This window comes from Pangasianodon hypophthalmus, chromosome 11, assembly GCF_027358585.1.
Source record: "Pangasianodon hypophthalmus isolate fPanHyp1 chromosome 11, fPanHyp1.pri, whole genome shotgun sequence".
Lineage (NCBI taxonomy): Eukaryota > Metazoa > Chordata > Actinopteri > Siluriformes > Pangasiidae > Pangasianodon > Pangasianodon hypophthalmus.
The window spans coordinates 8,233,882-8,305,970 of record NC_069720.1 but is presented as its reverse complement, the minus strand read 5'-3'; the positions used below and the strand labels follow the sequence as shown (position 1 = coordinate 8,305,970).

The 72,089-nt window shown below is 37.5% G+C and overlaps 1 protein-coding gene, 1 long non-coding RNA gene and 7 other non-coding genes across 9 annotated transcripts; 5 read left to right on the top strand and 4 right to left on the bottom strand.

Annotated features, from left to right (window-relative positions):
• The first annotated feature begins 5,011 nt into the window (after positions 1-5,011).
• LOC113536653 (uncharacterized) lies at positions 5,012-9,494 on the top strand. Its single transcript, XR_003403692.3, has 2 exons — positions 5,012-5,364; positions 9,023-9,494. It is a non-coding gene; the product is annotated as an uncharacterized LOC113536653 (long non-coding RNA).
• A 23,052-nt stretch (positions 9,495-32,546) lies between these two features.
• Positions 32,547-32,619, bottom strand: trnar-ucg (transfer RNA arginine (anticodon UCG)). The gene has a single exon. It is a non-coding gene; the product is annotated as a tRNA-Arg (tRNA).
• Positions 32,620-32,846: 227 nt separating this feature from the next.
• Positions 32,847-32,919, top strand: trnar-acg (transfer RNA arginine (anticodon ACG)). Its single transcript has one exon. It is a non-coding gene; the product is annotated as a tRNA-Arg (tRNA).
• A 1,670-nt stretch (positions 32,920-34,589) lies between these two features.
• trnar-acg (transfer RNA arginine (anticodon ACG)) lies at positions 34,590-34,662 on the bottom strand. Its single transcript has one exon. It is a non-coding gene; the product is annotated as a tRNA-Arg (tRNA).
• A 226-nt stretch (positions 34,663-34,888) lies between these two features.
• trnar-ucg (transfer RNA arginine (anticodon UCG)) lies at positions 34,889-34,961 on the top strand. Its single transcript has one exon. It is a non-coding gene; the product is annotated as a tRNA-Arg (tRNA).
• A 2,100-nt stretch (positions 34,962-37,061) lies between these two features.
• On the bottom strand, positions 37,062-37,134 carry trnar-ucg (transfer RNA arginine (anticodon UCG)). Its single transcript has one exon. It is a non-coding gene; the product is annotated as a tRNA-Arg (tRNA).
• Positions 37,135-37,649: 515 nt separating this feature from the next.
• Positions 37,650-37,722, top strand: trnar-acg (transfer RNA arginine (anticodon ACG)). The gene has a single exon. It is a non-coding gene; the product is annotated as a tRNA-Arg (tRNA).
• A 552-nt stretch (positions 37,723-38,274) lies between these two features.
• On the top strand, positions 38,275-38,347 carry trnar-acg (transfer RNA arginine (anticodon ACG)). Its single transcript has one exon. It is a non-coding gene; the product is annotated as a tRNA-Arg (tRNA).
• Positions 38,328-60,612, bottom strand: kif7 (kinesin family member 7). The gene is made up of 19 exons (XM_026930723.3): positions 60,527-60,612; positions 59,093-59,481; positions 57,423-57,623; positions 55,647-56,034; positions 54,233-54,773; positions 53,211-53,351; positions 52,905-53,099; positions 51,614-51,744; positions 50,798-50,925; positions 49,278-49,439; positions 48,727-48,929; positions 44,794-44,991; positions 44,357-44,482; positions 43,823-43,999; positions 43,306-43,521; positions 42,391-42,597; positions 41,999-42,197; positions 39,333-39,482; positions 38,328-39,089 (listed from the first exon to the last, which is right to left on the bottom strand). The coding sequence occupies exons 2-19, from the start codon at positions 59,421-59,423 to the stop codon at positions 38,719-38,721; spliced, it is 4,065 nt and encodes a 1,354-aa protein (XP_026786524.2). The 5' UTR covers positions 59,424-59,481; positions 60,527-60,612; the 3' UTR covers positions 38,328-38,718.
• Positions 60,613-72,089: the final 11,477 nt, after the last annotated feature.

The window sequence follows — 72,089 nt, the reverse complement described above, 5'->3', positions numbered from 1 at the left end:
GCATTTGAATTCAGCAAATAGTCTAAGCATATAATTTTCCTCTCTTGAATATTAATTTAAGCACTAGTATAATTATAATAAAGATCAGAAAAGGTCCAAATGGTTCATGCAAGCAAATGTCCGCATTGAGAAAACTGGCTTCACCAGTTCAGAGAAATTAATTTAATTTTGAACGATGGTGACCATTTATACTATAATTTTGGTGCTGACAACCAAGGAGTATATACTAACCAATCCAGAAACCTTGGTCAATCAAAACTAATACATGCACGTGCATTGCATGTAATTACATGAAATTATATGTGCAGCCCATGGTGAGTTCTGATGACTGAGTTCCATTTCTGTTGAACCTAATAGGTTAGGCAAAGTCTGTGGAATATGACTTCAATAAAACTGCCTGTCAGTTGCCTGCAGTGAGTTTCTGCCCTCTGCTACCGTCAAAAAAGGAAAGCCTTCGTTTGTCATTTTTCCAGAAGGCAAACAACATGGGATGTGGGATGTTTTTTTGTTTTATTTGTTTTATTGTGTTTTTTAGAGTCTATATTTTTTAAATATAAGGTTGAAAGTGTAATACATTCAGAGTTTGAATCTTACCGGTGCTAAAACCTTAATGTTTTTGGAGTAAACTAAAATGTCTAGTATTAGAAAGTATTGTAGCATTTAATTATATTTTAGAATTATAATAATTGACTACAATACAGTTTCAGCAGCTTTCAGAATCTGTTTCTCATATTGATGGAATGCTGATATATTATTTATAATAGTATAAATTAAGTATATTATTATTTAAGCAGTCTGAAAAAGAAAAAAGATCATTCACATTATGATATATACGTTTTGGCTAACAAAAGTCTGTATTCAGTCACGCTCTGACTTCTTTCACTTATTTTACTGAACTGTTATAGAGATCTGTGAATTGAAGTAACATCTCAGCAGTTAAGAGAGTGGATGTGTGAAAGATAGAGAGCTGAGAGGTGTTATAATAAGAAAAATCTGAGAAAAGGTGTAGGAAAGGCAGTAGTGTGTCATGGTTTGTTTGACATCTCTTAAATAGTTATAAAGGGAAGTAGAGGGGAGTTTTATAGCTTAAGTCTGAATAAGTGTCCTTATTAAAGCTTCCTTATTATGTATTTAATCTTAATATTCAGGCCACCTCAGGCCACAGAGGTGTTACATGTTTATAGTACAATGTAAAACTGTTGGTTTTTTAATATCTCCCCTTTCTCCAACCTTTTTTCTCCTTTACCGCCTTGACAAAGCCCCAGCATGCCAGGCACCTGGGTGGCACAAGGCAACGTTTCACCCCACTGAGACAAGAGTTATGGCTTTCTCCCCAAGCCTCAAATGCCCCCCATGCCAAAGCCCAAACCTTTCAACCAGTGTTTCCCTGTGTTTCATTCCCTTCTTTCTCAATACAGCACAGGAAGAAGCATTAGAGGGGCAAGAAAAAGCCTAGTTCACAAATCACCACGTTCCCTGCGTGGTGAAAGAAACCTGACGGCAGGCTATTTTAACATTCTGAGCAAGCCACCGAACCCTGAACAGTGATGCTGAACCTCTCTGTGACTGTGACAGACTACAGGACAATGAATCCACTGTGCGACTTCCTCTTCTTTTAATGCTCCCTCGTTCTCCTAGAGAAGCAAAACACCATCCCTCGCTCCATGCCCAAAATGAACCACTGAAGGGCTAAGAGTGGGTTTTGCAAACAAGGTCTAGGTTTAGTAACTGACTAAACACGGGCAGTTCAGAATATCTATTAAAATACATGGAAAAGTTTAGGAGGTGTTCTTGCAATATCCAAAATCCCACAGTATTAAATGAAACCCTACAGCTTCCACTACATGTACTCATCTAGCACACTAGGTTCCCAAATCTGGTCCTGGAGTACCCACTGTCCTGCACATTTTAGTGTTTTCCATGCTCCCAACACAGCCACTTCAAATCAGGAAAATTAGTTAATTAGCTGATAACTAAGCAGGTGTTCAAGCAGAGTGGTGCAGATAAGCAGTCACTTTGATACTGACATCCTAAAAAGGCTAGTTTATTAACTACATCTACCATATAAAGCCACGTCTCACAGCTGTGCTAATAAGCCTATTCGCTTTACATGTGAATAAGAAAAAGTATAAAGCGTTATGGTGTCATTACTACATAAGAGTGGAGAAACAAAAGTTAAGGCTAGAGCACATCCTGCAAGAGCAGGATCACAAATCTTTCAACTCTTTCAGTACAGCTATATCAGGCAAGAAGTAAGGAATAAAACACGACAGGGCATGTGGGGCAGGAAAGTAATCAATGACAGGGTGGAGTGATGTGGCCTGACATGAAGCGCATCAGTCATTTTCCAATAACAGCATGTCCCAAAGTATTACTAATTTCAAACAATTACAAATTTTAATTTATTACTGATCCTCATACTTTTTAACTCTTTATAGTTACATTTCCATGGCAGAAAACTTACTGACCATTACAAAGCATTGACATGCTAGACTCCTTCCATAAATGTTAAATGAACATCTGCTTACAGAAAGCTTCACTGTATCAACTGCTATATGTTTTTCTTTGTTAAATAAAAACACTACTTTAAACCATGTTTATTATTAGTCAGTATGTCCAGCATCCTCCATACAAGTCCCTGGGTATGATCTGTCACTACAGAAGTGATAAAGTATTAGAATGAGCGCATTAATATAAACCTGTGATTTGAATTACAGCCGGAACTACTGTCAGATTCATAACTTTACAGAGACTTCAACAGCCCTGTGGTGTAAATGATTATTGATATTATAATGTTTCCACCTCCAAGACTCCAATCTTCACTCTCATAACGTAATATGAGCTTAATATAATAATTTAGCATTCTTTTCCATGTAGAAGTTGGATAATAATCCTTAAGTATGAGATATTTTGTTGCATGTTACAGTAGGTGATGCTTTTAGATTTGAGTTTAAGTAAATAAACACTTGATTATTAATCTTTTTCTGTTTGAGCCGTTGTCAATTCCATCTATAGCCTGACCATGTCTCAGGTTACAGGTCTTTATTTTTGTGAGGGAAAAGATATCAGACTTTATTCTGATTTTCTTTAAAAGCTATTCCCATTCGTTTCTGGTGTGAAGGATGGAAAACACAGGAAAGGATCTCATTCGGGGAGTTAGGCGAGGCTTTATTTTTTTACTAAGAAACACACACACACACACACACAGAGAGAGAGAGAGAGAGAGAGAGAGAGAGAGAGAGAGAGAGAGAGAGAGAGAGAGAGAGAGAGAGTACATTTCAGTTAAACTGCTATTCTGTAAATGAAGAGTGCGTAATTTTTTATTCATTTCCTATCATTATAATCTGCACTACTGTTGCACTAAAATCTTCTCAGAAATGTAGAGAGTAAGATTCTAGTGAGACTATAAACATTTTGCCTATTAAATCTATTATGCAATTCATCAATTATAAAAGTTAGGACTATTATTATTATTATTATTATTATTATTATTATTATTATTATTACTTCAGGTGACTTGTTCTTTCATTAAGCTTGCAGTAGTTTCAGAGAGTCATTAAATACATTATATACATTTGTTTGATCAGCTGGATAAAGTCAGATCAGCATAGGATAATTAATAGTTAAATAAAATAAAATGCCTGCGACCGCACGTTTTCTTAGATAGCCTATAGCAGGGTGTGTGTGTGTGTGTGTGTGTGTGTGTGCGCGCGTGCGTGTGTGTGTGTATGTAGGAGAGAGAGAGAGAGAGAGAGAGAGAGAGTGCACGCACGCTCATGAAACAAAGACTTACAGGCTATTGATAATGCATGCATGAAATTAAGAGCACTATTTTCTAGAGTATGTATGTATGCATGCATGCATGCACGTATGTGTTTATGTAAAAGCAAAAATTCCCTTTGAAATTAAACGTCAGATTCGTATAGAAATCCTTATTTCGTAAAAAAGGAGAGGGTTACTGAAGCTGAGAGTGCTGACCATAACCATTCATAACTTTCATACATGCTGCCATTAGGCTACTCCTGTGAATGCATAACTGAAAATCTAAAAAAAAAAAAAAAAAAAAACCCTAAAAAAGTCATGATTTTGATTTGATCGCTTTCTGTATATTTAAGTGACCCGCTTAAATATCCTGCCATTTATTTCCAGAGAAAAAAAAATGTGGTTTATGTCAGTATGTTCCACGACTGAGAATTTAATTCAGTTCATTAAAAGAAATCCTCACGAGCCAACTCCTGAACGGCTGAATGCTTCAGGCTAAGTGAGTGATCCTATAAGTTTCATATGATTCGCTCTCGTTTGTTAGAATCCGCAGGGGAGAGTGCTGATCTGCTGTATATAATATATAATCTTACATGTTAAAATTTTCTAATGCTTAATAGACTAACCTATATAGCCTATGTAACCTATAATCTGTAAATGTTCTCCACATGCAGGTGGAGACATTAGACTGGTTACATAGCCTATATATAACTGTAAATTAATAAGATTTGCTTGTCATTAATGTGTACTTTAACTGTGATGATAATATAGAAAATGCTTTTTTTTTTTTGCACAGATATACACAGACCTATGTCTTTATTTTTAAGCTAGACTAACAATAAAGAGAAACATTATTTTAGGTTTAAATATTTTATACTTAACATTTAAGACTCTAAGTTGTCAAAAAAAAAAAAATAGCCATGAAAAAAATAATCAAGGGCACTTCAAGCTATTTTGCTCGGTGTGTCCTATTGTTAGTAGGCCTGGCTTAGACTTTCATTTGCCATGTGTTGCATTATCTGGAGCAGGGCTGATGGGGTAATTACGTTCATTAAAGAGGGAAAATATGGCATGCAACCCATGGGTTAAGATGAAATTATAAGGTTACATGTACTCTGGGTTAAATGTTTAGGCTTATTTGTACAGTATGAAAGGTTAAAAAGTTAAGCCTTCCTTTAAATGTAATAGAAATCTTTAGTATAAATAACAAAGGCTATCTGTGCACAAGCAGGCCTATAGGCTACGGGTTCCACCCAAAGGCGATTAGAGGGGGCAGGTTTATTCTAGTTAAATATTTAAATCTAAGGTTAATTGAAATTTACGAAATGATGGCAACATTGCAAACGTATCTTATAAATGTGTACGCTTGTACGTGTGATTGCGTGTATGTGTGTCTTTAAGGGCAATTGTACTGAAAAGGAAGCGCGGCGTTCATCTCTTTGCTCTCGCGATACAGCGCGCGCAGTGTTACATCACCCTCAATTAGCTTATGCATAAATTATCTCGCCGCCATAATTAATGTTGTTTAATGCCCTGATGTGCTCAGTTTCAGTCTGCCCACCAACGAATGCGCCCTAGATGGAGGCGTACATCAATCCTGGGGTAGGAAAATGACTAAAATCGGGGTTATATTTGGACTTTTCCTTATATTTTACTAAATATTATTTCATTCCGTAGATGTGATATTTTGAAATAGGCCTACACTATTTAATAGGGTAGGGCACCATTTAAATATGGCGGCCTTCTCCCTTTTGTTAAGCCTGTTAACGTATATTATTAATCGCTTTGTTTTCTATCACGGAACTTCGGGTGTTACTAAAGCTCTCTGTGAATTTGCTTCGTGTTTCTGCCCAGAGATGTCGCCTTTTTCCCTCAAGTCTGCTTTGCATGAGCGCTACAGACAGCAGAGGAGGGGCTGCTTGTGATTGTATTGTGCAGTGTACAGATGCACAATGTGCTTCTGCAGGTGCACAGATTTGGGCTGGTTTGCCATGATGCCATGATGATGCCATGATATATATATATATATATATATATATATATATATATATATATATATATATATATAATTGTATCGTTTAATCGTGCAACTTAAAATGCAGTAACATCTGAGAACCGAAAATCTCATCACACTCATCAAAACATGTATTGCCATGCCGTTTTTGCATCACTATCAAGTGCATGTCTAGCTATAAAGATGATTAGTTTAGGTATTAGGCATCAGAGTCGAAATGGCACATTTTTATCTTTGCAGTAGGATAATGTATTTTGCTCGTTGTTGCCTGATCCGTCCTCTAATGCACAAGTGTGGACTGTTATATATTTTGCTGTTTTTGGTTGTAGCCTAAATGTTATATATAATTTTTTGGTGTTTTTGAAAATTTGCTGCGATGGAAATTTCAGATCATCCTGTCTGGCAAAAGCAGGCACATTGTTATGATACGATATTTCCTTTTTCATCCTATGATTATCTTATTGACTTGACCTCGATTCGATGCAGTACTTGGAAACACCAACTCCTGGTTAAATATAAACCATTTATGAAATTTATGAAACAACGGTTTTATAATGAATTCGCAAAGAATTGTTTTGTGTTGTTTGTTTTAAATTTTGAAAACTAATTTATTGTATTTAAGGCCTATCATCATATTTGATATTTATATGGTTCCATTTTTATAGCAATATGGAAGCACGGTTTATTAGGTTATGCCAAAGAAGAGGCTTTAATGATGTTCTAAGGTGGCATGAATGCCTAAAACAAACTGTGGATAGACGAGAATAAAGGCGGTCGGGGGCTTAAGATATATTAAATTACCATAATTAAGAATTTAGGCATGGTTCAAGCTTGTTGGAGAGAGGCTGGGGAGTCTCAAAGTGGTGCTATTCATCGTAGGGAAAAAGAGAGTCAGGAGGTCGCGGAAGTTCACAGGACCCGTTTCTATTCTTATGCTAACATATAGCACAACCTCTAATGCTTACTGATTTGGAAGATATAAATGATGGCACAATGATGCCTTGGTTCTCCAGACAAGCAGTTCTGTAGCTAATTTGCGCCCTGAATCACAATCACTCTGAGATTTAACGGCTATTTATTACCAACCGGCTAGCGGTGCCAATTCTTTTATTTCTTAATTTTCTGACAGGTTGTTGTCACTATAGTCACAAATAAAGGTTGCTGCATAAAACCTCTGGTGTAGGCCTACCTCCATGAATGCCATCCATTTATGCTTCACTAGGCTAAAGCTTATTACAAGATTAATATTTCAGTTGATTTCAGAAACACTCAGGAATTTTTAACCAAAATTTTCCAAAAAAAAAAAAAAAAATGAAGGCGTCTCTTGGTGAATCAGAAAAGAGGTACAGCATTCCAATGTTTTAATCTGGGACATGAGCTGGCTGTTTTGTCTTTTGTTCATTTAGTCATCTTTGCCAATCAGAACCTCGTCATAACACGAAACATAATGGACTAATGTTTAGTTCTTCCTAGACGATTAACTTCTGTGCTATTTTTAATAAATGGACCCTGAACGCTTTTTTAGTACAATAGAAGCTATTTATCTCTCTTATGACAAGCAGAAAATCTGACCAGAATCTAAGACTGAATACAAATGATGGTCCAGTGCCACACGCAGAGCAGCTCTCATATATAATCAGCTGCACAAGCCAACAGCATTCACACACACAGGCTGTATGAGTTTCATTTCAAATCTTATGCTCTAATAAATAACTGCAGAATTTGTTCCGAAATAAATAGAATTAGGACAATTTGAAATGTATTGCGCAAAATGTGACAGGTTTAAATTAAATAAAGCTTTACAGGGTGCCCTTGTGTGAAGAATGGATTTATCTCTATAGGCCCATGATATATGAGGATTATGTCTTAAACTCGGAAACAGACCTAAGCCTCGATTATTGCACGTGTCGATTTTTAACATGAACTAATATGACATCACGAGGAAGATCGTGTCATTTCCTGTTAAAGTAGCTCGTCAGATTAGTCATTAGGGAATAGCCGGACAGCCCACTTGAACCCTGATCATCACCTCTGACCCTGGCCGACCCTCCAGAGACTGGCGATCAAATCAAACTCACACACTGCTAGCTTCCTCTGACAGCATCTTATTCCAATTAATATAAATCCATATCGAATCCATATCCATTACTTTTGCTCACGAAAGCAAGTGCATGTTTCAGTTATTTAACAGCACAGTTAGAATAATTATCTGCATTTGAGCATTGTATTTAGGCCTACTGGGTGTATCCTCTTTATTTAATCGAATCTACTTGAGATGCAGTTAATGTGAGACCTTAAAAAATGGTAGATTTTACATAGCCTACCTAAATTGGGATCTATGGGTCCTTCTAGAAAAAAAAATGGACCTTTCAGGCAGAATCAAGTAGCCTAAATGTTGCTTCTTATTATAAGCATTAGTTTTTGTTTTATGAACTAATTTTACTCAATATTAGTATTAATTTTAGTAATATTGAGAATGTCGGGGTTGTCAGGGGGCGTGGTCTGGTGCCCAGGTGACCATAGCAACCATCGTCACTCGCATAGATCAAAGAGAGCTCCGATTTAACAGAAATAACATTGACAACATAAATTAATTTATGTTTAAAAAATAATTTTTTTAGTTTTTTTTTTATTTGCAATTATAAAAGAGTAGAGTGGATTCTGCAATTTTATGGTCAACAAGTTATACAAAAGTATAACATAAATATAAATAGAAATATAACATAAACCAATAAGTAGTTATACATTAATGTAAGTTTAACACTGTAAAAAAAACATCAGATACCTTGACAACCTGTATACTTTTTAGAAATGTTTATAAAAATAGACTACATTTCTTTTCTAAATCTAGGCTATAAACGATTAACATTTCATACTGACTTCTCTATAAATACACGTATAAACCCCAATTTCAGTTAAAGACACTGTTAAGAGGACAAAATTACATCTCAGGTGCTCAAGGACAAAAGGAACCCTTTTTCCTTACTGCACCCTGGAAATGCTTTATCAGTTATTTCTTTTATTAACTTGCAAATGTAGGTCCACATTTATTATAATTCAGAAAAAAATATGTATGTCTGTAAATGATGCAACATTTTGTTTGGTTCTATACCTCGTCTATGTCAATTTGCCACTAGTGCTTTAGCTAATGTATTATATGTTTGCTCCAATAGCCACTGGGAGATTTCAAAATTCACATTTGAAATTAAATTTTTTTTCCATTATTAGTATCTATTTTACTTGCAGGTTCTCTAAGGCAAGCCTGATTGCAGTGTGCTGTAACTTTATTTACTCAACCAGAAGATATCCACTGACAACAAGAGCTGCTTCATTTATTGTAGATAAATCTCTTTTAGGCTAATTATTCCCATTTATAATACATACAGTACATAGAATTGTAATGCACCTAAGCAAATAATTATTTTACTAATTGTATGAATAGGCATATCATTTCGATGTTTTATAAAACTGTAACTGTAAGAGTGTATATGTTTTCTTAGATTTGCATCAATGTGATATTGTCTTATTTTTAGTTGAAGACATATCATATTACTTTCCTCAAAAGGCTGTAAATGTATTTATAATATGCTGAGAAGTGAATTAAAACTACCTGAGATAATGTGGCTGCTTAAATAGACTGCCTGTTTTCATGATTTTTTTAAAATTCAATTTGTTATTCTGTTTCATTTGAGCACAATAAAACAAATCATTAAATGTGTCACTTTAGAGCTGATGTATTTGTATTTTTGGAATATGTACTTCAGTAGCAGTTAATTCATAAACATATGCGGATTTAAAAGCAAGACCTGTGGTCCCACATGAAGGATTCATTCCCTAGTACACATTTAGAGATCATCACTGCCATGGTACTGTCCATAATTAATTAATTGTTGATTTAATAGTGATATGATGATGCAGGTGTTTTAAGTAGAAGACTACTGTTTGAATTATAAAGTGATTTGGTGTAAAGTACCTGTGTGCTATGCATTATGGATGTCCAGGATGCCAATCTACAACTATGGCATATAAGATTTAACATAATAGCTCTGGGAATAACAATTCAACTCATAAATATCAGTTTTATATTGTGCAAGTTTATTGATTCTCATGCATCTAACATTGGGTAAAGTATTTAAAAAAAAAAAATAGTGTTAAACAATAGAGCCACTGTTGTAATGTTGTAGCTATACCGCATTTCTGCTGTAGTTAGCACATGCATGACTAATGTATTATGAAAAAATAAAAATCAAGAATGCTTTCTTGTTCAACTGAAATTTCAAGTAAAACTGAAAGACAGTTTTTTAATAGATATAATTTTTCATCATGGAAAGGAATTCATTTCATTTATTCACAGAGAAAATGAAGCACTGAAGGCATGGTTAAAACGGTTCAACATAAATGACTCCCACATTCATTAACTACACAGTTGTCTATTAAATGTCATTAATAGCAAACTACATTTTTACTGTAAACAGTTCACACAGTAAGGCACATTTTCATTAGCCAGCATTCTGCACAGTCTAAAACGATCATTAAATACTTAACATTTGCCCTTTGCAGCTTAGAAAATACAAATTGTTCAGTTTTATACAGATTGACACGTCGTTTATTCAAGAAGCAAAAAAGGTATTATGTCAGTTTTCTAATATCACATGCTTTGCTAGTTGTTTTGATTGTCCACTACAAGATAGTCAGAAGCAGTCATTAGATATTAGGGACCAGAGTGGCTGATGTATATGAGAGTGGCCCAGGGACTTTGGAACAGGATATACGCTCCAATCGGCTCGATGTTGTCATCAACAGTCCCTAGAAAAACAAAAGAAAACAATTAAAATGGCTTACTATGATATTTTCAACTCTGACATAACACATAATTGCAGCAGAGCTGGTTCAACAACGTCATTGTCTACACAATGTACACACACATTTGATTTAAACAATAGAGCTTGTAATCTACCAGTTTCATCTAACCTTTACTACCCCAAAAAAGTCCCTGATTAGAGTGTTAACTCTATACTTATGGAAGGGAGAGCCAACCCTTTAATCAGTTCTATGCCGTTCCAGATTGACTCAGCAAGCTTCTGAGAGAGCATGCCTGCTCTGACATTGACAGAATCCCAGGAAGCATGTTGCGTGCAAAAGCATTCTCTCAAAATCAAGAGACGTCTTGTGACTAAAGATCCAGTTGCATTTGAAAGCTTGGTCTCTATGCAGAGTAATTGAGTGGAAATTGATTTTGTGATTGATGCATTTATGCCAAACACTAAAAACATATTGTGGTTGTAATTTGTGCCATCTGATAAATTGGCAAATACACATTTTTAGGAAATGTGAATGTTTGAGCAGTTTCATAAAGATGTTAGCTTGCATCAATGATCAGGTTTTATTGGAACTGCACAAGGCTTTTTGTATTTTGTTTTTTGTAGTGTTCTTATATCATCATCTCAACTTGAAATGTTACCTTTTTATGGTTGTAATATTGCTTAATAATGATCAATACATTCTCAGTCTATCAATATGATTAATAATTCAAGCTCCTCTATATGATCAACTGGCAATGTCCTTTCCTCAGTTCTTTACAGCACCCTTGTCCTGTTTTTCCTGTTTGCTTCACAGTCATAAAAATCACTGCTGTTCCTCATCATGCACAAGTAGTGGTGCCATTACCAATTTGACCAAATTATATGTAGAGAGGCTTCTGGACAATTTAATCCCTCCAGGAGACTTGGTGAGACCTCTTTCTCTGTTAATTTTCACCCTCTCCCTCATTCAAGCACCCTCTCTCTTTCTCTGCCTCCACAATGTGGGGTTTCTTTCTTTCCCTTTTTATGTTCCCTTATATCGTTTTTTTTCCCTCCCCAGCTTCCACCCCCAAGCCCTCAGACAGCATGCAGCTTATGCAAATCATTGGCCTTTTATTCTCGATACTCGTCCTCCGACTTCAATGAGACCTCAAGAAAACACAACCTCACATGCACGCACACACACACACAAACACACACACACAACATTAGGTTTTTCTTTCTCACCAATATTCTCCCAAGCTACTGTAAACTATACACACACACACACACACACACATGCAAACACACACAACATTAGGTTTTTTAGGTTTTTCTTTCTCACCAATATTCTCCCAAGATACTGTACACTGTATACACACACAAGTGCGTGCACAAACGCAAGCACACACACACACACACACACACACACACACACACACACAGAGCTCAGCATTATTTTGTTACACTACCAAGAAATTAACACATTTACTGTAATTGCCCATAAGCCCACATCACAATGCTCTATGGAAATACACATTAAGCACAAAAACACTGAAAGCAACATATTCACACTGAGGAGAAATATCAAAATATCCTATATTGTAATATCCTAACAAAATAGCCCATATTCTTTAACTTTGAACATTTCCTGATTTGCTCTGTCTTGAAAAGTGCATCTCTTATATTTTAATGCAATGCAGTAATTGATGTCCAGTTTAGTTCTTGGTGGAGTTAGAAATCAGCTGTGATTTCTACAGCTTTATCAGCGTGTAACCTGTTATAAAATCCTGGCCAGCATCAAAGACTACCTAACAGGCTTCATCCATATAAACATGTACAGACAACAATGTGTTCTTTTAACCCACAATTTGGATAAAAGTGGAAAAAGAAAAAAAAAAAACAAGATTGCAGTTGCAGGTAGCACCAAATGAAACAGAGATTACTGTTTGGGCACTACTTTTTTTTTTGTTTTGTTTTACCAAAAGCTGATCAGACATTGGGGAGGGGGACTTAATAGATGGAGATAGACTAGACACTTAAGATGAGGGGGGGCTGTTTACCAAAGTCACTGAGAGGGGGGGTGGAGGGAGGGCCTGATGAATATAAAGTGCTCATTGCAAAGCTGACTTTCCCAGGCCCTGGAAATGCACCCACACTCACACTGTAGTTGTGCCCAGCTGCTAGGGATGGCGTGTGGAGTGTGTATGTGGGTGCGGGGGGCAACTAGCCTGACTTCCCTCAGACACTTTGACAGGCCGGCCTTTTCAGCAACACATTTCTGGGACCGTCTGCCCCCTCTCCCTTGGCAACTGCCCTGTGCTGAGAGCCCCCTCCCTTTGGTTGGGGGAGGAAGGGGAGACAAAGTTGACAGAACTGGATGAAGAAGTACCCAGTCTGTCTGGCCTTGCCTAGACATCCCTCTAAGTGAACTTGAACTTGACTCTGGTGCAGAAGCTCAAAGAAACAATATCGAATTAGCTGTATTTATTTGCATTTAATTTAAGTATCAGGCTTAACTGTAAGCATGATTGGAACCAATTACACAACTCGTAGGTTATTTAACTGTGACCAGTTTGAGATTACAGAAAAAACAGAATAGTGTATTCTCATTTGTCATGTAGGGTGACATAGTCTTGAAAAAATCTAAAAATATATATTTTGCTCTTCTTATATTGTTATATCTACTGGCAACTCATGAACATATACCCTAATTTTAAGCAGTCTGTGACTCATATTCTCTCATAATGCAGTAATTGGTGTTCGATTTATCCCCTTATTTTAGGATCTGAGGTGAAGTCAGAGATTGACTCTAATTTCTGTAGCTCTATCATTGTGTAGCACAGTAGAACTTTCAATCAGTTACTAGACAGACCACTTTAATGTCTATTATTATGGGCATGTACAGAAAAAAACATTTATTGTAATGGGTGCAAAAAGCTTAGAAAATACTGGTTAGCAAAGAAAAAAGCATTTAGGTGGTTTTATTCCAGTATATATTTTTCTTGCAAAGTAGTAGCATAGGTATAGTAGTGGTGCCATATGAACTCATTTTAAGTAGGATTGGAGCCTGACCATAGGAGCAACATCTGTGCAATTTCTATAAATATTATAATAAATATGCCACAATGGAAATATTACCACACTTAGATTCAAATGACATATAGACTAAACAAAATCATGGCAAGGATATTGTACATCACTGCCATTGTGAACTCAAAATCACTAGTCTCCAAACTAGGTTTGCCTAACCGTGTTCCTGTATGTTTGGAGACTAGCACATTTGGTGATTTCCCTGTTCTAACACACTTGGTCAACAAAACCCATCTCAGATTGCAAATGGTGATCTGGGATGACCAGGAGAAGAACCTTCTTCATGCATGGTCATGCTTCCACTACAAAAAATGACATCTTAGCATCTTAAATATAGTCAAATTGACCTAGTATTTCCAATTACAAACATAACATTATTGCTCCTATTTCTGGACATTTTTTACTAATTAAAATCTTTACATTACCATATTCTATTAGCAGATAATTTGTTTCTTTCTGGAAATAATTTCTTAAAATTTGCAAAATTATATACCATTTGAACAAAATTTCAGGCATGAAATTAGTACAAATGTCTATAAATGGGTTTAATAATCTTATATTTGGTTTACTGTAATCTTAAAATAGGAAATACTAGATAAATTTGACTATATATTCAAGATATTTCCACTTGCTAAGATGTCATTTTTCGCAGTGCAGGAATTCCCATGCCAAACTTTTCATGGCCAATTGGCCAGCGACGAGGCAAAGAAAGGGGAACAGGCCATCTGAAAGCGCCCCTGTAGCCGATACAAAGCTGAGAACATGCATTCTTGGGATAATCACTTTTATGCTGGGATTAAAACAGGATTGGCAGCTGAGGTAGTCACAATGGATGAAAAGGGATTTTACCATAAAACATCCTCATAGAGAAATCTCAGAGGTGGTTTGATGAGATTCTCACTGTTGACTGATCGCTATGGTAGGTCCATATAGTATCTTTAGGTTTTGACAAAATTCTGTGGTCTCTAACTAGAGCATATACTAAACACATGATGACATTTAAATACATATATCAAAAACCTAGATGAACATGAAAATAAATGGATAAAAGGTCTTGAGATGTTTAAGGTAATGTATTATTGCAAGTGTGTCATTTCCCATGTATTATGTATTATGTACCATGTATGATACTACCGAAAGCAGATTTCACTGTGTTAAATTACAAGTGGTCATAATATTAAAAATGAACAAAAATCTCAACGATACTGGACATGAAAGTTGACATATGAAGTTTGGGGGGGTGTTGGGGGAGGGGGGGGGGGGGGGGGGGGGAGCGGGCAGCGGTGTTGACGGGGGAGCTGCTGAAAATACTGTTAATATGCCAGACAGATATTCCCAGATAGTCGGCTCCCATAGGTCTTTGCTATTAGCATGCCAGCTGCAGCATCTGCCACATGGGGCCACAGGCAGAGCCAGAGAGTAAGGCTCTCCTACCCCTCCCCATACAGCAGATATCACCCTCTACTCCTCACCACACACACGGTGGGCCCAAAGGTTCTCACCATGCAAACACCAGCCCCATCATGTAGTTATCTGAGATTTGTTCTTAATAGTGTCCTTATGTAATCTGGTCAAGGGGAGACAACCTAAGGGTTCAGGTGAGCTTAAGGCAGAGAGATTTATTTTGTCTCTTATTCACTACTCTTTGGGAATAAATTATTCCTTGTTTTGTCTCTAATACTTCATGGTTTTCCCATGAAATACTGTCTCAGTCCCTGGTGTAAACTTTTGCTCTCTTTCTCTGTGGTTTTCTGTAACGCTGGCTCAATTCTTCTGGGTAATATATTATAATGGCACTTTAATTAATTGCTCTCCCAACTGTTCTGCCCTGGCAGAAGGGAAAAGAGAGACAGGCTGTCTGTCAGGTCTACACTATTATTTTTTCTGGACCACTATCTGACTATATCATGCACTGAACATAGAAACGTCACTTGCAGATGGTTGCTATTACATGTTCATACACGTGAACCAGTGTAGGCACCTATACACTCACACCCATTTATCCACATGCACAGTGAAATAAGGCCTCTCTGTTGTTTTTTCCTCTTCAGAAGATTGTCTCTCAGGGTTTGAGCACTAATTTAGGCATCTGGCTCCGTCTGGGACTGAGCATCTTTCCCAGTCTAGTGCCTCCTGTGTCTCTCACTCCCCGTCCATGCTGACAATGGTGGGAAAAAGGGGCACCACAGAATCACGTCAAGAGCTACACTCACAATGCTGCTATTGTAGAGGGCAGACGATGATCAGAATAATAATGCAGTAACGTCTAACTGTTTACCAACATGTATACTACAGCTGCAGAGTTCACCCCTATGTGTCCGAATATTTCCAAGCCAACCATCTACAGTGAAATGAACTAGAATTTAACACTCAAGCAGTTTTTTTTGTCATGATATTTAGGGACCAATTTGCCAGCACATCAAGCCATAAATGCAAATTTTTTGTTTTGACACTGAGCATTTTGCTGTTCGTTATATAGAATGTTAAGGTCTGGTCTCCTGAATACACACATACACACACACACACACACACACACACACTAATTAATACTAAGCCTACACTAACACCAGATATTCCTATCCTTGTGGCCACATTTCATCCCCACCAAGACATAAAAACAAGGCCCCCCTCACAATCAGGCACACACCCTTGCCCTGATATGAACAGCTATAATCAGTCGTTTTCAAGATCTGTCTATTAAAGACAAAGACAACCAACATACTACACTACACATGAAGATTATTACATGCAAAGAAGCAATGCAGGTCTAACGTCATCCAGGTTTTACACACAGCTCGATGTGGTTATATTCAGCACTCAGCTTCAATATCCTAAAAATAATCATGATTTAATCCACAGTTTAATTACATAGCATAATCTACATCTCAAATGTAGATTAAACCTTCAGTGCATGCAACTAAAATTCACAGAAAAAAGGCAAGCATGCAGTTTGTGTTGTACAACAGTCCAGTCATTATCCTGATTCCTTGTCGTAAACAGATAGATATTATTTTTCAAAACTACATCATTAACCACAAGGTATACATTTATTCTACACTGCTGAAAAACACAGCGGCTGTTAGTGCTGAACCTCAACAAAGCTCATTTCAATTTGCATGTTGAAAACTGGAAAAATCTGGTATAGGATTGGCACCATGCCAAGTGGCATAATTAACACTTAACGCCAATGCTCTGCAGCAGTCACACTATGCTTCCACACACATACACACACACAAGCACACACATGCATGTATACACACACTGCTTCTCATCTAATACACAAAATAACATTTTCTAGAATAAATGATTAAAACTATAAGTGAAATGTTTATTGCAACTACATACTGGCGTTTGCAGCCATATCTTATCTTTATGTGGTCACCTGCATTGTTCTGTGAATTTATCTTATACACATAGGCATTGAAGATCTTGGACATAAAGGTCTGAGAGATGCAAAGCAGGAAGGGAAGCCTCCCCTCCCCTTCCTCCAGTAATACACTGCCTAATTAGAAAACAGCTATTAAAGGCGAAGCTCTCTCATTTCAGCCACAGACAATTGTGACCATGAATGTAGCCTACAGTGATGTGCCAAATATTACATATATAAAAACATGGTGCATTCTGTTGTTCTGTTTGTAAATACATGACAATAGATTAAAATGTGTTATAACACACAACAATGCACTTCTGAATATGGGATTTTGTACTGAATTTATCCATTGCATAACCTTAACCTGAATAACCATCACAGATGTTTGTCAATAGGCATCGTGAAGATGCATCCGATTAGGCATTCTAATAGTTTCCTGTGCATTTATGTCCATTATGGATGCGACAGCATCTCCCACACTATGCATTAATGTGCATAACATTTAGGCTTACTGACTCTGTGCTCTCCTGTAAGTGCATCTTGTTTGTGCTATCACTGCTCTGTGAGAGCTGTAATTTTAGTTTTGAGGGCTTCTTATATATATTTTTTTATTCTATTTTAACTGAACGCCTTGGCCTGGCTTGATATTGGTTTTAAATAGGAAATTAAACAAATGAATTCAGATTGCTATCATGATGAATGCTTTAAAATACCTGCGATGGCTCCTGTGGTTGTCATTTTTACACAGGCACTCATCACCCGAATTCAGGAGCTGATGCTGTCTCGTGAGACCTCGACACACGTTGGCATTTGGAGCACACACACACACACACACCTCAGTATAACATGAAACAGCTCGATGCTTTTCAGAAACTGAGGCCGCATTAAAGCGTCACTGCGCCTTTAATTGTGAGCTCGCGCGCCTATGCAATTATGCTAATGCGAGCGCGTGTCCTCTTTTTCATTAACACAGTGCGTCTGCGTTGTTGCTTCCGTTTGTTGTTTTGTTTTTTTCGAGGCACACGAAGCCAACAAAAAACGTTTCTTAGGGCTTCAGTTTTAATTCCACTATATTTGTCTTCCACACGAAGAGTCTAATATCCTCTCTGTCAACGGCATTTTGGTTTTTTGGGTATTTTTTTTTTTACATAAACAATTAGGACAGAGAATCAGCCTTTGTTAACGACAGACTGTCTTTAGCCTTCTTCCTACAGGTAAGCTGTGTCCTGCCTCAGGACGTCAAAAATCCGTTACAAACACCCAGCTGTTGTTGACATGGCCGTTTTCACTGCATTCATTTCATACATTTCATACATAAAAACGTAATTAGTGATAAATGTTGGTCCTAACAGGCCTGACTCGCTTTCTAGTCGTTCTGTTTGTAGTCACACCCACTAGGACTTATTTATCAACTAAGCATCGACATTCTTCTGATGCCAGCAACCTTGTAGATACAGTACATCAGTCTTCCTGTAACAACATTTTGGCACATAATACATGAAAATGTGCGTTTTAAATTTTTACATTCTGATACGTTTACGATATAAAGGTAGTATATTAATTACACAGAGTGTCGAAAATCACTACATCCACATATGCATGCCTCTCAGTTTTGACAATCCCACCCATATAGTGGTGTCCAGACGTGGTGTTTTAATGTTTATCTGATATTTGCTAAATACTGTCGTTTTGTATATATTAATCTTTCTATAGTAGTATTTTGGCAGGAGTGTGTTATTTCTATACACAACCCCTGGTTACATCTGTAACCTTATACTCATACAGCAAATACTCTAGTCTATAAAATAGTCTAGTTCTCAAAGTGGGGTCCAGGGACACCACCAGGAACACTGGTAGAAATAACAACCTGCCAAAGTACTACTGTGAAATTGACTTGTGAAAAAGTAATGTCAACTTCAATCTATTGTGTTAGTGGAAAGTTGAGGAATAAAACTCTCTGTGGCACCAATAAATAGCCAGAGGATTACTGTACACATTTAAATAATAACCCTAACATTTGAGTAGTTGGATTATGTTCAGAAAATAAATCTGTGCTGAGGCAGTCTGTGGAATTTGTTCTGTAGTTATGGGGTGCCTGGATGGAAAAAGTTTGAGAAACTCTGGTCTAGTCTGTTTAAAGCCATCCATTTACATGTACATGATGACGTGATTTGTTTTCCCGATTAGTTAAGTAAACCAGTAGAGCCTAACTGAACCAAATATTTTGCTTATTAAATTGCAAAATGTTCGACTGAGGTACACCACACTACATTCAATGTAAACTACATTACTACATTGCAAATTTGCTGTGTTTACCTATGTCATTTTACAACATAACAGCATTTGAAAGTCCTAGGAGCTGCCTTGACACCTCATCATGAGATTAAGGGTAGATGATGTGCTAAATAGAGTGAGCAATTCAACTTCTCTATATTGCAGTTGGTTAAGAGTAAAAACTAATTTTATGAAAACTACTCAATAAAGAGGCTGAGAGTACTTTAAAATGGGTCAGCTCTGGTTCACTGGTGAAAAGGATGTGAATGTATATCAACACTTTTGGTTAAAAGTGAAGTAGTTATCTTATGATCTTTTTACAGGAGGTTCAGCAAAATTTGACAAGTAAGGATCTTTCTGCTTATAGTGATAAAGTGACACTTGATGTGATGATGACAGTGTTCCTATTATTCTCACATAATTTTCATTCACCTTTCACTCTTACATTGTGAAGGCTGATTATACATATTTTAATAAAAGAATCTAGGTGAATTACTTTCATTAGAAATGACTAAATAAGGAAGCTCATTTTTAACTGTGATCACCTTCCTTCTGTTTATTTGTTGTTATTTATGTAACCTTGGTATGATATTCTGTTGGTCTTAACTGAAGGCCTGTCACTGTTGCTCATTTTATAAAATAATTTCACTACATGCTAATAAAAACTAGGTGCAACAAATACAGGTGATAAAAACAATGAGTAATATGTTGATAACATATTGTCAAGAAGAAGGTTCTGTACTTTTTCTGCATTTGGAATGACTGAGGCAATTGATGAGATGATCAGCATGGCCAGTGGAGAGGTTAAAGTGAGCTCAAAGCTTTGTTGTGAACTAGGACTAATGGCGAGCATTTGGTCAAACAGAGGCAATGATGCAAACGTACCTCATGCCAACACAGCCATTTTAGGAAGCAGGCAGCCAGCCTTTCCATCAAGATGGCTTCCTCAAAGCACAGCCCCTCATTCAGAGCTCCAATCTTCAGCATCTGTGGGGATCGTGGCGACTGGCAGCCTCTTTGTCTCCACTGGCACACGAACTGTAGCCTCTTGCACATCATTTTTCTCTTCTCCCGCCCTCTGCTCCGGGGGGCACACATGGCACCGAATGCTTCCGTTGATGGAAGGAGGAGGCTGGTAGAAAGAGGATGAAAGTTGACCATTATTTTTTGCTCTTTCATTTAGATGGCCCTTTTTTTTGCTATTATGTTCCATCAAGACAGTGTGAATGGCCTGGCAGTCGCTATGGGGGGACAAGAGTAAAGCACAATTAAAGAAAAAGCCCCTTTTAATCACTGCCAAAGCAGATGTCATGGCAACTACCATATAATCTGTCTTTAGATAGGGAAAAAATATCAAGGAACAAAATAACTGTAATTCCTTTGTGTTCTCCGCAAAGCAAGTCCACAATAAAGAACTTGACAGTTGTTGGCTTTACAATTTCTACTTTTTTTCCCCCCTCGATGGTCTCGTAAGTGGAACACTAAATGCAGTATTGCAGATTGTGTAACCCTTGGCTCTTTGGATTCTTATAGCTTATTGTGTGGTTGACGTAGTGGTTGCAGGATAGGTGTACTATATCAGCTTCACCATCAATTGCTGTCCACCCGTAATTTCATCGCATAACCCTTATTCAATTTAGCTGGGTAACCAGTTTTGCTGGAAAAGATCATTGTTAATGAATGATGACAAAATTTCTTTGCTTGCATTAATTTTACATAACAGTAATATGTAATGTGATAGCTAACCATACATTTTTATCATTATTGAGATGGAGACAGACATATAATTTCCTCTCTCTGCTCATTTATTGCACTGAAGCCCCCAGCCTAATGTCCTGGAGTCATTCTAACTGCGTATTCTGAAGCACACCAAAAGACATTCAAATTCAGTCTCACGCTCTTTGATCTTATCTAGGATTCATACAAAATATATTTTGTGGCTTTAACATGGCATCATTGAGTTCTGTGCATTAGCATTATTTCCACTTCCAACTTCAGCTAGTCATAATTGACGGATATTCCAAGTGCTCTTTTTGATTGATGATGATAACTAACCTCCTGTGTTTTATATAAAACTAAAAATACCATATTACTGCACAGAATATTATATAACCACTGGCATGAAACAAAAATAGATGTTTTTTTAAGTGGAAATCTGTTTTATATAGACAAAAGTAAAATCTCAGAGTGCCAGAGCAAGATGGGAAACTGATTTTACATTTCTGGAGAAGGCTAGAAATCAGAGCTGCTATTTATGAGGATTTGTGAATATTGAGGGCCAGGTGATGGGTGTGTGTGGACACAAGAGTGGCATCTCTCACACACACACAAAGAGATGACATAAAATAATGAGAGTAAACAAAACAAATGCCAGAGGGTAAAGAGGCTGGTACAAGTGTTGACGTTTCTGCTTTCCTCTTCATCCATCCTCCATGTTCTGTTTCTAGAGCAGATGGTTAAAACTGAAAGCTAAATCTCATACTACATGTGACTCTTCCTGAAGCACAGATAAAAACATGGCTGCAAAAACAATTTGCTGCTTTGGCAGAATGTGGTTATATTTTACACTGCCAGGATGCTTGAATAAAATACCCATGTCAGTAGTGTGGGGCAGTTCAAGGTCAGCATTTAGTAGTGATCATTTTCAGTGGCATGTGTTCAATGTGCTTCATACTTGCTAAACCACACAACAACCACAATTTGAATATCATGGGAGATCTTGGTTGTTCTTACCACATGGTGTTGTTCCAGTGCATGGTGGTCTGGTCTCTCACGCAAATGCTGCGGTCAGGAGGAGCTAGAGGTTTGAATGAAAAACATGTCTGACTTTCCCCAGTATTCTTAGGATTTTAATCATTAATCTAATAATATAAGCAAGATCAAGTTCATATATTTCCTAGATGTAAGCATGCTTACATAAAATAATTACTAAAATTTGTTTTTATTTTTCATTAGTGATGAACTGGCAATTTGACAGGTCTCCTTGTCTATCATTCAGTTTATTCTATCACACAATATCAAACTAAAACAGGCTCTTTGGGGTATATGTAATGAGTACCTCGTTACACATTATGACAACATGTCTAATAAGCCTACTCAGCTGTACATTTTGTCCTTGTGGTTACTAACAGATGTTTGGTTTCCCTTATAATGAGACTCATGGTGATGTGATGCTAATGTTGTGGTTAAGTAGCTAACTGTGACTAAACCACTAACGAAGCCACATCAATATGGCATAGTGACAACAGACCACTGTCAAAGCTTTATGAAATATCAGTTCCCTTGTGGCCACATGAAACAGCTGGCCTGCACAAATGTATTGCAAGCTCATGCACCACATTTAGAACATTGTGTCATTTTGACACATTTTGACTATAGGAGTTACATAAACTTGACAACAACCTGTGCAAGTCTTCCTAGTATTAACACACATTTTACTTTGCAAATAAGCAGAAATATAATTTGTTATACAATATTTTGTGATCTCAAGCATGGCATTGTTATCCTGGACACTTAAAAAAAAAACAAAAAAACTGTGACCTTGAAGGGGGTGGCCTAGGTACGCAGCATTTTTGAGCAGGGTTTGCACTCAAAAGTTGTCCCATTCAGAAGGCAGTATAATGTCACGTTTATATTTCTCAGGGTTTTTTTGTGTCCGTTTCAGAGAGGGAAGCCCTATAATACTGTTCACCAGATAATGATGTAATATGGCAGATGTTAACTGTCAGTTAGACTGCTGACAGTTAGTTAGCTTCGTAAAATATATTATTAAAATATTAGTTAATGTTTATATTTTAAACATTTAATATTGACTTATGCTTTTGCTTGTATTTGGTCATGGGTTGTGACATTCATGACAAATTATGACAACTACAGGTGTGCATCTGTTTTGCCATTAATAGAGTGCTAAAATTACATAGTTCTCTCTGTGTGTGTGTGTGTGTGTGTGTGTGTGTGTGATTATTCAAATGAGAGAGAGCTACCCCATAAGCCGCCTCATCATCTACTGTCTTTGTGTTGGGGGGTAAAATCCACACTGGCCCCTGAACCACTTCGGGCAGAAATCTGTGCCGTCGTGGGAAAACCCTGTGCAGGCCTTTCACAAGTCCCTCCAAATCAAACCAATTAGTAAGGACCGTGCTCAAGCCATTGAGCACCACTACACGCCTATTGAGCGCCACTGTAGGCCTCACGGCTGAGAGTGCTATAGGCTGTAATGTAGCCCTGTTGGCTGAAAGAAAGTGGTTCATCACATTTGGGAGCCAGCGACAGTGACAGAGTCCTATATACATAGGCAATCAGGATGAAGAGCTTGAGGTAGGCTGAATTGACTTGTGAATGTGGTACAGGGCTTTAGCAAAGCCTTATCCTGCAAAAATCCCAATGAACAAAATTGCCCAGTGTACAGTGGGTGTTAATCCAAACCTGTATGTATAAATTCAGCATTAGTCATTTTGCTGTGTATGCTTATGTCTTCTATCAAATTTAATGATAAAACCAACTAATTTTCAAAAAATTTGTTTAGTATAATATGTTAATATGGTAACCTGTTCTGTAGGTAGCTATCTAGTGTGCTATAACATTTAACCTTGCCATCTGCAAAGTAGGCCTCGATTAGAATTGCACGGCCTGAAAAAACAAGTCGATCATTATCAATAATCATTAATAAAATATTGTTGGGCATATCTGGAACCAATTCTCACGCAGATGACATAAACTGAAAAAAGCTAGAGCGAGGTCGTGCCGCTAACCCCGCCCCTCACATTAACGTTAATATTTAGTAACTTTTAATACGAACTGGGTCGTTCAAACATGGCGTAAGCCAAAAAAAAAAGGGCTGCATACTAATGTACTAAACAACATGGGTGAATAGAAAGGCAGTAGAAGGGCTTAGATTTCATTGATGACGTAGACCTAAGTGACACATAGCATGAGACTGCCTATATAGAGTCACAGTATTACAAAATGTCCAAATTAAAGTTTCAGTATTCTAGAATGTTAGCATTATGTTTTCATTGTTCTAGAATGTCTATAGTAAGATTTAAGTATTCTAGAATGTCAAAACAGTGTTTTCAGTGTTCTAGAATGTCAGTAGTCAGATTTCAGTATTTCATAATGTAAATGAATAAATAAATAAAAAGCCACATTCTAGAACGGCAAAACTATGTTTTCAGTCTTGTAGAATGTAAGTAGTCAGCTTTCAGTATTTTATACTGTAAAAAAATTAAAATATCTATAATCTAGAACGCCAAAGCTATGTTTTCAGTGTTACAGAATGTCAATCGTCAGGTTTCAGTATTCAGTATAAATAATATTTTCTGTGTTCTAGAATATCACAACTAATGTTTCAGTACTCTAGAATGTCAAAAAAAAAGAAAAAAAAACGTGGACACACAGTTGCTTACCTTCCCTATGATAGATCTCCACGCAGTGGTCAGTATTTTTCCTGCTCGTGCTTTAGTGCACGAGCAGTGCGCAGTACAGGAGACCGCTCCTACTTTCGGTTATCTAGCTTTATGACGGAGGAGAAACACTCATACAGCTAGATAACCAAAGATAGCAACCGACCCCTTCACACACGACACAAGTAACGAGGAGCATCTCGTAAGAGCAGACCTGACAATGAACAAAGAAGAGGTTAACATGTTAGCAAACGAACAAAGAGGGCAGTTTGGGTTTTAATGCACTCTGAATCATAGCCACGCACATTTGTGTTAACGAGGCCTGAGCGTTTATTCAACGTGATCATCCGAGTTGCTGGTGCTGTCGTTTTGTGGGGTTGTCATTCATTTAGCTCATTTAGACACGAATAGTCCCTGTCGTCTAATAACAGCCAGCACAAGATTAATATTCCTAAAATAGATCATTTTATCTGTCCCGTTAGGCTTCAGTCCTCATGATCCCTTTGGCCCTTTAAGCGCTCCGTCTGTGTGTTTGCACAAAATGGGACAGTCGTGGGTTCATTTTTAGATGAAAGAATAAACATTACAGTCTGAATAGAAATCTCATTGCGAGCAGGAGAATTTTAAATTATTATGTTGACTGATAGATATTATTACTGATATTGCTGCAATGAGATTTTTTAGCATGCTTTATCAGTCCGCCCCATGACTTATGCCGTAACTGCAATGGACCAAAAGTAACACTACAACGCATAATTATTAACAAGGTTTACACTGAAATCGTTATATAATGCCCCCTCCCCGGTAAGTAACTTTTAATCGCAGGAAAATGATTTTATTTTGTGTATTTTACTCAGAGAATCGCCCCATAAATTACCAAGTTGTACTGATTAGATGGCATTACAATGAGCTAATCGTAACTTCGCTTTAGAATCTACAAGAATTTTATTTTCTTGTAAAAAAAAAAAAAAAAAGTAAATAAATAGAAACCTTCTTTTTATCCTAATATCACTGGTAACAAAAATAAAATTTTTGTTACCAGTGATATGGCCTAACAGTAAAAGTCTAAATATATTTTTTCTTTTTTTAAATAAATTATTAGAAATTTCATGAGTTTTTTAAAAGTATTATTATTTAGCTGTAGCTACTCTGAATTTAGACACCACCCCTTAATAATGACCCTACAATTCCCTGGAGCGCGCGCGGCGTATGACGTCATGAGGTTTGATTTCTTTGTGACTGCTTGGCTTACCTGTTGTGTTGCATCTTAAACAAGATTTATGAAGAAAGTGAAAAGATTTAAACTGAGGCATATACTACATATACTACGACACAATTATTTTAAAAAATAAAAATAAAAAACACAATAAGAACAAACAATCCCATCTTCATGTTATGTCTTGTTAATACACTTATATATTATTACAATCATGAAATAATATTTACATTAGACATGACACATTATTTTTGCAATTATTTAACCTTTAAAACACTTTTTCTCAAAACGTAACAGATTTCAAAGAACGGCAACTTATGACACTTACTCTTACGATATTCTGAAGTAATTTTTTAAAACATTTTTTATTACACAAACTCTCATTATGTAAACCTCTTATTGGCCTGTACGCCATTGTTGCATCCTTATGCAGGTCCGACATTGAACTTGTGGAAGGGTTTTGGCATCCACAGTTTTACAGGAGTCGGTTTAACTACAGGTTATAACTACACTCTCTTGTATGCCGTTGTAATGAACATTATTACACCGTTTGTGCCTAACAATGTTTGTTTCTAAAAGTTAACACTGTATTACAAATTAATGTACAACATATTTAGCTACATTGCTTTTTCACTGCCTCTCACGGTGTAACAGGAGAAGGAACATGGAAAGGAATAGTTAGCACTTTGTCTGGCCTTCTCTCTTAGTCTGTACCGGAGATAACTATACAAACATTCACGTGTCTCCACTAATAAACTTAAAAATAACTATAATCACATGCTGGTCTGTGACCATTCAATACTATGATCATTCAGTAATGAGCTAGTTCATATGGTCCAGAGATCAAGTGCAATTCCTGACAATGAAATATGAAGTCTTACTTTTTATGATGCCGTGCATATTCCTTTCTGTCGTGCTCAGGATGCAAAGTGTTAAGTGCCCGAGTGTTGGGCACATCGAAGTGGTCTTCTCTGTGTCTGCCAAGCAAGATCACTGCCGCGCATGATGCGTTACCAGCACTGTGTGTTGTACTTCTGAAACATTCACTGCCAAAAATAAAAGAAATCGTGATCGTCAATGGCACCAGCCATGGCGCGTTTTCCTCTGTAAGTCCGCGAAGCCTGGGATGGCGTTTCTTTAAGATCCAGTGAGCAGGAACTGGGCAGTTTATTTCCAACATGGGGGATTTCCTCCCATGAAACCAGCACAGCCGTGGTTTTGTGTTTTATTTAAGATGCACGTGGCTTTGTCTGACCTTTCACAGGCCGATGTAAGCTTCAGGCTGGAGCGGACTCTTCCGTGCGTGTGGTGCGATGCTCAGTCTCTGGCTCTGGAGTCTCTAGTTTTCGGGTCTAAAAGCCTGCACGGTCGCTTCTTTCCCGCAGTGACGTCAAGAAGCAGCAGGCCACGGGCCAATCAGAGACAAGCGGATCAAAGATGAGAGAGGATGCAGCTCGCTCTCTCTCTCTCTCTCTCTCTCTCTCTCTCTGGGTCAGGTAGCGGATATCTGTGAGATCTTTGCTGTCACCGAGGTATTTTATAGACAAATAACTTTAAAAATCGATGGCCTAATTCCTAGGTGTGCAACCCAGCTGTAATGTTTAACACTGTAATGTAATATGGTATGGGCAAAAACAAAATACTGCGATTAATTGTGATTACGATATGCTTTGCAACAGGCTATAAGCTATTCAGACAAACTGGTGAACTCTTAATTAATCAATGAACACTAATTTGACTAAATTTGATTTTTTTCCCCCCTCAACGCAAAGATTAATCAAAACACCTCCAGAATCCGTATCTGGAACCTGTCAGAATGCATTTTATATTCAGTTTCTGCGATATTAAGAAGCCTGTAAAAGGCCGATTTTGCGGTGACGATTAACAAACATGCAGCACTATTACGCAGTAAAATAATAACACTTTTGTTTCAGGTACTGAATTAGCTAGTGTTCATCAAGCCAGACTTAAATGAGCACTATAGGGGTTAATGGAAAGTTAGCCTCACTGGTCTCTTAGTCAAGACCACTGGTCCCAACTATACCACTTTAAAATGTAAATTAAAAATAAGGTATAGCCTACCTCGATTTTTTAAATCGCTAAATATTGCATTTAGCTGAAGAGGCATTTTGCAAAGGTCATAATCCTCCTCTTTCCACCTACTGTCGGGACTCGAGACACCATGAAACATATCACTCATCACCGATTTAATCGTTATATCTGATTAGGCAAGATAACAACATTATTTTAACGTATTTGCCAGCCAGAAGAGTAGCACATAAGTATAAGTAGATGACATAAGACTTCTACCAAGCCCATGTATTGTGATCACCTTTCTTTCTTTCTTTCTTTCTTTAAATATATAATAATATAATCATTTGTTTTAATTTTCTTATTTAAAATGCCTTAATGCTTCGGTAGTGGGCCTCTTCGTACCGTCGTCGAATTTCGTTTTATTCTTATCCATTCACGAATTGAATCACAAATAATATCCTTCACTGTCCTACTCGTTCTTCAGGACTACAGTATAGGCCTTTTATAGACTACAATGCAGCCCTGCAGCCCACAACATCTAAGCATAATGAGTTACAATCATTTTAATTACTCAAAAACTTGTAAATAAAGAACAGAAAAGCTCAATTTAATCTCCCATCTCAAATACACACACGCACACACATGATCTCACTTAACTATTCACAAGCTGTGTTTAATTACTAGCTAAAATACAATTGGTTTTCATCATAAAGGGACGACAATGAGCCTGACTGACCAGACTGATGGAAGTCCTTGACCCCTGCCTTTCCGTATTGTGATTATAAAGTGCTCACTTTAAGAGTCCACTCTCTCGGTTTAGTGCAGGTCAGGAGAGAAGACACTGGTTGTCCTTTGACCCTCGATCTGCTTATAATCAGTCGCCCTGCACCGTACACAACAGAGTGTATAGCCTAGAGGCTATAACCTATAGCCTGTAGTCATTCAGTGCTGTGGTTTATCGCAGTCTGACATCTTATTTATGGTGGTTAAAACAGGCAGTGTACACTTCCTCTGGATTTTTTCCCCCAAAACGCAACCGAGGGACATGCTAGATTTACAAGAAAATTAGTATAGGGCCGTTAGTTAGTTCAGTTGTGCTACTGACAAGAACAATATACGCTGCCTAATTCCTGTTTTCCAGTGCCGTCTTAGATTATTTTTAAGAAGTGTTTTCTTCTTTTTATTGTTTAGGTTACAAAAACTAATGTTCAGAAAACTATATTTTTCTTTTTCTTTCTTTCTTTCTTTTTTTTTACTTTTTTGAAAACATCTTTAAGTATACATTAAGTCTGCATTTGTATAGTTATGTATGTGTATAGTTTTACTTTCGTTGGGGGGTGGGGAGGTGAAGGGGTAGTAGACTAATTTACAATAAAAGAGATGACCCCTGTGACAAAGATTCGTTGTTGGCAGAAAATTAACTAATACCGTGCTTTTATATAATATTTCACGAGATCCAAACAGTTTCGAATTTTAGTCTTCAATATCATGCATTCATATTCATCTTTAACTTCAGCAGATCCTCTGCAATGGATAATTCAGACACAGACAGCTATTATAAGTAGAACTGTGAATGGATCATTGACGTCCCGTACTGCGTTTTCTTTTCTTTTTTTTTTTTTTTTTTTTTTTTTTTTTTTTTGTATAGCCTACTGACCTTGAATTCACTAATATCAAGATAAAACATATAATTGTTGCTAAGTTGTCTGAGAATGAAAATGATCCTAAGCCTCTTTTTTTGACGAGCCTATAGATTATTCAGGCCCACAAATGCGTTAATTATCATATAACTGTGTGTTTATTCGAGTCTGACTGTAGCAACACTGACCTCTGGCGGCGAGAGCTCGCTATGATCATCTGATTGCGTCAAATGGTGGTTTTTAAAAACGACTCAAAAATACATTAAAATGTGTTCATAATAGAGTCTGTTTCTCAGACTCGTGCTACCTTGTTAATGTTGAATAATTCAACAAAATCGTATATAAAATCTAAACGCTTAAAAAAGCAGGGTATATAGGTTACATCATGTAATCTCTCTAATAATTCAAATAATCCGCTATTTTCTTCTTCTTTCAGTCCCACTAACACGGGCACGCATACAGCTTGTCAAACCTTTTTAATCACCCTTTTTAGACTGCTGAGTGTCGCGATTATACCCTGAAGAAACTAACAACTCCGACGAAATCACTGAAATTGTTCTTATAGATTTCTTCTGGGTTAGGTATCCCATTAATGCAACAAGAAATTTAAAGTGCTCTAATACTACAAAATCTTAAGTTAATTTATTATAAAAAAGCAGAGATTCTCGCACACTTTTTTTTTTGCCTTCCGTTACAAACACCATGGAAATCACCATTAGACTCGTGATATTTTCCACACATTAATATTAAAAACATAATTTATTATGTTATTATAATTTAAACATAATGTAAGCCTCGTGTTGCTCTTTTTCCAGAGCGCCCATTGGAGATAATTTTCTTGTATCTATATATATATAGTTTTTAAATGTAGAATTTTACCTTTTTTTTGCTGGGTGTCCATTTAATTTTCTTGTATCTTAATACGAGACAAAGGTTTTGCAGAGATCTGCATACCCATTCTTTAAGCAAACACAATTAAGTGTCGATTAAATTTTGATTCCTTGTGGTTTATTTTATGATTATCTGAGAGCTGGTCATCGAAAAGAAAATCTACAGCAAGTATTTTCGTAATGTAAGCAGAATAAGCATTACATTTAAGTATAATTAAGCTGCCTTATTTTTTTATAAAACACTGCTCGAAGTGCAAACTTTTATTCTCGTGTCTACATGGATTACTCCAAACTGAAAAATGCAACTGGTCATTACCTTTGGTGTTCTATTATTTATTTATTTATTTATTTCGCAGGGCTAATGATTTTTCCTTTTCTGTGTGTAACACACTGAATGTACACACAAATAAGAAGGAGTGAACCTAAATGTCTTTAAAACCTGCACTTCTCTTTACAGGCGCTGTCTATTTGGAATTACAAGACTCCGATAAACTGGATAACTAACACATGCCTATATTACAAATATTTCATTAAAATTAGCTTATATTCCATCACTTAACAAAATATTTTCCTTTGCCTGCATTAATCAGTCGCAGTCTGCCTGAATCATATCAGGGTGCAGTGTGGCACTGAAAGAAAAGCCTTTTAAAGGGTTTGTTTGTTCATGGACAAGTGTTGAAACGTTTAATGGTTCTGATAAAAATTTGGCAAAAGCAAAGCTGTTACACAGCAGGCTAAGGAAGGAAAAATATATAAATAGCTACAGTTTTTCAAAAGGTATCTTCTGAAATGCATTTGAACAAATTCTGGATTTGGATTTGAAAACCCTGCGATTGGCTGTTTTGTAAGTAAGTAGTGACATCTAGTGGACAGATCATGTAGCTGCAGTAATGTTTATGATTTTTCCTTTTGGAGAGCAGTTGGTTACCATGGAGACGTTCGGGACACAGCGCGGCTTTGCCTTTCCAGGGCTGCTTTCCAATATCTGATGTTTGGTAGAAGAGTCCATGAAAGCCGAAGACTCTGTAGACTAATCCAGAAATTTTTGCGGATGCACTTGTCTTATAGTGCACTTGTCTTATAGTGCACTTGTCTTATAGTGCACTTGTCTTATAGTGCATATACTAATAGGGGGAAAAGCAAGTGAAGTTGTTTATGAACATCAACAGCCTAAATAATTTCATGTTGTCAGGGGTCAAGTATGAATTCAAGTTCAAGTATAGAATTTTCAAGCGATTTTATTGAGGAACATTTATAATGAAGAGCAAAACTTTACATTACACTCAATCTATATCTATATATATATAATCAGATTAGTGAACAATAATACATCAACAACTACCTTTCAGAGAAAATGCAGCTATAATAACTCATAAATGTGTTATTATATCTGCATTTTCTCTGAAAGGTACATTCTGAAAGCATAAACAGATTACACATAATATATATCTCCTACCAAACAGATGCTGCAATTCATTACCTAAACAAACAAACAAACAAATAAACAAAGTCCATATTGTGGTTTCAGCATATATGCACAGTGGCTTGCATAAGTATTCACCCTCTTGAATTTACATAACATGAACCTACAAAATGGCCCATAATATTGAAGTGGCGGGAAAAATCAATATCAGTTTGCAAAATTATTTACATATAAACAGCTTAAAACTTGTAATTGTGTAAGTATTCACCCCCGTTACTGTGAAACCCCTAAAAATGTGTTCCTTTGTAAAGAGACATGGTTACAGCGTAAAATGTTCAGCTTGCTGATGAAATGAAGTTTATTGCTCTGGTCTGCCCCCTAGTGGAGTGACAGAGACTGGCTCTTTCCGACGAACGTTTCGGTTCACTTGCTGTCCCTAAGACCATTTTAACTGATAGCACGGATTCTGCATCATTCTGCGGATTAGAGCCTTTATCGGGACGTGTGTTTGACTCCCCTGCTTATAAGCAGAACAGGTAACAATAATACAGGAAAAAACGACCATCTCTCTTACCTACATTTTCAGAGATGTTAGTTTTGTGTTGAGCGCTGATTGTGTTACTGTTTTCCAGTGTCTCTCAAACTCTCGACCCCGGCAGGACTCGAACCTGCAATCTTCTGATCCGAAGTCAGACGCCTTATCCATTAGGCCACGAGGCCATGGGTAGCATCCTTCCACGGTCGTTTACGCGTGCAGATGAAGGTGTAATTATTGCGATACCGCAAACGTCAGGACGAAAACTGATTAGACGGAAAGTACTCATACCTTTCCAGTCTTAATTCGAAACAAGTAAAATTACATTAAACCAGTGAAAGTTGTAAATGTCGAAAAACTAAAATCCGATTCCCTGGAGTCGATTCATAAAGAACGGGTCAGTTCCCTCATCGGGCCAGTGGCGCAATGGATAACGCGTCTGACTACGGATCAGAAGATTCTAGGTTCGACTCCTGGCTGGCTCGGATTCGCTTTTCTTTAAATCTGCATTTAACCATGTTACACATAAAGGCAGACCGTCACTAACAAACTGAGCATATGAAGTGTATTTACAAAAAAAAATGTAGGACTACTGTAACATTTGAACATTTTATTGTGTCAGTAACATATGTGTCTAAGAATCAAAGGAATATATAATATATAAGGAATAAATGCTGTTTTTAAGCAGGGATGTGCTGTATAATCTTAGTTAATTGTGTGTAGTCTCATGTAGTTTTGTGTTTATATATATATATATATATATATATGGCAAAAAAGCCACTTGACTTAACCCCATGCTAACTGCGCGTCATAAGGTACGCAGGTGAGTATGTGAACAATGCCACTTGCATTGCCGTTGCCTCTGTATGCTTGCTGCTAACATTTTATTTATCATAGTAATTCCAGTGTCGTAGTATGTTATGTTTACATTTACAGCATTTTACAATTATATTGTTATATCTTTTTGCACAACCTGTTACATTGCTTCTGCACACGCAGGCAAAGTCACACTCCATATATAAACCTGGCTCCTCTGCTTCATGTCGGGCCACATCACACCACCTAGTCGTGGATTGTTTTCCTATAACCACCAGAGGTGGGTAGAGTATCCAAAATCTGTACTCAAGTAAAAGTACAAGTACTTATGGAAATATTTACTCAAGTAAAAGTAACAATCTTAATAGTTACTTGAGGAAGAGTAAAAAAGTATCTGATGAAAAAAACTACTCAAGTAGCTAGTTACTAGTTACTTCTGATCTGATTGATATGAAGCGAAAACCCTGAATTTCAAACTACTTGGAGAGCTTTCACACACCTCTCCTTGAAAGTCTCTTTGTTCTACTTATATAAAACCTAGGTTGAAGTAAAGTAGCCTATCTCAGTCCTGTGATGGGCACATTTAACATCACATAACCTGTCATTTGCAATAAAATCTCAAACACACCCAGATGTTTTTCTAACACTTAACTCCGTCTTTATTTTCACATTCACAACACAAACTTGTCAGCATCTGCATTTAAACAAGCAAACAGAGAACAAAAGAGAAGGTGTGTGTTTGTTATTATGTTTGTGTATGAACTTGTTTGTGTGTTTGCGCTTCAGTATGTGAATGTTTATTTGGTCATATGTTCTTTCTTGAACAATCAGTTTTTACAGAATTTTACTGTTGAACTTCAGTAGTGCCCATAGTTACCAAATTACCATTAATAGGGTTCAAGTAGGCAGAATTTTGACACTTACCGCTATGTGTTTTTTCAGGCTGGAGTTTGTTTTGGTGCACACAACATGCATCGCATTATGAAACTATTCTTTTTGTCATCTTGGAGTGAAACCATAGACTGAACTTGAGGCCACGGGTCTCGCACACGTCTTCCTCTGCTTCAGCCATCATCTTCCACCTAAACGCGCGCTAAACGTAAGCGGGAGATGCGTAGCAGCCTCTCGCGAGACTTGCGAACAAGTCATATAAACTAATTATTTAAAAAATCTCATATTTATTACCATTTGACAGGAACAGTAACGGACAGTAACTACTGTCCAGCCGTTACAGTAGTCCTACATTTTTTTCTTAATACACTTCATATGCTCAGTTTGTTAGTGACGGTCCGCCTTTATGTGTAACATGGTTAAATGTAGATTTAAAGAAAAGCGAATCCGAGCCAGCCAGGAGTCGAACCTAGAATCTTCTGATCCGTAGTCAGACGCGTTATCCATTGCGCCACTGGCCCGATGAGAAGACTGAACCGTTCTTTATGAATCGACTCCAGGGAATCGGATTTTAGTTTCTCGACATTTACAACTTTCACTGGTTTAATGTAATTTTACTTGTTTCGAATTAAGACTGGAAAGGTATGAGTACTTTCCGTCTAATCAGTTTTCGTCCTGACGTTTGCGGTATCGCAATAATTACACCTTCATCTGCACGCGTAACGACCGTAGAAGGATGCTAACCATGGCCTCGTGGCCTAATGGATAAGGCGTCTGACTTCGGATCAGAAGATTGCAGGTTCGAGTCCTGCCGGGGTCGAGGTTTTGAGGGATACTGGAAAACAGTAACACACAATCAGCGCTGAGTACAAAAGTTAAACAGGTCTGAAAGTGTAGATAACAGGAGTATGATCATACAGTCATTGAGCCAGCCAGCCTCCTATGTGTTACCTCTTCTTACTGTAAGCAGGGATAAAGGCAACTTTTTACCAGTTGCATATGCTTCAGTAATAAAATATGTATTTGTCATAATAAAAAAGACAAGGCCATTGTCTTAAACTAATGCTACACCTAACTAAAATGTTCACTATAGATCAGGGATTCCCTAACTAGGGGTCATAACAATTGAGAGCATCCTGAGCGGCTGCATCACTGCCTGGCTTGGAAGTTGCACTGTCTCAGATTGCAAGATCCTGCGGTCCTAGTGAGGACAGCTCAGAAGATCATTGGCGTTTCTCTTCTCTCCATCACAGACATTCACACCACATGCTGCATCCGCAAAGCCAACAGCATTGTGGATGACAACACACACACCTCTCACACAAACTCTGCTGGGCTTGCACTGTTTGCAGGTTTGCACACGTGCACTTTATGTAGTCCTGTGTAGGTCTGTGTAATCTTAGTTAGTTGTGTTTAGTCTCATGTAGTTTTGTGTAGTTTTATCAACAAAACAAAACATTTTCACTGTATACTGTACCAGCTGTATATGGTTGAAATGACAATAAAAGCCACTTGACTTGACCCCATGCTAACTGCGCATCGTAAGGTAAGCAGGGGATTACGTGAACAATGCCACTTGTCCTACACAGGACTACATAAAGTGCACGTGTGCAAACAGTGGAAACAGTGCAAGCCCAGTAGGCCTACAAATTTCCAATAACAGGACAATAGGCACAGAAAGGGACAGTGCAGCGCCTAGTACACTGTTCTAGTGTGGATAAAGTGCCATATGTAACAGGTTGTGCAAAAAGATATAACAATATAATTATTATATCTATATAAAATGCTGTAAATGTAAACATAACATACTATGACACTGTGCAATTACTATGATAAATACAGTGTTAGCAGCAAGCGTGCAGGTGGTCAATACAGTATTTTATGTACCGTGTTTTTGCAGCACTTTAAGAAAGAAATGTGCAAAAATTGCAGAGGTAGTGGAATGGTGTTCAGTTGAGTGTATGAGTATGATGCACAGTGAGTGTGGGGACAAGTGGCTTTTTTGTCATTTCAGCCATATATAACAACACAATACTACATGAGACTACACACAACTAACTAAGCTTACACAGACCTACACAGGACTACATAAAGTGCACGTGTGCAATCGTGCAAACAGTGCAAGCCCAGCAGGCCTACAAATTTCCTATAACAGGACAATAAACACAGTAAGGGACAGTGCAGTGCCAACTAGTACACCGTTCTAGTGTGGATAAAGTGCCATATGTAACAGATTGCAGATGTAGTGGAATGGTGTTCAGTTGAGAATATGTGTGTGGATTAGTGTCAGTCCAGTCTCTGAGTATTGAGGAGTCTGATGGCTTGGGGGAAGTAACTGTTACACGGTCTGAATGCTTCGGTACCTTTTTGCCAGACGGCAGGAGGGTGAAGAGTTTGTGTGAGAGGTGTGTGTGTTGTCATCCACAATGCTGTTGGCTTTGCGGATGCAGCGTGTGGTGTGAATGTCTGTGATGGAGAGAAGAGAAACGCCAATGATCTTCTGAGCTGTCCTCACTAGGACCGCAGGATCTTGCAATCTGAGACAGTGCAACTTCCAAGCCAGGCAGTGATGCAGCCGCTCAGGATGCTCTCAATTGTTATGACCCCTAGTTAGGGAATCCCTGATCTATAGTGAACATTTTAGTTAGGTGTAGCATTAGTTTAAGATAAAGTGTTAGGCCTTTTAATGGCCTAAGACAATGGCCTTGTCTTTTTTATTATGACAAATACATATTTTATTACTGAAGCATATGCAACTGGTAAAAAGTTGCCTTTATCCCTGCGTAAAGTAAATAAGGTAACACATAGGAGGCTGGCTGGCTCAATGACTGTATGTGATCATACTACACTTTCAGACCTGTTTAACTTTTGTGTTGAGCGCTGATTATGTGTTGCTGTTTTCCAGTATCCCTCAAAACCTCGACCCCGGCAGGACTCGAACCTGCAATCTTCTGATCCGAAGTCAGACGCCTTATCCATTAGGCCACGAGGCCAGCTACAGAGGTGCTTGTGGATGCGTCCTAATTTCAACTACTAGTGAAAATAGTAGCGCCCTTCCAAGGCATTAGGTTCACACATGAAAGTGAAATATGAATTATTATTATTTAGCCATGCTCCCGAGATAGGAGCCTTTGCGTACAAACGTGTTGTTTGGCGTTGCACATTATTATTATTATTATTATTATTATTATTATTATTTTTATTATTATTATGATGATGATGATGATGATGAAACTTAAAAGTTAAGGACTTGTAACTTGTTGGACTTATCAGGCTTGACTTGAATACCAAGACTTGGGACGTACTTCCAAACCGTATCCTTTTCATTCTTATTTATACTTTAAAGTAAAAAAAAAAGTAAAATTGCATTAAACCAACGTAGCATACAACTGTCGCACAACTATTTCCAAGTCTGTTTTACCTAGTTTTTGGCTGGCCAATGTGTACAAAACTGAATCGGATTCCCTGGAGTCGATTCATAAAGACCAATTCAACTCCCTACGTCATCGGGCCAGTGGCGCAATGGATAACGCGTCTGACTACGGATCAGAAGATTCTAGGTTCGACTCCTGGCTGGCTCGGATTCGCTTTTCTTTAAATCTACATTTAACCATGTTACACATAAAGGCGGACCGTCATTTACAAACTGAATACATGAAGTGTATTTGGAAAAGAACTGTAAACATTTAAAAAACTGTGTCCAGACCAGTTTACTGGCTGCTAATAGTAAGTTAGCAGCTCATTGTCAATCGAGACGGAGCTATGCTAACGCTAGCTAGCGGTAATGTCCACTTTAGCAAAGTATTCTGATTCGTTCAAATCAGACGATTAATCGGTCACGATTAGCAGTTAGATATCAATTCATTTAAATGTTGCTACTGTTATATTTCAGTCAGTGCAATGCACAACAGTATCTAAGACAAGTAGTGAACATTTGCTTAGGTGTAACGTTAGCTTGTTAAGATAATGCGTTAGGCATTTTAGCGACACTACACGCATACGACTGGCGAACATTACAAGTCCGAGAATATTCCCAGTCTGTAAACTTTCGGATTTTACATATGCAGTAAAACGCGTCACGGGTCACAGAGTCATTCTGTTCATATACAACCCATTCGATACCGTCTCTCATCGGGCCAGTGGCGCAATGGATAACGCGTCTGACTACGGATCAGAAGATTCTAGGTTCGACTCCTGGCTGGCTCGGCTTTATTTTCAGTCGATTTATTGTTTTACAAATTATGTTACACCCACACACTTAAACAATGTCATCATGATGTATAAACGTTTTTAAGTGTATAAAAATGTCTCATGGTTCTTTTAGGCCAGTATCATGTAATATTTTTGTAAATTATCCACCAAGAGCAGACACAAGACAAAATCTGCTCAAGCAATTTGCTATTACATAAAGTGCTTTTGTACTGTACACAAAATGTGATATAGATCAATGGTTTAAAAAAGTCCATAGTATAAATTTAGCACTGGATTTGCACATAAGGCAGAGATGCAGTTTAATGAAAAATGAATGCACAATAGAAATAAAAGTAAACAGATTTGACTGTCCAATGATTAGCTTGCTATAAGGGATTTTTCCGAACGTCAATGATTGCAGAGTTAGAACCAACGATTCCTAAGTTTAGGCTTGACTTCCGGCTCTCTCTCCGTGGTTTGGTAAGGGACAATGAGCCTGTTCCGCTCCAATAAGCAGCGTTCATGTTCATATTAGGCTGGACAATTCTGTTGGCAGGCAGCTCACAAGCTACCCTCTGCCTCAGCTCCTCCATTACATGCTGGTCTTCAGTGGGGAGGGAAGAGCGCCTCCATGTGGGGGGCAGCGGCGCATTTACTAACTCCCGCATTTCCTCTCTTGACTTGTGAACTCTGTCAGGTTCGGGAGTGTACCTGGTACTGTCTCCACCTGCCTTGCACTGCACCCTGTCTACTCCACCTGCAAAGAAAATCAGATATTTCACCTGATTAAGATGATGACAACTGAAATTTTATAAATATAAAATACATTTATAAAATAAATGTGCACGTAATTTAAGACTCAAGCAAACAAGCTATTGCTCAGTATGTAATTTAGGATATAGATTCTTAATTTACATTACTGATGCATTATGGAAAAAATTAATTATGGCACCGTGAACTAGTTCACTGTAGTCAGTCTGACATTTAACTAAAGCCTCACTCTTGCTCTGATCTCCCATTCCACACATTTCCCTTATTCTGCTGTTGAGCTCCTGATTGGCTGCCTTGCACAGGTTCAGTTCTTTGCTCAGGTTGTGGATCAATCCCTCATACTGTCGCTGTCTACCAGCCAGACCTTCATCCATTTGATCTGTGGAAGAAGCCCAATAAGACTTGTTTCACTTGTATGTAAGTATTTATGTCCACAATACTGTACATTCCACTTGATGACTTGGGAGCCGATTCACAAAAAAGAACAGAAACCTTATAACTAGAAAAGCTTGCACAAATTACTCTCTTTTTTTTAAAGAAATTCAAGCCATCAAACTATTTCATTAAAGCGTATTGTCAGATTTAAAAAAAACAACAACAACAACAAAAAAAAAAACATTTAGATACAAGTGAATTAGAATCCTTTTCAATGTTTTCTTGGGCCCAAAGTAAACATGGTAATTATAAACTGATAAATACACTTCTATAACTATTAATGATTATGCTGACCTTCATACCAGGTATTTTGTTTTGCCCAGTGCTCTCTTTCCTGCTGCCAGTAATCTGCATTTTACATCGAAAATGCAGGTAATGCCATTTCCCTACCTTCTTCACAGTTCCTTCTTTAAAGCTCTTATAGACTGCCTGGCCAAAAAAAAAGGTCACTGTTTGGGTTTAAATAAGCAAATACTTAAAAGCTTATGATTGGATCATTACTGCTGTGATTAATATGTTTCAGCTGGTAACAATTCTTTTAACCTTAACTGATGCAGTGTGTAGCTTCTCATTTCTTAAACAACCATGGCAGATTTCTTATCCCATGGTCGTGGAAAAGATGTTACTGAAGGGGAAAATTGTTGGCCTGCATCAAGCAAAGAAAACAACTAAGGAGTTTGCTGAAATCACTGGAATTGGGTTATGAAATGTCCAGTGCATTAATAAAGCCTGGAAGGATAGTGGTGAACCATCAACTTTACAGCAGAAATGTAGTCGGAAAAAAATCTTGAATGATCGTGATCGGAGATCTTTAAAACGCTTGGTGATGTCACATCGTAAAAAAAAAAATCAACAGGAGAACTCATGGCTATGTTTAATAGTGAAAGTAAGAGCATTTCCACATGCACAGTGTGATGAGAACTTACAGGATTGGGACTAAACAGCTGTGTGGCCACAAGAAAGCCATGGTGAGGCTAATCAGAAAAAATGACTTCAATTTGCTAGGGAGCATAAAGACTGGACTGTGGAGCAATGGAAAAAGGTCATGTGGTCTGATAAAATCAGATTTACCCTATTCCAGAGCAATGGGCGTGTCAGGGTAAGAAGGGAAATGCATGAAGTGATTCACCCGTCATGCATAGTGCCTACTGTACAAGCCTCTGGAGGCAGTGTTATGATCTGGGGTTGCATCAACTGGTCAGGTCTAGGCTCAGACTCACTGTGTGGCAATAAAATGAAGTCAGCTGAGCACCTGAATGTACTGACTGACCATCAGTTATCCCGTCAATGGACTTTTTCTTCCCTGACGGACAGACGTATTCCAGGATGAAAATGCTAAGATTCATCAGGCTTAACTTGTGAAAGAGTCGTTCAGGGAGCATGAGGAATCATTTTCACACATGAATTGGCCACCACAGAGTCCTGACCTTAACCCCATTCAAAGTCTTTGGGATGTGCTGGAGAAGACTTTACGGAGTGGTCTGACTCTCCTGTCCTCAATGCAAGATCTCAGCCAAAAATTAATGCAACTCTGGATGGAAATAAATGTTGTGAAGTTGCATAAGGTTGTTAAAACAATGCCAGGACGAATGCGTGCTGTAATCAAAGCTAAATGAAGTGCAACAAAATATTAGATTGTGCGACTTTTTTTTTGGCCAGGCAGTGTATATCCACAGGAATAACAGCAACATAAAGCCTGGCCTCTGCCTCTTACCCTGGACCAGAATCCCAAACCTTGTTTTGCATGTAATGTGTATAGATGATCTCTGTGCTACCTTAAATTTGTGGGATTATAATTAAGCACTATCTTTAAAGCCCAAGGGAAAATAAAAGTGATTATTTTTCAATTATGTTTAGTACTTTCTAATTATGTTGGGTTTATGGCACACACTATGCAGCTCAAGGGATGAGTAATGAAAGCATGAACAATTGGTTAATTTTTCAAAGCTAACTAATAGGACAGCAAGATATCAATCATTAGAATATTAGGTTCTTCCCAAATAATTCCCAGACTTGCCTAATTAGAAAATTCAGCTGTTTTCTCTTTTTATGATGTTTATATCTTGCTGTTTTTTTTTCTTTCAATTTTCTGGGTGTTTTTTTTTTTAGCCCTTAAGACATCATACATTTAAATATTTTACACTACATTCCCTGTAAATTTACACAAATTAATAATTGTCTGTTGTGCCCTCAGTAACATATACAAAAGAAATAGAAAAACAGGAGCATTGCTCATAAAACCCACATACTCTCCATTTCATTTGATGTTCCATGCTGAAAGTAGAAAACAGCTCTTATTTGAAGTATCAATACAGCTTTTCTTAAAAAAAACTCATAAATCTGAGCAGACTGCTTTCCTATTACTGACAGTATAAGTCAAGAAAGAATCTTATTCTGAATAAATGAACAAACAGGTAAGCGTCTGAGTAACAGAGTTTGTCTGATGAGTTTGATGGTCACCTCGGCACTGCTGCAGCAGGAGCTGCACGTTTCTTTCGTGCTCTTTTTGTTGCTGTGTGAGCCGGCGGTCTGTGTCCAGCTGCTGGCGCTCCAGAGCTGCTTCCAACCACCCAACCAAGTGCTGCTGCTCCTCCACCCGCATCTCCAGCTCAGCCAGGGCCATCTGCAGCTTCCGCTCTTCCTCTCGCAGGGACACCACCTTCACAAGAATTCACAGGAAACATGGGAGAAAAAACAAACAAAAAAAGAAAGGTAAAGAGTAACTATGCTTTCATATTAATGTAACACTAGAAATGAAAAATACAAGGGTAAAAAAATATACAGTCTACTGGTACACTCCCCTTGAGAGTAGACAATAATAACAAACATCATTAAAAAGAGAAGTCGCAGACCTTATCAAAGTACTTGCAGAGCAGAGCGCGTGTCTCAGAGGCAGACAGGTAGGTGAGTTTGGCCATTAGGTTCATCTCCCACTGAGTGAGCATGCTTCCTGATGCCCTCAGCTGCCTCTGCCTCTGTGTGATGGCCTCGTTCTTGTACTCAATGGCAGCGTCCAGTGCCTCTATAGCCTCATCTAGCTGGAACAGAGTGCGCTCCTCCTACAAGTCAGTTAAAAGATAGTGAGCATTTAGACACGATTCCCCTACAGGAAGATCTTCAGAAACCACAAAGCCTTTTCAGGGACTTGCAGGAGGAATCAGAAGGTATTTTCTAGCAGTCCGGGGATGGAACTACTAAGGTGGAGGTTGCTGATTGGTTGAACACAAGCTTAATGACAACCCTCTTACACATCACAAACCTTAAGCTCTTACTAACGCTATATAACAGAGGTGATGGTGAAGCTATGCTTTGGCAGGAGTGTGTCTTGGTACATTTCGTACATAGCTGGAGTATATTTTGTTCATGTTTCTTGTTGCTAACTGCTTGTGGCAAACATCACCAACAGACATGTGACCACTGCTTTTCACGCGTACCTAGTTTAAAAGGTTACAATAATTTTAACATCATATTTCCACAACAAAGCAAAACAATATAAAACAAAACTAACGAAACTTAAATTTCTACAAGTGGTGTACGTCATCATTGTGCGTAATGGTTAGAGGTCCCTGCAGTGTAGCAGGAACCCAAAAACAGGAACTTAAAAGGAATTTAAAATACTGTTACGATCATTAGTGAACATCAGTAACAGCCACAGATATCTATAAGAACCTCTTGTCTGCATGATAATGTGCTAAACCTTCTGTCAAAAAAAAGGGTTTACCTACAAGCCATATCAATATTAAAATACTCGGTTAAGTGGAATTCACCTCAGGAGACAGCAGGTTACCCTGTCGGAGCTTGTCGTCCAACTCTACTCTCTGTTTGAGGAGCTGCTCTTTCTCCTGCCGCAGGTTGGAGATCTCCTGGCGGATGTGCTGTGAGTCTTGAGCACTGCTACTGCGCAGCTGGCCGTTCCGCTCACTCAGCTCCCGCTCCAGCGATTCAATACGGTTCGACAGTGTCGCCAGGTCCTTACTCAGAGCCTGCCGAGTGAAATAAGCATGCTAGACCTTCAGACAGTATTACTATATGCTTCACTAATAACAGTGTTATGTACCTGAGACTGGAAATTTTTGTGAATAAAAAACATTCAGGTTTTGCATAAGCTTAATTGCATATATTTAAGGTTGTAATTTTGCTACAGGGTCTTCACTGGGTTTAACACTATCAGTCAGACTGCTTTTTTATGAGAGCAAGAAGCTTGTCAGGGCAATATGTGTGGAGTTTGCAAGAAATGTTTTGTATCAAATCATACAGGCATTGGATGAACAGGGTCAGACATACCTGGCTAGAGCGGAGTCGTTTGGTCTCCAGGCCGCTACGCTCTAAGAGCAACGCCTCCTTCTTGGCCAGGATCTCCTCTCTTTTGGTCAACTCCCCCTCCAGGTCTTCCAGACCTCTCCTCTGTTCCAGAACCTTCTCCATCTCCTCATCTAGCCATCGCTTCTGTTCTTCTATCTTCTGCTCAGAAGATCAACACCAGTCAAAAAGACTGCAACAGTTTGAACTCTGCTACATTTTTATCTAAAATGCTGTTAGTCTTAGGGGAAATCATAAACTTTGAGACATGATGAAGCATGTTTACCACAGACAGAAATAACACTGTTAACAAAACACAAGCTCAAATACCAGTCCAAGAGTGAGTAAAAGCATAGAGTGTAAACTTAAAACATGCTGAAACAAGCCATGAGACAGTAACACCAAGTCTGCCTATTATAAAACAAAACCACATAAAACCACACAAGCTTAAGGTAGGTTTTAATAAAGACTGAATTTCTGTTTTGATAACACTGTGGTTAGGCTTCTCCAGGTCTTTACCTGCTGTTCCTCTAGTGAGATGACTGAGCCGTTACTGCCGCTCCTTCTTTGCCTTTGGAAGGCAGCAATTTCTTCCGTCTTAATCCGCAGAATCTTCTGCTGCTGCTCGTTCTTTATCTCCAGCTCCTGAAAACAGACAGGTAGCATATACTGTAATCACAAAATTTCGCCACTTCTGATACAAATTTTAGGATCTCTATATTCCAGGCATACACTATACAACTCTATTTTTAAGTGTAAACTGGCTGTAAAATCAGGCGGTATTTCACATGTATCAGCCATCACTTGACATGAAGTGTGTGGGGGGGGGAGGGGCATCAATGCCCAATTAACTACCCTAACAATCTCAGAATGTGGTGTCAGATGAGTGATCATAAGAAATACAGGTGGTACTGGTAAGCTTCTAAGGCTGAAAATCCCATGGTTAATGTGTTCACCTTTACTCGATGTTTGCCTCTTTGCATCTCACTCTCCAGCCTTCTCTTCTGTTGACTCTCCTCTCGGAGGCGCCGCTGTAGCTGGTCCTGCTGTTGCCGCAGGCTCTGCACGCTCCTCTCCAGCTCCTGCACACGCCGCTCACTCTGCACTGACAGAGAGGCCAGCTGCGCAGTGTCCCTCTGCCTCTGCTTCAGCACCTGCAAACATGTGAAACAAAGACATCACACTCAGAGCTGTCCAGTTGATGATGCCGAAGTTCACGCAGAACAAAGGAATGTTTTGGAAATATTACCATGTGGATATTCTTTGACCAGAAAATCTTAAATCACATTTAACAGCCATTTAAGAAAACAAATGAAACAATGTCACAGGCTCTGAGCCACAGATGTTCTCTGTCACCATTATAGACAAAAGCCAGAAGTGCCAACATTGCTAAGTAGAAAATCCTGGCAGGCAGAGAGGAAAAACAGGATCTTACCACAAAAACCCTAGCGTATGCCAGTGTATGGGACAGCATATGCTAACAGCAGAAATGATATTTAACTGCAATCTGTAGACAATTGGATTTATGAGACTCCAGCTGAGTGTATGAGCTTACTTTATACAATAGTTAAAAAAAATGAACACAAGTGTATGTCCGGTCTGCAATTCAGTCCATATCAGTTTATTGAACACAATAAACTGTCTACAACTGGAGTGGAAGATATGTAAGAAGTAACACACAACAGGCCTTGCCGTTGTACGAAAATAATGCACACACTGAAAGAGAATATTAAATAACAATGCACAGCACATTCTACCTTGTTTTTAATTACTGAACAACATACCTGTTAATATAGAAATGCAACACGCAGGTTTTTAATTAAAAACAAAAAAAGCACATTACATTCTTTGCATACACTTCTTCTAGCGAGTGTGATATTGGAGAGGATATTGGGGGAACCTAGTTAGCCAATTTGTTTTATTATTCCCCCTAGAAATGCTTCAAGCAACAAAAAAATCTGGTGCAACTGCTTCTTAATAATTAATTGCTACTTTTTTTTAAAGCAGTCGAAGAGACTCCAGTCTTCTTGTTGGCTGCTGGCTCACGAACTTCGCCTAGATGAAGTCAGTGCAAAGTTTCCCTTCAGTGAATTATCTTTTTAAAAAATTCACATTTAATTTGTCTGACTACTGCTTTAGAATAAAAAAATTGAAAATGATAAGGCTAGATGTTGACACCTTGACAAAAATTTTACTGGTCAGCTTCTAGCATGAATTTGAAATAAAATAATCACATATTTGTCTCTATGATCCAGTCATTTCAATGTGTTATCAATGTAATACAGTACATGAAGGATACATTAAAAGCTGCCAATGATTCAGCATGGTTTATGGTTCCAGTGTAATATGATGTGATATAGCAGCAAATTATTTACTTTACTTGTAATCAGGCAATAAGTGTTAGCTTTCAGAGATAGAGGCCATGCCTCCTTCACTGCGACTGGCAGGTATAGACATGCATGGGGGGAAAAGAAAGCACATGAGAAAAAATAAAGGAATAGGGTTAATCGCACTGAAAACAATGACACTTTTTAATGGATACACGAAGCGTTGGTTTTAATGTACCTAGATACAATGCATGATTCAGTACAGTGAATCTGTACAGTACAGCTGGGCTGTCAAACTCAGGTCCCAGACCACAAGATTCAGCCCATGAAGACCTCATCAGGTGTGTTAAATGAGGTTGAATAATGAGAAAATTAGAACTTTGTAGAGATGTGATCCCCATGATAAGACTCTAACACTTCTGCACTAGAGAATAATCACATGTCGACAAATTATTGACATATAGAGATGAAAGTGTTCTAGTAATAATAAAGGCATTTTATCCAAAGTAACTAGCATGCATTGCAAGGATTTATTTTTCCATGTGTCATTAGTGTTCCTATAGGTATTGTAAGGTCTTGTGATCTGGATTACACTCCTAGCTCAAGTGCCTGAGGAAAATCTCTAGAAGAAAAATGGTGAAAGGATGGTTATAGCTGCAGGCCTAACATGCTTTGTCCCAATGTCTTAATACTCCACTGGGAAATCAACTCTTCAACCCTCCAGTAAAAAGCATAGAGCCACTGCTCCCTTCAAATTTAATTGCCAAGATAAAAAACATGTGATCTTTGCTTCCACAATACATTGCTGTTACGTTGGTAAATAGATTATATGGGTGACAAAGCCCACAAATTAAGAGTCAGGGATAAAATGACAGTATGATTTCATCGAACAAATCCAGCAGGTGCTGAAAGGGACGCTTGCCAAAATAAAAAAAAATCACCATGGATACATCTGTTTTAAACTGCAGCACAGAGGAAGTGGCAGGAAAGCTTCAAACAAGATGAGAATGTTTCTGCCATTTTTTTCTGTACCCTCATGCAAAATGGCTCGCACAGTTTAACAGAAACATTTATTTTAAACCTTAATTTCAATGGCCAATCTACTTTAAAAATTTAGTTCCCTTTCAAGCTACATTTTAAAAAAAAGTCCCTAAACCTGGGATGCAGAAAGATGTTCTACATCGGGGTACTGGAATTTTAAGCCGCATACATGTGGCGTGTGCCATGACACCACACCCAAACAACTCAAATAAATTCATTCAATTCATTATTCTTTTAACAAAGAATTGTGTCTTGATTGCTTTGATATAGTCTCCTTAATTTCATTCAATAATTTTCTGTAACATCACAGATCTGACAGTACTGTAAATATGACTGTAACATAAATGACACGTTTATATTAATGCACTTGTTCTAATACGTTATCGTGTCTATAGTAACGGCTCATACACATAATCAAAAGGTTAGTAACAAACATATTATGAAATGGGTTGTTTAACAATGACAAGAGTATAATCATTGACAGTGTGAAGTCTTGAATATAGGTGCTTTGTAACAGTCAGTAATCTCCCCGACACGGAGGCTAGTTCATGTTATTGATTACATTATAGTAGCTATACACAGTCATCCTCTCACCAAGAACTGCTTTTCTTTTCTCTCTTGAAGTTAATGAGACAAAAAAAGCAGTTTGTCATGTTACTGAGAAACCAGAAAGTGCAAACTCCTCTGTCCTGAAGACTCGATTTTCGTGGATGTTCCATAACATCAAACAGATAAAATGCGTGATGTGTTGTTCATTAAAAAAATGTACAGATGTAATCGTTGACAAATTGCTGTGGCATAAGAGGCTATCTCTGACATACAAACTCAAATTTCAATCTTTGTTTATCTATATTAGTATTATTTTCAATTTTTTTCACAGTTGCATTTAAAGGAATCAAGTTGGGGGTGCTGCACCCCCTACTTTCCATGTCCTCAGATGAAACATTGATTCCATAAAATCAGGCAATGACTTGAAAGAGAAACACTGCTCCACCTGACCAACTTGGTAAGCAAGGAATAAAAAAAACTGATGGGGTGTGCTGTTAGAGGAAAATAATCAATGTGAGTTGATTGGCTTTCCTATAACAGCATGCCCCAAAGTGTTTTATTCTTCTTACACCACAGCCAATTTCTAATGATTACAACTGTGTATTTATAAAAGAACAAAACATTGTACTTTTTAACTGCTTATAGTAACATATCATGTTGTGGAACATCCACAAAACAAGCTAGTTCCTGTTGTCATTTACGTTATAGCAGCTATAAACAGTTCCCCCACACCTGCTGACCAATCGCTATCAAGACTTCAACAGCACTGAGTTATAGTATTTTAATGACCAAGCAATGATTATTGAAGCTGTCAGAAGCCCGTTTGGAAGCAGCTGTAAATTAGGTTTAATAGATGTAATTAACATGACAAATGTAATTAAAAGCCATTTTATGCTGGAATTCCTGTTTAACAAACATTCGCTTACACAACATGCTAGTTTTACTTCCCAAAAACACATGTAACAGCCTGACCTGCACTTTGCTTTGTGCAGCTGCAATCTTTCTCCTGCACTCCTGGGCTTTAGAGCGGTCAGCGGCATCACGACTGCCCTGCACCTCTAGCTCCTGAAGTTGTTTGTGGGCCTCGGTGAGCTCGGCTCGTGCCTGCTCAGCCTCCTGCTCCAGCTCGGCTACCTTTCGGCTGTACTGCCTGTTCATGGCTTGGGCATCTTTCCCTGCGAACACATCATCGAGATCCCATCATGGGCAATGAGTAGAGACATGCTGGGTCAACAGTCTAATATGACAAACGAGTGTTTACACTCATTGAAACAATAATACCAGAGCAGAAAGAAAATCATTATGTCAATGATTCAATTGTGCTTAAAAATTTACAGAAATTTTATATTTTATTGTTTCATATAATATACATCTTTTACTTCATGCCAGGGGATTCTGATTCTGCCCTGGGACACTGTGTATATTTATGCAAGGGGTTCTCATGACTGGCACTGCTTTATAGCTCACTAGAATTTAAAATCACACACACACACACACCCTTATATCTGGATGATCAAAATTACCTGTTTTGACCAACTCCTTGATGAGATCCTCCTTCATCCGGATGGTGACAGAGAGTTCTCTGATCTTCTGCTGGGCCAGGAGCAACCCTCTCTCTGAGCCCATCTCCCACATGCAGCCTCTTAGACTCTCCAGCACTGAGCTCTCCCCTACACTGCTGTTAGCTATTCACAAAACACAGTCAGACTGTCTGTACACAGGGATGCTAACTGCTACATGCTCTTCTATCAAATACTGAAACTTCATACTTCACCAAACAAATGCTAAGTACACAACGGAAGCTAGAAGCATTGCACAAATTAAAACTAGGCTAAACAGAGTTTTGCCATCTTTCATTTATTTTTAGTCACCTTAGCATTTTGGGGGAAATAAAACAACATTAAAGAAATGTTCCTGCTGCTCATTCAGGGTTAGTATAATACTGATACAAGAATATACATGGAGCATGCTGCAGTTATGAATTGAACTGTTCTGTGGAAAAAAAAAAACCACTCAAACAATGTCTCATCATAGGATGTATAATCATTTATATAAATACAGTATATATATAGCAATGCTGTTGCACAGTAATAATTACTTCCAAGGTGCTTTTATAAACTCAGTCACTGTCATTACTACTGTAATTAGCAGTCATGTCAAAGTGTAGGCAAATAATAACTAATAGAATTATTCGATAATTAAGAATACTTGAAAATGCCACAGGCTAAAGTGCCCCTAGGTGTGAGTAAGTGTATGAAGGGGTAACCAGGATAAAGGAGATAATGAAGATGAAAATGTCACTCAATATTTAAAACTATTTATAAAATGTCTACAAGATTAATAGAAAATAAGATATAGTTAAATGCAATACTTGTACTCATGAGCAAAAGGTTTTGTTTTGTTCACTAAGATGCTGAAATTTGTGATATAGTGCAGCCCTTACAACTGGATATATGTGTTATTAGAAATATTAGCGACAACAAAATCAACCACTGTCTGTGTTGGTTTTCGTATTCACTAAAGGTACTCTCTCTATTCTGGAGGCCAACTTTTTAATTATTGTCCTAACAGTGGATTTTCAGATGTTATAGATAGTTATTTTAATCACCAGTGTCTGATTTATGAAGGTCAACACACTTTTGGCTCATTTCATTTGTGTAATCTAGAATCTTCCCATGTTAATGGGAAATGTGGACTCTGTGTCACCTCATATTTATACCCCAGTAGAACAGGAAGTCATGGATGACTGCTTTAAAAAAGTAAAATATTAATGGAAACGTTGTTCGGTTACATTTTGCCCATAAGAATTTCTAGGGGTGCCAATAATTGTGACATATGTAGTTTTGTTTCAGAAAAAAAAAAAATTCTTATAATAAGTTTAATTGAATTAAAGACTAAATTTCTCTCATATTTTCAGTATAAAAGTGATTAAGCCAATTAACAGTAAGACCTTTTTTTCAAAAAGTTTTTAACCTGTCACTATCAAGAGTGCTAATAATTCTGAAGCTGACTCTACTTTAAACCGTTTCAGTACTGAACTCACAAGTCCTTCTGCTGTAGTGTAATCCTGGAGGGTGGCCAGGCCCCAGGACCTGAGACAGGGTTCCCCTAGCTCTTCTGGGTGATCCTTGAAATGGTGAATCCTTCTTTGACCAGGTAATATTCATGCATCTGTAGAAAAGCAATATGACTACAGAATCCAAGAATCCACAATAAAGCTACAGACAAAGAATTAAAGCTATATTTAGATCAGCGACTGCACTATTTGACAAAGCAAATAATATGTCTTGCAATCATTCAACCGATCATTAGAGTGGAGTGTGTGCAAGTGTTTTTCACACCCACCAACTCTAAATAACAACTCTAGAATCACATTTCACTATGCTGCCTACATATTACATTTCGGTTCAGAGCACCCTTCATGCTAATTTGCTGCCTCCTTCTTTTTACCCTGCGTTCAAAGTGATTTTTCGCCTCACTTCACTCAAGTCACTGAATGTTGCTTTCTATCTTGAGATACCACCAGGTGTTATGGTTTCCGTGGTTGCCCCTTCCGTGGTTGCCCCTGAAATATGGCCACAATCAAGTGTCACTATCCCTCACTCCCATTAGTAGTTTTCAATAGTTAAACTCCACTCAACTCAGTTGCTCACCCTGCACATACATTGAAAATGAATGACGTTCAGATGCTTTGTTGCACTGTGTTCAGTTTAGGCACAGGCCTACACTTGCACCCCTGATTTGCAGTCTGAAGTAAGCACTAATGTGCTATAATTCACAGAGGGTAAACATCACTGCTTATTCTGAGTGAATCTACTTATTTGTAGAGAAACAGCAAAATAAAGAGTACCATCCATACTTGCGTTTGTCTTTGACGCCTCTGTTAGGAGTGTTCTCGCCTTCTCTGTCCTCTCTGCAGGACTCGCACTCCTTGTCCCACTGAGACTTTTCAGAAAATGAATGGCTGTCTGCAGAAACACTCAGGCCAGTCTGAAAGCATAGAATATAGAGAACATTATTTTCACTGCAAAACACACTATTATAAGGCAGACATTTAGAGAAGATTATCATAGTGCATCTCACAACAAGTAAGTGATATAGTGTCCCACACTGAGTGGGTGCAGGAGGGTATTCTACCAAGATGGTATACGATGATGTGGGAATATCACATAGCTACACAGTTAACATTCTGCTATACCAGTAAATGATGATGTCACAAACTATTTAAAGGTTTGATGCCTATGAAAATATCACAAAACTTTTAAAACAGGGTAGCAAACAGACCAGGCAAAATACAGGCAATTTCCCCACAAAATTACTGAATCCTTACACTGTTACTGCATATTAAATAGCTCCCTACTGCCCTGATGGCACCTAGCTAGGAGGCTAGGTAGATGCATAGGCATCATTGCCCACACTAGCTAGCTAACATATTCCTCTGTACTTGAATGGTGGTTATATAGTGAGATACTGAAAACCATGATATTTTGCACAGATATACAACCAAATAGATGATAATGGCATTTTATAAACAGCAATGTGGAGTCCCTTGGACATGCTGATCCTCCCCCTAAATAAATTATTGTCTATAAAATATAATTTGCAAACATAATGAAAACAAGTGCGTATAACCAAAATGCCACATTTTCACACATCGGTACCATTGCATGTTTTATGTCATTGCTTTCTGAGCATAATTGATGTTAGCTTGTGTACATACTGTCTAGAGTTACTCAAAGAATCAAGAATCAATCTGGCTACACAATTTTCTCTTGCTATATTAGACTAACTTAGGAAGTTCAATTAAGCAAGTAAGCTGACTCACAAAAGCTAACAATGCATGATGGATTTAGCTGTTAGGACTTTAGGATTTTTCTTATTTAAAACGTACAAACATAAAGTACATTATATACTAAGTGTTGTTCTCTGTAGAAAATATATTCTTTGTGAAGAAAAAGAACATTAAAAATTGAAAAAAAAATGATGCTGCTGAAACTGTGGCTTCAAAATATTCAAAAGGCTGGCTGTATAGTTATCATAGAATAATATTTTCACTCCTGCTGCTGACCCTCAATTCACTGCACCATCTGTGACAAGTAAGACACTTTTTTACTGTCTGTTTTTTAACATAAAAAGGGAAAAGTATCTACCTGTCGTGCAGGGGTTCCTCCAACCTCTCCATTGCAGAAAGGTGTCAAATGGCCTGGGGCAAGGCTTGCTTGCTGTAATGAGTTGATAGGTGCAGTGTGGGGTCTCTGTGTCAGCTGCAGTAGCCCCATCCCCGGATGGGCCAGAAGACACTGCAGCTCCTCTATGAGGTCCTGCTGCTCCTGGAGCTTATCACTCTGAAAGGGAGGCCAAAGCCAAGGCACAAAATTGAGATATACAGGCGTTAAAAACACCAAAAATACATCTTTCACCTTTGCTGAAAGTCAAATGTACATGAATTCTCTAACCTGCTGTTTGTACTGTTCCATTGCATCTTCCAGTGCAGCAAGGAAGTCTGTGTTTTCCTGCTCTAATCGCTGGATCTGTGCTTGCAGCTGGGAAATGTAGTTCTCCCTTTCCCTGTTCCACTCTTCTTTCACATCTGGCTCCTGGGCAACAGAAACATGTAAGCAAATTACAACATAAGGTATGGAATAAGAGATAACCCAAGTGGTAGGGTTTTTCACACAGAAAGCAACAAATTGGTCTCTGTGCCGCCTGCCTCTCTGTACTTCCCTAAGATGGAGAGGAAAAATCACTGGCATCTCTTAAATGATAACCATGGTGAAAGCAACACTAAACACAGCTAGTGTTTGCCAATAGGCTACATGCTGAAAACTGAAAATTCCTGACCGCAAATAATTAAAATAACTTATGGCCACCTTTTTCATATATTATTTTAGCAAATATAAACATGACTATTTGGGTGAAGCTGTTTAGAAATGTCAGCGACAGCAACAGAGGTAAGTTAGCATGCTACCAGACTTCTTTACAGAAATTATATCACACACATGCTAGCTAGCATTTTACATTCTTCATTGTGATTTCATTACTATCTGAAAAAGATTAATGACATCTTAAGTTTGCTAGGCAAGCTGAAATTGTTGGCCGACGCTGGCATGATTTTTGCACCATGACCTGAACTTTGTGATTCTGACAGGCACCACATGCGCAATTATTTCTCAGGGTCGAGCATGCATGCCACACCGCCTGCCACTCCGTCTGTGTCGCTCGGCTTGCCTGCTTGTCACTCACAGAAAATGAATGCAGGGTGAGTGACTGTCACTTCTCATGCGAAAATTCCTTAAAACGACCAAGAAGATGAGCAGTGCTACCAGCTTTGGTTAGTGTCAGACATAAGAATTAACTGACACATAAATAAGGCCTAAATGAGACCTATTCCCTAAGATATTGGAGCAGATACTGTAATGAATTTAGGCCTCTGGGTGTATTTTGGTCAATGTATGAATAAAACTGTCGGATGTCCCACCTGGCACTTTAGAAGCTCCCGTCCTTTTTTTAGTGCAGTGGTGTCCTCAGTGGAACTGCTCTCAATGCCACTGTCCAGCCCCGAGGCTGTACTCAAACCGCTGCGCTCTTCCTCAACAGCGCAAAGCCACTCCTTCACACGCAGCAGCTGGCTCGGGTTTAGCGTTCCCTCCCCCTGCAGCTCCATCAGCAGCCTGTAGGCTGAGTCTGTGCATGTCCTGTAGTGGGTGCTCTCCGCCTGCAACTTGCTCACATCTGGTTCAAGGGAACGCAACTGGCGTTCGGGCTCTGAACGAGCAAGGATTCGGGTCTCAGAGCGCTGCCGGTTCTCCAGAGCTCGCTTTAGAGCTTTGATCTGGAGTTCCAGGCTTTCCACTCGATCTGGCTCACCATGGCAGTTCACCATGGCTCGGTTTTGAATGTTGCGAGCTCGTTTAGCATAATTGAGGGTGTTAAGACTTTCGTCAAAGTCAGAGGATGACGGACTGATGCAGGCAATCATGAGTGTTTTGGCATTGCCTCCAAGAGAGTCTTTTAAGATTCTAATGGGGGAAAATATACAATTCTGTATTATATCATTCTTTCAAGGAACAGGTAAAAACTAATAATTGAAAGTGTCACTAAGCATAACATAAATCATGCTAACTGGTCCCTAGGGCTGGCCAATATGAAAATATAATCACAATACAATTTTATTATAGTACAGCAGGTATCTTCAATACTGTCATAACACCTATTGTTAATCAATATATAGTTTGATTGTTACTCAATCAGCTAGCAAGTAGATGACTGGATTTTAAAATCTATTTTTGTATCCATAGTTATTTTTACTCCTCTCTTTATTGAAAAGTGTATTTCTGTATATGTTAAAAAGCATTCCAAATATCCATCTTCCAAAAATTCCAAATATGCCATCTTAACATCTTTGTGGACATCTGACCATCACACCCATATGTGCTTTTTGAACATCCCATTTTAGATTTAGTCCCCTTTTTGACGTTATAATAACCTCCACTTTTCTGGGAAGGCTTTCCACTAGATTTTGGATCGTGGCTATGGGGATTTGTGTTCACTAAGCCATAGGAGCATTAGTGAGGTTGGGTACTGATGTTGGGTGAGGAGGCCTGGGCTGCAGTCAGCATTCCAGTTCATCCCAAAGGTGTTCTACATATGGGAGAACTACATATGGGTTTGATGGTCAGGTGTCCACAAACTTTTGGCCAAACAGTGTATTCCACCACCACTGATCCCTAATGGCATTCCTTCACTACTAGCACTTTGTTAAATTTTTGTATTCCTTTATATAGATCACAATAAATAATTATCTAATGTCTAATTCAAAAGAATTACTGTACAAGAAATCATTCTCTGGGGTGCACTATACATCAAAATAAAATTTAATCTAAACTTCATACCTTGTGATTTTGGAGTCCCTGTAAGGAATATGACTGCCTTTCCTTTTTGGGTCCCCTAGCGCCCCGATCACGTTTCCCAGAGCAAGAAGCCCACTGTTAATCTGAATGCTCTCCTTGAGTCGCTCCCCAGTGTTGCCAGTTTTAAGAATTCGCTCGGATCCAGCCAGATCCACAAAGTGGAATTTAGAGGATAGGATCTGTGAGTTCCTGCTGGCAGCCCGAGAGCCACCGCGCCTCTGCTCCATCAGCATGGTGAAGATGGTGTGAGAGCGGCTGGAGTGAGGGTTCATCTGAGTGGCTCCTGTGTGGCGGGCCGTGTTTCCGGATTCTAAAAGACTTAAGACCTCATCAAGCCCCTCCACCTCACATTCTTTCACTCCACACAGAACTGTGGAGAAGAAAAGCACAAAAAAACACATTCTTGTATCTTCAAAGCAGACTTGTGGTCAGGAGTCTAGAGGGAATAAAGTTGGCTGCAGCTACAGGAGAGATTCACAGAATACCACCATTGGGACTGGGCAATAATAAAATCATACAAGCTGATGTAAGTATTTCAGATGTATAAAAATAATGCTGTAAATAGGTTACATATAATCTTGACTTGCTCTTTGATGCTGAATTACATTGTACAAAATTCAATTACTGTATCAGTTTTTATGTCCTTTGAGCATTTTATGCGTATAAAACAAACAATAAAACAGGTTGAAGTTTTATGAAAATTGTGACACACATGGGTAGGTCTTTCTACCACAGCAACAAATTATTGTGTTAGTATCTATTATACTCCTGCAAATATTCTTCCATGATATAAGGGGTTAGGCTATGTGGGCCTCAGTAGGAGCTATTTGGTCACTCATACACACAGTAATAAACAAGCACATACTCTTCTACAAACATGTTTTGACATGTGACATGAGTTGAAAATGTTATTAATGGGGCCATAGCCTGACTCTGGAATGATTTCAGACTAACGCACCTTCAGGTCTCACTGCCAAACAACTGTACTACATGGTAAACTGCAAAAACGCAATGCTACTAATGTACTGTAAAATTATACCGGTTAAATATTTGTCTAACATATACTACTTTTCATAACTGAGCATTTATGTTTTAGGGAGGAAGTGAATGGCATAAGAGACTTCCTCTAATATCCAGTATGACAAATAAAAAGACTTTTTTTCACCTGAAATCATGAGTAAAATGTAGTCAGTGCTACCATTTCCTATGTAAAGAGGCAGGCTAATTTGAGATCCATTTATTGGAAATGTATCAAGAAATGGGAAATGCCTGCAGAGTTCTCAGCGACAACTGTGGGCACACTGTATTCACAAACAAGCCCACAAATGCATCCGTAAACTGTCTATTTAAGCTCCACTTATTCCAAGAGCTTTTGAATTCTCATGATCCAAACGTAAGAATTTAGTCAATCCTGTTATAATTTCAGCAATGAGGATGTTTATACACCATTTCTGAGTGACTGACATCTGTTAATGCCAATTTCAACATATTTATCATTTGATACAAACTAAAATACAGTTGCTAAGAAAACGAACAGTGAAAATTATGAACTCGTCATGGCAATATTGTTTATTTTTGAATGAGAATGACTGCTTGCTTATATATTTTTGGGTGCATACTCAAGTATAAATATTACCTGCACACAAACTGATATTTGAATAGCTGTGCAAATTCGTACACGGCAATGAAGAACATGACATTTTGCTTAGGCATTTCACAGATTTCACAGGAAACCCTGAGCTAACTTAAGCTCCTCACCTATACTGCCCTTGTCATCCTCCCGGATATGAATGTCCTTGCTCGCTGTCTCCACTTCCAAAAGGTCTCTGAAGATTTCCTTGTAAACCTCGAGGTAGGACACTCTGACGGAGAAGTCGCTGAGGTCATTCTCGTCCAGGAGCTTGAAGATCTCAGCCACTGCTCTGGGAATGATTCCTTGCTCGTCATCACTGAAGGAGGCTGCAGCCAAAAAAACAGCAGTGGGTTCGTGATCACTCTCCACAGCCAAATGCCAAAAAGCAAGATCTCAGATGGCAAGAGGGGCTGTGCTTTCGAGCAGTGACAGCTGCACCGGGGGAAGTGTTGTTGGCATCCCAAATGTGTGTGAACTCATAAGAAGATTTTAACAAGAAGCAAGGAACCATCTTCAAACCCAGAAAATCGCTGGCCTTGATAGAACACAAAAACTCTATAGTTGTCATGACAAACACTTTTTAAGATAAGACTAGTATAAATAAATTAAAATACACTGAGGCATATCAGTGTGTCATGATTTCTTTCAGGAAATATGTGATGGTGAAATTACATTTTATACTGTGTAGGTACACTGACTTGCCATTTTATCATGTACTCCAACCATATAGGTGCAGTTGTAGGTGGTAGAGTTATTGAGTGTAGCTCATCTGTTACTATACAGTGTGTCAATCCCCCTGGACCTCATCCATCAGTGAAAGGGACTCCCATAGGACCACTACTAACCAAAGACTCTCAACCGGTTTCACACCTGTGCTGAGAATCATCAACCAAAATATCATGCCAACAACAGTCTAGAACTGAGCTTTTAAACTCCTAGAACGTGCTCCAACATGGTAGGTGTGACAATAATGTGGACAGACTGTCCTGTGCTAAGAATAATCCACCACCCTAAGAATATCTACTCAATAGTGGTCCTTTTACACTGATGGATGATCTAGAGGCAGTAAATATATAGCTATAAAGTGCAACTATATGGTAACTTGTGGCCGAGTAAATACTTTCATTAGATATTTAAGTACTAAAACAAGACAAGGCATGCTGTTATAGGAAAATAATCAATGATGGGGTGATGCAAAGCCAAGGTACTGTTACCACCCCAAAAGTGTCTTACTCCCCTTATACCACAGCATTTGCCAATGCTTCTACATTTTTTTTAATCCATGTACAGCTGTACAGTTCCATGTTGTGGAACTTTCACAAATCACTTATAACAGCTATAAAGAGCTGTTTCTTCACCAGCCTCTTTTTTCTGTCTTAAAGTTAATAAGCAGCTCATTATGTTACCCAGAAATCACAAAGCCCTCCATTCTCAAGACATACCAGAAAACCAAAGCACTGACACTGGGGACTCCTTCCACAAAATCACAGAAAATTTCACCAAATTAATATAAATCTGTGATTTGCCTACTGTTCAGACCGAGCTGTTACAGAAAATTAATCAACACCTTCTCACCAGCCAGAATCAAGAATTCAACAGCACTGCAGTATAAGACTAGAAACAGGCCACGTTTCATGTGATTTGTGAGATCAGCTATATCACATGAAATATATTTCATATATATATATATATATATATATATATATATAATATATATATATATATATATATATATATGTTATATATAATATATATATATATATATATATATATATATATATAAAAACATACTCACATATATTAGCCTCTCCAATCGTGTAGGTTTTGCCTGAGCCTGTCTGACCATAAGCAAAGACAGTGGCATTAAAACCCTGAAAGAAGGCCTCGATGAGGGGTTGGACGCAGGTTGCATATACATCCTCTTGGACAGCACTTTCCTCGAAAACAAAGTCAAAGTGGAAGTGGCGATCATGGCCGAGAGTAACCCTTTTATCTTCAGGCAGTGCAGTGATGCAGCTCTCATGGTTGTGCAGGATTTCTTTAGGGAGCAGCGGACGTACTCGCACTGCCACCTGCACGGCTGTGTCCTCGGCCTTGCCCTGCTGGTGTGGCACTTTGGGAGACATGACCTCTGTAGAAGTGCTCAGGATCCTGCATCCATTCTCCTTTTTCTCCAAAAGATCACTGAAAGAAAAAAGTATTTAAAATTGATCACATTCAGAGGGAGCTAAACACATTTATGTGGGAGCTACTAATTGGGCTGTTATTTTCACTACGCATGAGAACGATCACAAAAATCACACTGTGGCGAGATTTTTGTGGTGACACTAAATACTATGGGATACTTTAGCAACACTTTGAATAGCTTTTTATCAGTACACCAGCAATAATATGTAATTGCTATAAATTTAGCCGCATTAATGAACAGAAACCATTTGTCTGGTCATTTTGATCATTTTATATCCATTCTCTGGATATGAAACCAGTTTTGTGCTTTGGGTATTTTGGAGAGTCTGCATTTTACACACAAGCCACATCACATTATGTGTGAAATCTTGTAGGTTAAATACAATCCCCAGTGTTTCTAACAATGGCAAGTTAACTGGCAAAGTGTGTACTAATTAACAATATATTTATTTTATTGTTATTATTATTATTATTATTATTATTAATGGTAGTAGTAGTACGTTGTAATAAATACTGTTTTAGTTAGCAGCTTTAGGACTGTTTGCTAACTTTAAGTTATCTAGAACACTTTCTTCTGCTAAGTTTATTATTATTATTATTATTATTATTATTATTATTATTTTGATGTTTTACGTTTTAAAAAACATTACACTACATTTGGAAACACTCCTATAACACAACCATGAGAAAGTATTTTTGAAATTACCAACAAGTAACAAGAAACGCACTGATTAAAAAAAAAAAAACATAAATTAGCTGTTTTTATAAGTTTGGTAGATATACAGTGTAACGTCTAACTTTGTTAGCTCTGATGCTACAAGCGTTAGCTAGAAAAAAAGACCCGCTAGCCAGCTAAGTTACACAGAGAACCAAAAAAGTTAGCTGCATTTAATTTTTAGCTTTTAACATTTAAAACATTCAGCTTTTAATACGAACAGCATTCTGACTGTCTGTTAATGGTCGGACTTACCGCTTACCTACTAAAACAAAAATTGTGGCAAACTGTGATTTGCGAAAGTCTATAATAAATTTACAAACTTACTGTTTCCGACTCCATGTTTTTTCCCCAAAGGCACAAAAGCGTTTTCTTACCACCCGTATTCCAAAAATCCCGCCTCCTAAGCTATGATTGGCTAGCATCCCGGGTTCCTCTCTACTATTGGTGGATCTCGTATGAATAAGAATTATTAGCCAATCCTAGCACAGGACACGGGATTTAATGGAATACGAGTGGGGGAAACGCCATACACCCCATCGCGCTTCACCCAGCGGAAAACAGCCTTCTTGATATTCCATGGACGCGGAATCAGAAAGGTCTGAGCCACAGAAATGTTACTGTTGAAGCGGGTTTGGGTTACATGTCCTGCCCAAAACACATGCAGCCGCCTTACTGATTAGATTTTTTTTATTTTAGATAATGATTTTCATTTAACCCCTTAAACCTGATTCCAAATTTGATTCAGTGCGTCTGTAACCTTACAGTTACAGTTATAACCTTACAGTTACAGTTATAACCTTATAGTTATAACCTTATAGTTATAACCTTTCAGTTACAGTTATAACCTTTCAGTTACAGTTATAACCTTATAGTTATAACCTTACAGTTACAATTATAACCTTTCAGTTACAGTTATAACCTTATAGTTATAACCTTATAGTTATAACCTTTCAGTTACAGTTATAACCTTTCAGTTACAGTTATAACCTTATAGTTATAACCTTATAGTTATAACCTTTCAGTTACAGTTATAACCTTTCAGTTACAGTTATAACCTTATAGTTATAACCTTACAGTTACAATTATAACCTTTCAGTTACAGTTATAACCTTATAGTTATAACCTTATAGTTATAACCTTTCAGTTACAGTTATAACCTTTCAGTTACAGTTATAACCTTATAGTTATAACCTTACAGTTACAATTATAACCTTTCAGTTACAGTTATAACCTTAGAGTTACAGTTATAACCTTTCAGTTACAGTTATAACCTTACAGTTACAGTTATAACCTTATAGTTATAACCTTATAGTTATAACCTTATAGTTATAGTTATAACCTTATAGTTATAACCTTATAGTTATAGTTATAACCTTACAGTTACAGTTATAACCTTATAGTTATAACCTTATAGTTACAGTTATAACCTTACAGTTACAGTTATAACCTTTCAGTTACAGTTATAACCTTTCAGTTACAGTTATAACCTTATAGTTATAACCTTATAGTTACAGTTATAACCTTATAGTTATAACCTTATAGTTATAGTTATAACCTTACAGTTACAGTTATAACCTTATAGTTATAACCTTATAGTTACAGTTATAACCTTACAGTTACAGTTATAACCTTATAGTTACAGTTATAACCTTTCAGTTACAGTTATAACCTTATAGTTACAGTTATAACCTTACAGTTACAGTTATAACGTTATAGTTATAACCTTATAGTTACAGTTATAACCTTACAGTTACAGTTATAACCTTATAGTTATAACCTTATAGTTACAGTTATAACCTTATAGTTATAACCTTATAGTTACAGTTATAACCTTACAGTTACAGTTATAACCTTTCAGTTACAGTTATAACCTTACAGTTACAGTTATAACCTTATAGTTACAACCTTATAGTTACAGTTATAACCTTACAGTTACCTTACAGTTATAACCTTATAGTTATAACCTTAGAGTTACAGTTATAACCTTTCAGTTACAGTTATAACCTTATAGTTACCTTACAGTTATAACCTTACAGTTACAGTTATAACCTTTCAGTTATAACCTTATAGTTACAGTTATAACCTTTCAGTTATAACCTTACAGTTACAGTTATAACCTTTCAGTTACCGTTATAACCTTTCAGTTACAGTTATAACATTTCAGTTATAACCTTACAGTTTCAGTTATAACCTTTACAGTTATAGCCTTACAGTTATAATTATAAACTTACAGTTAGAGTTGTAACCTTACTGATACAATTATATCGCTAAAGTTACAGTTATTTCCTTACAGTTACAGTTACAACTTTACAGTTACCTTTATAACCTTACAGTTAGATTTATAATAGTACAGTTGAGCAGATATAACTTCACAGTCATGGTTATATCCTTAAAGTTACACTTATATACTTGCAGTTACAGTTATACTTTTGCAGTTTTGGTTATAACATTACAGTTATAATCCTACAGTTACAGTTATAACCTTACCATGCTTATGGTTTCAGTTATAAGTTTACAGTTTCCCAATTGATTAATTGATAACATTTTGTACATCGTGCTGTTCTTGACAGTCAGCAACTGAAACTGTGTCAGCTAAAAAAAAAAAACAGGGTAGTGTTAAGTGATTTAATTATTAATTTGTGTATAGTTTGTTAAACAGAACTGACTAAGTTAATTACAATAAATAATATGAGCAGGTGCAAACAAAAATAACTGTGAGAGCGAACCCTTCTGCAGGAGCTGGTGAGATTGGTTGGTATTTCTTTGTACAGAATTAACACAGTAACATTTTTGCCACTGTTTTACCACCAGGCTGTTGCTAAATGAACATGTGCATCCTAGCTAGTTATGTAGCTATCTAGATAAAAGTCTGGATTAAACTTAACAAGATTTCAACAAAAGCCAAGAGAGATATGGATGACTCAAGCAACCACACTATTAACTGACAGAAAATAAATTGGTAGCAAGAATGTAGTGTTAATTTTGCTGGTTTAAAAGCAATACTGTATCATTTATTTCTGTCAGAAAGTAACTACAAGATTTTTTGATATCACTTTCATACTGGAAAGGACAAACAAGGAATACAGAATACAAGCAATACATTTGGCCACCTTATTGTAGTTAGACGCATTAAGCCCTGTAAAAAAGTCTGTAGTGTTCTCCAGAATAGGCAGTAGAAATGTAAGAAATACACTCACTGCAGCAGAAGAGAAGCTAGGGAATCATAGGAGTCTATCACATGCTTTGGAGGTCAGGATACCTGTAGCTTGAAACCATAACTACAAGCTGCTAAACAGATAGACCAATATGGTGGTCTGATGTGTATGAAGTGAGAAGAATAAAGGAGAAGATGACTGTATGAGAATAGTATTTATTACAAATACAAATATGTCATCTTCATCCCAATGTCTTGGATTATTCCAGGTCCATCTACTTTCAGTTTGCTGAGAACCGTATTGTACAGGGTAACACACAAATATCATTATACTAAAGCATTATGGCTAGATTTCAGTTGATATTTGCAGTTGTTTTTAAATTAGTTACATTTGTATTAAACCCATTCAGTTAAATCATGATCACTAATATAATCTACACCTTTGTATCATAACATAAATAAAACTCCTTGACTGTGTTTCAAAGACCCATGACGGCCCAGAGACCCTGTTTTAGAACCATGGGGTTAAGATAGTAAGCTAATGTCAGGTAAATTTGAATGAAACATTATAACATGTTCTAGGTTCTATCTTCTACTTTAGTGAATAGTAAATACTATTTAGTATTAGGTATGTGATCTAGTCAAGTCAAGTGGTTTTATTGTCATTTCAGCATATACAGGTAGTTAGTACACAGTGAAATGAAACAATGTTCCTCCAGGACCATGGTGCTACATAAAACAACACAGAAGTACAATAGACTACACATTTCTACATAAAGTGCACATGCATATGTGCAAACAGCACATGACAGTACAATGACTACCAAAACAGGACAATAGGCACATTTTAGGCATCTACAGCATGTTGTTGCCATACTGCAACAAACCATTTATTTGAGCATTAGTTTATTAACTGATTAAGCTATTTCAAGTAGGTGAGCTCCAGCTGTACCAATTATGTACCTGACTGAAGATATGACATTGAAATCTCCCACAGTCCTCCTCTTTTCACAGTCTCATCTTTTGTGCCACCCTCATAAGAGCTCTGCAAATTTCTGTTACTCATGAATAATTTGCATATTTTTGCCAGACACAAAAATACTCACTAAATATTTTGTCATTAACAAACTTTGTGGCATCATTTATATTGTTATTGAACTGTATTTTGATATTGCTATTGCTATTTGTTTTGTATACTCACATTACCTGCTTTGGTAAGTCCACAGAAAAAAAAACTTCATTCCACTGGCATGAAGGTTACATGAGTATGATTGTTTTTACAGTCTAAGAACGAATATATTATTTCTCATTTATTGTATGTATTATTTCACTTTCATTTTAGGCATCTTATAATAATGGGCTTTGTTTTTCTTTTTTTTTTTTTGTTCAGAACATGGACATGGAAATGGGCTATGTATTAGGCATAGAGAGACTGGCATTGGCTATTCCTACAGATGAGTTAGACCACAACTTAGTGAAGAGTGGACCAATAATGCAGGAAGTGAGAATGATTTAGTTTTAGCATATGCACAGGAACAAGAAACAGGTATGTGCTTTGAGGAATGTTCAGGTTAAGTGTAAATTCCTACCTCCAAATAAAATGTAACTGTCATATTTTAGTGACAGGGAGAGATTGTGGACAGAGAGTTTGAGAGTAGAAATTAACCAAAGAAATATGCAAAACTCTGGTTGCAATATCATCAGATTAAATACATATATAGGCCTATTTCTACTGTTATACTGTATTGCCATGTGGCCTCAAAATATCTCCTAAAATAAAAATTAAAAAGGAATGATACTAACATTATGAAAATGTCAAGTGAATAAAATGCATTATAAGATTTTTTTTTCATGTGAGTATCATAACGTGTGCAGTAGAGGAGTCAGAAACAATTCAAGCTTAAAATAAACAGAAAATATTAAACTAACTCAACAGACAAGGCTGATTTGATTGAAGGTGTCAAAATGTGTAATCAATTGATATATAAATGTTGAAAGAATATCAATGTAGCCCCACTCCTGCAAAAAATTACACACTCTTGTATGCTCCTAAATCTGTGTGCCCAACTCACTTAAAAGAATTTAAAATGTTAATTAAAAAAATCAGTTCATTGGAAAGGAAGAATGTCCCATTGTAATATGCTATGCTGTGTATTACATGAGTGTTTGTATGAAGCAAGGCCTCAGACTGAGCACACACACCTCTTATTGCTACGAAATGAAGAATTGGAGGGAAGAGGAGGGAATGTAAATGCATTGAATGAAACACCAAATAATGTTTGTTATTTCTCAATAATTTGCACCATGAATTTGATGTAACCTGGTGTAATTCTGAAATTTTGATTATATAATTCTTTTTTTTTTACATTTTCTTTAATCTTGAACAGCTTAGTGTGTTGGTTTCTCAGATATGGTATATATAGGCATGTTGCCTTTTGAAATCCATCACAGTTAATATTATTTAAACTGTAGTCTACTGACATGAAGTGTGAAAAATAATGGATTCTCAAGAATTGCCAAGGACACACTTGTCTCTTTTTGTACACCACACCAATCAGAGTGGTAGCCATGACTACTCGTGATGTGAATATGTATTATAACCTCTCTCATCTTTTCTAATGATAAATGCTACACTGATATAAAAAAGGACAGTTATGTTTCTAAAACTACGCTGCCATTTATTGGTTAATCTTCAGACTGATGGATGCCGAATGATATTGTATTGTATGCATCTATCCTATCATGCATTGTTACAGCCATGAGAGAGAGATTTATGTTTTAATGCCTGGAGGACTTTGTGCTTGAATTGTGATAGAAGCTGACAAAGGAAATAATATGATCCATTCTATTGTGTGTGAAATTATTTTGGTTTATAATCACTCGTTATTTGTTTGGTCAAGAATGAGACAGAAACTTCAGTGAATTGTCTTTATTTGACAGGTCGGAAAAAAAAACATTTTCAGCTTGCACATAAAAGAAGTTTGCCATGAAAAAGAGGAGGAAAGGATAATTACCTATAATGACAGGAAAAAAAAGTCAAGGATTTCTTTGTCTCTTAACAGCATGCTAAAAAGAATATTTCAAATGTTCCAGTTCTATCAGGTCTTGATAACGAACCTTTACGCTAGTAATGATTATCATTCTATCAGCTGTTAATACTCCTTGTGAATGAAACACTATTATGCGAGTGTGTCCTGGTCATTGAGGTAGACTATGACTTGTTGTTGCCACTGATATATTTTCAACAACAAAATCACTAGTCTTCCACAATATCCAGAACTATATCAGAATCAATATGTAGATCGTGTTTATCATGTATACCACAATGTATTGTGCATATTTATTGGAAACAAGTTCATCAAGTGACAAGTTATTTGAAGAAAAAGAACCCAGTTGGCCTGCTGGCTGTCTGTGCACTATTGATGAGAGTGAAATTAGGCAATCAAAGGTATCTGTTTGCTCATGTATACAGAATTGTGCAGTTAGCATCTCCTCCTCATTCATCCAGCAGTCCTGTGATGTTACATAACCAACAGTTTAAAAATATGCAGAGGTTTCATGTTTCTTGAAGGAAGGCTTTGACCTCCTAGACTGTGAGAGACTTGGATTAAAGGATAAGAATAAAAAGAGGAAAATATCATTTCATTACAATTCAGGAGACAATTTGATATACATACTGCATACTAGCAGTGTGATTATATATTAGCATTATGGTGTATCATGATAAATAAACATGAAATAACTGTATCATTAATGGTATGGTATGGTATAGTATAGTATAGCAGTCAAGGTATTGACATCACAAATATAATTCCAGGTCCAATATATCACTTGAAATGTAATGCAAATGGATGAAACCAATAACCACTGAATAAACTACTGATGTCTGTTTTTTTTTTTTTTTTTTTAAATCCCTAAAGCAAATCCTTGCACGGCTGCTGAGTTATAAAGACGATATCTTATTGTCTTTTTGAAAGCAGTGACATACTGAAACCTGGGATGCAGGGCTTACCTGGGTATCATACCATGAATATTTCATACCATTCCCATCAACTCGACTCCATACATTTTATATGAGTATATTTTCATATACTCCCACAATTACATACAGATTTATATTCAGGTGAATACCAGTCACATGCTCCTTGAAATGTTTCAACCCAGAGCTGAAAGACCTTTAAACGAATGATCTGAGAGAGCCTTTTGTAATATAAGGTGACTTACGCAGCCCTGAAAAAATATCTCCAGTTAATAATGTCATGCCACTGAGCCACATGCCCTTTCCACAAACCATATAGTCCAGTCCCACATTCGCCTTTATGTCAAAGTTCCGTCTCTGTCCTTCGTCTGTTCTGCGTTTTTCAGCACTCTGACTCATTTTGCTGAAGGTAATTAATGTGTATAAAATGCATTTATTGGTTTGCGCCAAGCCTTTCTAATTCCAGCAACTGTGTAATTATGTCTGTGGCTCAGCAAACAATATCATAAGAGCACAGAACAATTGTAATCAAATTCAGAAAGATGGATGTCTCTCTTTCTTTTTGCTTACCTTATTTTTCTTGGATCCTTGTGGCCTTCCGGGCATGTGTTCATCCACAGCTATTCATCTGTTTGAATATCATTTACATGAACTGTTAAGAGCTCTGCAGAAAGAAAAAAAAAAGTACACAAGTGAGAACTTGTAAAAATGAGTGAAGTGCTCAAAATCTAGAGAATGAAAAACACCTCGTCAAAGTAAGGCAGCTTTGAAATTTACTTCACCTTCAAATCCTGGTATATGCCTTGCTGATTTAAACTATAGTTCTCTTGAGACTATACAACCAGGGTCCTGGGGGAATATAATGGCTGCCATGCTGAACAGTACTGCATTATTAAAAGCTGAGAAATTATATCCCTAGATGCGATGAAAGCCTTACATTCTGCTCGACTGCTGATGTGGCTGCTCAGAGACGGCCAAGCACAGCAGCGTTTTCTTCCGTCCCTCCACCATCTGAATGGAAACTAATGACCACGATAAGTGCCCATGCAATTTGGCAGACGTATGACTTATAAAGCACGGCCAATCTTTCTTATGACCACTTCGGATAAGAGGGGAAGTACAATGCAAGCTACAGAACACAGTTCTGAAAGAAAAAAAAAAAACAAAAGCTAAAATTGAAATAAATTATTTTAAGAAAACCAACTCAGCCACAAGGGATTTGACCAAAATGAAATGTCAAGATGAGTGGCAATGTCAAGGGTGTTTTAATCACAAACATTCATCAAAAGAAAAAAATCAATAGAGATTTATTATTCTTTTCAAGCTTTCATATGCATTCAGTAAATATGGATTAACCTGTATTAGAGGCTTATTAAAGTCACCATGCTGATGTTGTACTGATGCAGGAATATTCATATATCGTCAGCAATAAAAATAAATATGAGAACAAATATGTAACAAACCTCTGTTACATATGTTTTTATGAAACCTGATCAGTAAAATCAGAGCTCACATACAGATTTCATGTACAGGGTCAGTAAACCTGACAAGCAATAATAAAAAGGCAAAGAAACATTTCCTAAATTTTGGGATGCTTTCACACACTTTACTCCATGCAAACGTGGCCAGAATTCTACACTTGTAGTTATAATTGTGCATCAGGTAAATTGAAATGTTATTGGAATGGTAATACAATGTAAAAAATGACATATGGCTCAGATTGATAACAGTACACATAATGAAGTGAAATTAATATTTCGCTGGGGAGGCAAAATAATGTAATAGCATTTACTTTGAAAAATCATGCCTTTAAGGCAGAACACATTCCTCCCCTTATGCCATGATTTGATTATGCTGACATATCAAACAAGCATGCTATTGGGAGAATGTGACAGAAATATTTTACACAGCTTTTTTTATTCGATGCTTCTTTCATTAATTTTTTTCTTGTTTCTGGTGTGCAGATGGATTTATGGAAATAAGCAATGGCACCTCACTCAATCTTTTTCTCTTTTGGCCTCTCTCTCTCTCTCTCTCTCTCTCTCTCTCCCTCTCTCTCTCTCAGTCCCCCTCTGAATGCTTCCCCTCACACACAGGAGGTAGATTAGGTTTAGAAGAAACCAATCAGCCCAGACAACCCGCAGCATTCCTTCCCTCTGTGTGTGTGTACAGGCAGAAAGAGAAAGATGCAGCACCATGCCGGCACCATCAGATGCACCAAGCAGGCTCCATATTAACCCTAATGAAAGATGACAATAAAAATAATGGTGACATTTCTTATCAGTTTAGTTGGTGCCATGGTACCGTTCGTTAGGGGTAATGTGGTGCCTGGCTGGTGTATTTGCTTCCGAACAACATTTCTAAATGGTTGTGATAACTACAAACACAATCACAGCGAATATATTTTTGCATGGACTTTCTGTCAACAAATTGCACTGAGCTATAGCTGAAAACTGGATTAGTTGGACACCCATGCCAATTTGCAGTGAAAGTCAATAATCATTAGAAAAGAGAAAAACATAACATAAATTTTAATTAAAAAAAACGCTTTGGAGTTTCATTATTGGTTTAGTTGAACAACCATTTAAATGTCCAAAAAATGCAGTTTAAAACATTACTTTCTTTCACAGTGTTGTCAAGGATAGGAACAAGAGATTGCTTAGTGTCTATTAAAAGATTATTAACCTCTGCAAAGGAAAATAGTAATGGCTGAAAACCAGGAAGTCTGAGCCATCCTAGCTGGTTCCCACTATCTTTCACTTATCACATTTTTTTTTCAGTCATATTGAGTGAAGGACCTTGACTCAGCGCAAGGTAAGGACGGATCTGGCCTCCCACTCCTGTTGCCCACTCAGCTCCAAGGCACAAGAGAGCCACCATGGTTAAAGGGACTCTTTGTGGGCATCATACCCCACCCCTACTTTCGTTGGCCACTCACTGTGGTGATCACATTTTCTCCTAATTATTCTCAGTTTTTCCTGCCTCTATCACATTCAGCTTTCTCATTAGGCTTCTCCATATGGATCTCTGCAAAGCTACTTTCTGACCAAGACTGTTGTTTAAATGAATACATTCAAACATTTAATAATGATCCTTGTTTAAATTGTTGATGAAATCTTTCTAACAATGCTTTCATGTTCATATTGAGCTGTTGTCAACCTGCTGTCTTTAGATGGTGTTTCTAAACCAGAAAAAGTCACTTGGTAGCTTGCGCATCCTAAATATTTCCTTGACTCAGTAAAGAGCCTTAGTGTCTCCTCCTCTCCCCTTATAATACCACATCAAAAACAGTCTGTGCCCCCCACAGCCTCTAGGGACCACAAGCCCTGCCGGTCTAGTGCTCCACCACAGACTGTAATAGTGCATTAAATGTGTCCTTAAATGGAGTCCCTTTGCACACATTCTATCATGTTTTGATCTCAGTTTTTTCCCCAGTGTCCTGGTGTGTCAAAAGAGCCAGTCGTCTCCTTCAAAAGACCATAGGCCTCTTCAAAGATGGCTGCAGTTCCATGTCTAAAGTCATCCATCCACACAGGCTATGTTTATTGTGCATTTTTGCAGCAGGCTGAATCTATAAGTGGTGCGCGCCTGTGTGTGTCATGCACTTATAATTACAGTATACCAGGAAATACCCAAAAATAAACATATAGCAGGGGTGGCAGTTTCAGCTCACTGTACACAAGAGACAGCACTAAATAAACCTAAATGAATCATAAGCGACTCCATTTAATATCATCTGTGCATGATGTGTATAATGAAAGCTGAAGTGGAGGTTTGAAACTGTATTTCAGTAGCTTACCATTGGATTAAACTGTACAATTATCAAATCACAATCTGTTAATTGAATGCAATTTGTTAATGTAACCTTTCGAGGTAAAGGTTAGCACACGCACACATCAAGCAAGAATTTTTGGCTTATTTACTGTCGATTTGATTTAATCAGGTGAATCTGCTCCCCACCCTGACCTTTCACAGCGTGCAGGGTATTACTTGCAGCTGCAGTTAGGTCCTTTTCAATACAGCAAACATTTCCAAAACTATGGCATGCATAAATAATGCATGTCATAATTTGTCAAATAGGAATTCATTCAGTAGTTCATCGACTGACACATTTAAAGAGCATATTTGTAAATAGCTTTAAACCAGAAGCTTTACAGTACTGCATGTCAGATGAAGTATAAAACATCACTTTAAATAAATTATTGGCAAAAAAAAAAAAGCAAGCCTTATTAGCATGAGTAGATTTATGAGTAGCTCATGAGTAGATGAGTAGCTGTTTTGGTTTTGGGAGCTGTCCGCCTCTTGGTGCTGAAACACCCTTATACTGAGATCTGAGGTCTTGCATTAAGGTCTGTATTTCTGACCCCCATGTAACCCTAAACCTAACAGAATAACCACTAATGATAATCGTATACAATGATCTGACTAAATGAATTCTGCTGGAGCAACGGAAATGTCCCTGTACAACAATACACACTGGATATTTAATATGTCATTTGACAATTACTGCTAAACCAAAACCAAAAGCATTCATCTGCCTTCCATGAGCTGCAATTAATTTTATAGAAAGATTAAGAGAGATTAAGACTTTATATATATATATATATATATATATATATATATATATATATATATATATATATATATATATATATAGTGCTTTTAAAATCCTCAGATGACTTCTGAGCTAAAGAAGATAAATAAATAAAAGATTATAAAGAAGATAAATCAGAGAAATGAAATATAAGAAAAAT

Excerpts from the sequence above, each read along its gene's own strand:
- kif7 (XM_026930723.3), bottom strand. The coding sequence starts at position 59,423 with ATGTCTCCCAAAGTGCCACACCAGCAGGGCAAGGCCGAGGACACAGCC. Across the intron at positions 53,352-54,232 it reads GGGAGCTTCTAAAGTGCCAG|GAGCCAGATGTGAAAGAAGA; the intron begins GTGGGACATCCG and ends TCTGTTGCCCAG. Across the intron at positions 51,745-52,904 it reads GAGGAACCCCTGCACGACAG|ACTGGCCTGAGTGTTTCTGC; the intron begins GTAGATACTTTT and ends CTATGCTTTCAG.